This window comes from Microcaecilia unicolor, chromosome 14, assembly GCF_901765095.1.
Source record: "Microcaecilia unicolor chromosome 14, aMicUni1.1, whole genome shotgun sequence".
Classification (NCBI taxonomy): domain Eukaryota; kingdom Metazoa; phylum Chordata; class Amphibia; order Gymnophiona; family Siphonopidae; genus Microcaecilia; species Microcaecilia unicolor.
In genome coordinates this window covers 4,616,208-4,674,905 of record NC_044044.1, presented here as the reverse complement: position 1 = coordinate 4,674,905, position 58,698 = coordinate 4,616,208, and the positions used below count along the sequence as shown (strand labels likewise).

At 44.3% G+C, this 58,698-nt stretch overlaps 1 protein-coding gene across 1 annotated transcript; it reads right to left on the bottom strand.

Moving 5' to 3' along the window:
• Nucleotides 1–33,792: 33,792 nt before the first annotated feature.
• LOC115458178 (vomeronasal type-2 receptor 26-like) lies at nucleotides 33,793–57,541 on the bottom strand. Its single transcript, XM_030188037.1, has 5 exons — nucleotides 57,410–57,541; nucleotides 54,480–55,301; nucleotides 41,678–41,905; nucleotides 41,235–41,358; nucleotides 33,793–34,709 (listed from the first exon to the last, which is right to left on the bottom strand). Exons 1-5 carry the CDS (start codon nucleotides 57,539–57,541, stop codon nucleotides 33,793–33,795), a joined length of 2,223 nt encoding a protein of 740 aa, XP_030043897.1.
• Nucleotides 57,542–58,698: the final 1,157 nt, after the last annotated feature.

The window sequence follows — 58,698 nt, the reverse complement described above, 5'->3', positions numbered from 1 at the left end:
ACTGGGACATATAAAAACAAGAACCTGTTCTTCCTACAAAACATTGACTGATATATGTCAGACACTATGTACAGCTGGCTGCAATTTTTTGGAACAGTGCCATTGAATATGGGGTTGAATGTAGGATGGGATCCCTCTAAAAGATCCAAAAAAATGAATTAATGACAGCATTGGATATAAATAAATTATTTGGGGATATCAGTAGAGATAAGTTATTTTGAATGATATATTTGATCAGGAAAATGGTATATAAGTGCAAGTAAATATATGGTATATATGTGCAAGTAAATAAACTGATATAATAGTTATTGAATGAAAATATAAAGCTTAATATAAACTAGTGGTGAAGGTATTTTGAAGAAATGGAACATGTATAGAGATCCAATTGCTTCTTCGTTTTGATGGTTCACATTTCCTATAGTGTTTAAATTGTATTTTCATTGGCTAGAAAGATATATCTACAATGGAAACACAGTCACCTGTGTGCCTTTAAAAAATTTGATGTAGGAACCATGTTTAATGTATGTATATTGTGATAAATAAGAGGCTGTCCTAGCCGGGGCAGGCCACTAGATGGCGATGTGCTGAAAAATGTCCAGGATGTCCAGGTAGGCCACTAGAGGGTGCTAGGAGAATAGATGGAGGTTGCTAGGACTGGGGAGAGCCCTGGGAGGTCCACAGGTGCAGGAGGTTATGGGCTGGGTCCTGTGTAGCTCATTAACCACTTTATACCCCACTGGAGTGGTGAAAAAAGAGGAGAGAGCTGGTAGCTGAAGAAAGAGAATCCCCCTGGAAAGAACTGGCTAAATCCTATGGACTTGTGGTGGACTGCGTGCTCAAGGAAGAAAAACAGCCTGGGGTAAGAAGTCCCTAAAGCATTATTATTGGACTGTGTAGCCTCAGTATGTAGAGGAACTGTGTGTTCAAAGAACGGTCTGGGTGTCCAAAGAAGAAATAGGACTGTGTGTTCAAAGGAGGGGGGCTGTGTGTCCCAGTATTAAGAAGCAGGCTGCAAAGCCTGGGATTAGAAGTCCCCAAAGTATTGAAGTTAGCACTGAGCCCAGGTATCTGTGTGGGGAGGCTCAGTGTGAAGATATGTGAATTTATAAAGTATTTAAGCTAGAAGAAGTGTGCCCAGGGGGCTGGAATAAAGAATTGCCTGAATATGCTGTTGGTAAGACCTGTTTAATTTTGCCTCTGGAGAACCAGGTCACCCTGAGTGTGAAAGGGTAGCCAGCTAATCTGCATATAATTTGCATACTGAGAACCAGCTCACCCTGAGTGAAAAAGGGGCCCAGGAGCTTGAGGTTGGATTGCTCAGGATGCTTGAAAGAGATGGTTTGGAGTCCTGCTCAGTGACTGTCTGTTGGCGAGTGGGAACAGAAGCCTCATCTTAAAACTATTCTATAGCACAAAGTTATATCTGCTCAGATGCAGTAATGGATGTTTGAGCATAAGTTTTGCGGGTACATGCACATGCAGAAGTATGTAAAAATAATGCTACTATATACCCACTTTGTCCAAACTTTGTAACTCTCAGAAAGCCTATCCACGTCTCATAAAGTACATATGATCTTGTTTGTGCCTGTAATATTATATGTGTATTCACTCGTGTAATTTTATTACAGTTATTTTCCAATTGTGAATATGCTTTACATGTGTAAATTGCTGACCTTTTTACTACTAACTATTTCTATAGCGCTACCGGACGTACGCAGCGCTTCACACTTGAACATGGAAAGACAGTCCCTGCTCGATAGAGCTTACAATCTAATCATGACAGACAGACAGGACAAGTAAGGGATAAGAGTTAGGACAGACAGGACATATCAGGACATTAGATACTGTAGAATCTGCAGTGATACCAAGGTATTCAAAAGTTTTTCATGTTCTGTGCTTGTTTTGGCACTCCAGTATTACTGATCTGTGAATAATTTGTACATAAACCAGTTACCTTAACTATGTGCTCAGTATGACAGATACTGAAGAGTTATCTTAGAAAAACCTGCGCTATGTTCAGTTGCTATTTGAATCATTTGTTTTGTAAAGTACCCTTTTCTTTAAAAAGGAGGAGTGGCCTAGTGGTTAGTGCAGTGGACTTTGATCTTGGGGAACTGAGTTCAATTCCCACTTTGGCTCCTTGTGACTCTGAGCAAGTCACTTAACCCTCTATTGCCCCTGGTACAAATAAGTACCTGAATATACTATCAGGTTTATTTTCGAAAGAGAAAGACACCTATATTTCAACCCAAATTGGGAGATGGGTGCCTTTCTCCCGTGGGTGCCCAAATCAGTATAATTGAAAGCCGATTTTGGGCGCCCCAACTGCAATCTGTCGCAGGAATGGACAGAGTTGTCAGGGGCGTGTTGGAGGTGTGTCGAAGGCAGGACTGGGGCGTGTTTATTGGCCGAGGAGAGATGGGCACCCTCGGCTGATAATCAAAATAAGAAGGGTGCCAGAAGCAAGAATTTGGGTCACTTTTTCTGGACCCTTTTTTCTCACGAAAAAGTCCCCAGAAAGTGCCCCAACTGCCCAGATGACCACCAGATGGAATTGGGGATGACCTCCCCTCACTCCCCCAGTGGTCACTAACCCCATCACACCCAAAAAAAAGAACTTTAAAAACTTTTTTTTGCCAGCCTGTATGCCAGCCTCAAATGTCATACCTAGCTCCATGACAGCAGTATGCAGGTCCCTGGAGCAGTTGTTAGTGGGTGCAGTGGACTTCAGCCAGGTGGACCCAGGCCCATCCCCCCTACCTGTTACACTTGTGGTGGTAAATGGGAGCGCTCCAAACCGCCCCCCCAAAACCCACTGTACCCACAGCTAGGTGCCCCCCTTCAGCCATAAGTGCTATGGTAGTGGTGTAGAGTTGTGGGCAGTGGTTTTTGGGGGGGATTTGGGGGGCTCAGCACCCAAGGGAAGGGAGCTATGGACTTGGGAGTATTTTAATTATTTTTGTAATTGTTACAAGTGCCCCCTAGGGTGCCCGATTGGTGTCCTGGCATGTGAGGGGGACCAGTGCACTACGAATCCTGGCCCCTCCCACGACCAAATGCCTTGGATTTGTTTGTTTTTGAGCTGAGCACCATCAGTTTCCATTATTGCTGAAAAACGATAATGCCCAGCTCAAATCCGCCCAAATCTGATGCATTTGCCCGGCACAAACAGTATTATCGATAAAAAAGATGGACGCCCTTGGGACACACCCAGTCAGTCAGCTTTCCAGGATACCCACAATGAACATCCATGAGATAAATTGTCATGTACTGCCTCCAGTGTTATACAAAGTATCTCATGCATATTTATTGTGAAAATCCTGAAAATTTGACTGACTGGGTGTGTCTTGAGGACTGGGTTTCTATGTTTATTTTTTTAAAAAGAGTACTTTACAAAAAATGATTCAAATAGCAACTGAACATAGAGCAGGTTTATGCCACTTTTTGGACATTTTTCTCTTTTGAAAATGAGCTTCATGGAGGGGCATTTTCGAAAGAAACGTCTAAGTTTGGATTTGGACGTCTTGTAAACGTCCAAATCCAGAGGTGGGGAAAAAAGTATTTCGAAAAAAGATGGACATACATCCATCTTCGTTTCGAAAAATACTGTCAAAGACGTCCAAATCCAAGGACGTCCTTACGATTTGAACATCTTTGACTTTCGGCGATTTTCAAACCAAAGACGTCCAAGTCAAAATGTCCAAATGCAAGCCATTGGATGTGGAGGAGCCAGCATTTGTAGTGCAGTGGTCCCCTGACATGCCAGTACACCAACCGGCAACCCTAGGGGCACTTGTCCATGATTGTGTCCATGTTTCATGCTCTCATGCATCTCCGCCACCCGGATGGTTAGACCTGGTGGCTGCGAGGGACTGTCTGTTTGCTGTTTCCCATATTCCAGAGCCATGTCGGTCCGGTCCGGATCTCCAGCCTTCCAGACTGGCTTAGGATTTTTGGAACTTAGCACACCCTTACTTGGGTGAACTCCCTTGTATGTTGCCTTTATTAAGCACCTGGAACTTTCAGGCTTTGCCTTGGCAACACAGGTCTTCAGTTGTGTTCTTGTCCTTGTTGATCTGTTGTGGTTCCTGCCCTGGAAGCTTGCTTTGCCTGTCTCAGACTCTGCTTGTTTCCTGGGTTTATTCTATTGTCTGCTGCCTGCCCAAGACTCTGCTTGTTTCCTGTTTATTCTACGTCGCGGCCTGCCCAAGACCCTGCTTGATTCCTGGTTGCTGCCAGCATATAGACTTGTTGGGTTCCTGGTTTCCCTTCTGCTTTGCTGCCTGCGTGATTCTTGGACTTTTCTCCTTGCTGCTGCTTAGTGCTGTCTGTTCCAGTCCAGCTGCTCCAGTCCAGCCTGTGCCCACTGTCTGTGGGTCTGCCTTGCCTCCTGTTTGGTGATTTGCCTGCTGCTCCTCGGCAGTGGCCCAAGTGCTACACTTTTCCTCACCACATGACAGCACTATAGTGGACATCATAAAGTGCATCCCAGGACCATAGCTCCCTTACCTTGTGTGCTGAGCCACCCTACCATAGCCCTTACGGGTGAAGGGGGCACCTATATGTGGGTACAGAGGGTTTGCTGTGGGTTTTGGAAGGGTCGCTGTTTCCTCCACAAATGTAACAGTTAGGGGGGTATGGGCCTGGGTTCACCTGTCTGAAGTGCACTGCAACCCACTAAAACTGACCTCTGTGCACTGTCGTGGACCTGAGTATGACATTCTGGTCGCCGCATCTCAAGAAGATATAGTGGATTGGAAAAGGTTGCAGCGAAGGGCGACTAAAATGATAGCGGGGATGGGACGACTTCCCTATGAAGAAAGACTAGGAGGCTAGGACTTTCAGCTTGGAGAAGAGACGGCTGAGGGGGAGACATGATAGAGGTATATAAAATAATGAGTGGAGTGGAACAGGTGGATGTGAAGCGTCTGTTCATGCTTTCCAAAAATACTAGGACGAGGGGGCATGCGATGAAACTACAGGGTAGTAAATTTAAAACAAAATCAGAGAGATTTTCTTCACCCAACGCGTAATTTAAACTCTGGAATTCGTTGCCGAGAACGTGGTGAAGGTGGTTAGCTTGGCAGAGTTTAAAAAAAAGGGTTAGACGGTTTCCTAGAAGGACAAGTCCATAACCGCTACTAAATGGACTTGGAAAAAATCCACAATTCCAGGAATAACATGTATAGAATGTTGTACATTTGGGAAGCTTGCCAGGTGCCACTTGACCCTGGATTGGCTGCTGGCGTGGACAGGAATGCTGGGCTCGAGGGAACCTTGGTCTTTCCCAGTGGACATTACTTAGTTACTTATCTGAGACTGGCATAGAAGTCTGGAACATAATATTGTTGAATGATGATTTTTTGAGGGTGGAAGGGGTTAGTGACCACTGGGGGAGTAACAGGAGATCATCCCCCGAGTTGGGTACCGGTGGTCATATCTGGTCATTTTGGGCAACGTTTGTGCCTTATCCGTAAAAAAAAAACCACATTCCGGCGAAAGCGTCCAAGTGTTAGTCATGGATGTCCATGCTTTTTTCGATTATGGGTCAAGACTTCCAAGTCTTATGCCCGCCCAAGTCTCGCCTTCACCATGCCTCTCATTCGCCCCCTTGAGATTTGGACATCCTTGCGACAGACTTTCACTAGAGATATCCAAAATTGGGTTTCGATTATTCCGATTTGGACGTCTTTGGGAGATGACGTCCATGTTCCGATTTAAAGTTGAAAGATGGAGTGTCCATCTTTTTGAAAATGAGCCTGATAGTCCTCCCAAATTCTATAAATGGCACTCAAAAATTGGGCCAGAAATTTGGACATATGCACAACTTAACTGAGTAATGTGCACGCTAATAATCAATTATTGGCATTAATTGACGACCAATTTGAATTTTATGTGCACATCTTGCTAGGGCCTATTCTATAAAGATGCACATGAACATTTTTTACATGCAACTGAAAAGGGAGATGGTCTTGTGAAGGGCTTGGGCAGGTCAGGGATTTTCACTTAAGATGTGTGTAGTATATAGAATACGGTAGATCTGTGACTAACTTAGGGCAAACCTCTGGATTCTATACAGTGCGATCTAAGTTGCACCCACAAATCTGGTTGCATTCTGTATTTGCACGTGCAACTTAATTAACTAACAAGCCAATCAGTGCTGATAATTGTTAACAGGTAAATATTGACACTAATTGGCATTAATTATAATTTATGCACTCAACTGTCCTTAGTGTATTCTGTAAATTGATAGCTGAAAAAGGGGTCATGGCCATGGGCATGGGAATTGCCAGCTCATGGACATTTCTAAAAATCTATGCATCTTTGTTATACAATATAGCTGGTCCACGTCAAATTTATGGCGTTGTCATTTATACCAAGTTTTACTTGGTATAACTGCATGCAACTAAATTTAGGCGCACAGACAGGTGTTAGGTATATTCTATTAACCGCAATGAAATTTAGGCATAGTTTAAATAGAATATGCCTAGGTGTATTTTTTTTGTTCCAAATTTTTAGGTGTGATATATAGAATTTTGCCCAAAATGTATTCAGGTTTCAGTTGGTGTAAATCCTCATGCCCAAATTATGTGCTGATCCAACATTAAGCACTATTTTATAAATGGCCCCAACTCAGAGCAACATATTTAGAATAGCACCTAGCATTTGGTGCACAGATTTGGGCGCATTTACTGAATCCACTCAGTGTGGTTTTGCATGTCAGGGTCATTTTATTTTTCTTTCTTTCTTTTTTGTTTTGTTTTTTACTTTCTTTTCTTGCAAAGCACAGTTTTGCAAACTGATTTCATACTTTTGTTCATCAGTCTATGAAGTTCTAGAGATCCAGCTGATCGCATGTTTGTCTGCAAGATTTAGACAAAATTTCAGTTGAAAAACCTCAACAGCTGTTTCAGCTGAAGTTTCATTTAAAGATTATCAGTTAAAAATCCCTCCGTTATCGGACCGCTCGTGTACTATTTGACCTCTCATCTTCTTCCTTGAAAGGCATATCAAATACTAATACAGTCTCATTAATTAATAAAGTCACAATGGTATCAATTAAAAAGTAGACAGAAAATACAGCACATTTTCTGGAAGATTTACCTTGAATTTGATAATATTTATTGAGCTCTACAAGAGTCAGAGGAATATTATAATTTTTTTAATCTTTATTTTTACTAGTATTTATGTATTTTAAAGCGAATAATAAACATTATAATTTTTAAGATTCTGAAACAAAATGTCATGGTCTACCTGCCCAGGGACCAGATCCCAATAGACCTGTTTAGGAATGTAATGATTCCAAGCTCCTCAAGATATCTTGCACAAATGCAGAAACCCTTATTTCAGGAAAGTGATTGATTGGACTCTGTGCTAATATTCCTCAGTGTGATGACTTCCTCAGACATATAGATTGCAGATGGGAATGTACTGTCTCTGTTATTCTTTGGTTTGATGTAAGCCTGAAGGGATTCATAACCTACTGGATGCAGAACCATTCTTCACTAATTTACTATTAAGTGCAGAGAGCAAACACTTTTTGAGAATCCTGAAAGAGGTAAAGCATGTAATGAGAGCTGTTGGGGGGGTTCGGGATGGTTTGCAAGGTTGTTGTGCCTAATTGGGAGTGAGATCAGAGGAGATGACAATGAAAGTCACATATTTATAATATTAAGTGAGTAAGAAAATGGATAGAAATATCACAGGGGAGGGGGAAGAAAGGCTCTTTCCAAACAATGTAGAAGACATATGAATTTTGATACAGTGTCTAATATTATGTGTTTTTAAGTGTATTTTAATTTTCATAATCTTGTTTTCGCATTTTTGATATGTTATGCATGATGATTTCCATTATTTTTCCATTCCTTTTATTTTTTCTATTACTTTTACAAAATGTTTCTTTATATTTATTATTGATTGCCTTTTGTTTGCTTTATATATTTATTATTGATTGCCTTTGTTTGCAGTATTCATGTTTTATATTTGTTTTTATAGACTCCTGAAGAAGGCGCCACGGCGCCGAAACACGGCTGTGTTGAGTCAACTTGTTGTAATAAACATTACTTTTATTCAAAATCATGTCCTCTATCATTGTTTGGAAAGAGCCTATCTGTTTTTCTTACTTTGTCTTGTGGGGATTAAGTACACCTCCACACTCTGTGAGTATCTTTTTGGTAGAATATCACAGGCAAGGGGGCAATATTCAGCTGGTGGCCAGCAATGGTTAATTGTATCTTTGAATATCATTGGTACCTGGGGTAATTTCTGGTGGCCATCGATTGGCCCCGATATGCTATCTTCATACTGACTGAATATCTGAGCATTCAGAGGCTGCCAGTAACTACTCAGGTACCACTGATATTCAAAGACAGTACTTGGATAGCTACCTTGTTAATTAGAGCAGTCCTGTTTGCTGACTCACCTCCCTGTTTACTAAGACCGCACTAGTGGCTGCCACACGACAACACTGAGAAAAGCCATTCAAAGTGAATGGGCTTGTTGGTATTATGCAACCACCAACCGCTATAGCAGCTTAGTATACAGGGGGGTCTGTCTCTAGACCAACGTGACACTAACCCGGATAATGCTGTCATTATTTTCCCTGGAGTTTTCAGCAGTGCTAGATTGTTAGTGTTGACCTGAAAATCTGAGATCATTATTTTACTGTGAGATAACCTGATAGGAGCCGATCCTCTTATATTTTGCTGAATATGATCCCCTTTTGTTTTAAAAGATCAGTTGAGTGGAAAGGGCAGAAGGGGGACAGAAAAAATGGATCCTAGAGGAATGCTGATGCTATAAGATGGACCAGGGTTGATTATGGGCAATTTTTAACACTAAGCAAGAAAGAGGGATATTGGGTCCGGGTCCAGGTCCAGGTCCAGGATTCTTTGGCTATCAAATTGTGCTTGTATCTGGGTGTGTGTGTGTGTGCATATTTTGGGGAGGAGCTGGTGCATATTACTGGGGCTCAAATTTTACTTAACTCGGAGGTCAAATTTTAGACTACAAGATTTAAATTTGTTTTTCTTTTATGTGGATTTTGGCACCTAAGTTAGACTCTACAACCTGAAATTACATATTCATTCAAAGTAAATATTATAATGTATATGTATGTATAGTATAGTATTAAACAATGAATAGTTTATAAATTCAATTTACAAAATATAATCCTTATAATATATTTTATAAACAATAGTGACTCTATTCAAAAGACACCAATTTTGCAATACTTGCCTTTGTATTCCTCTCATATGGCTCATTACAGTGAACTTCCCTGCCCCCATTCCGCACCTTAAGCGCATGCATGTTCACCTACAGTTCTGTTTTTTAAGTCCATGTATTTTTTTTATTGATAAAATAACATAACATTGAACAATAACAGGAATATTTATCAACTCGCATTGCTGAAAATGCTTTGTATATGAGATTTTCTCTCTGTACTTGTTTTTGTACAATTATATTTCAAAACCTAAAGTACAGCTACCTTGTAAAACTAAAGCCAGATTCAGTAAGTGGCACTAAGTTAGGTGCCATTAAGGTCTATGCTAAGCGCCAATTCTATAGACCACTGCATAGATTCCCACTCCCAACTTTGGGCATGAGGATCTGTTGAAACCTGGTGTAAATATTTGTGCCCAACTCATGGCACTATAACATGGTGCCTCAGTTCTGGGAATAACCCTGACCTGCTCATGCCCCTCTTATGGCCATGTTCCCTCGAGTTGTGTGCTATGAAATTAGATGCACATGTTATAGAATTGGTGCATAGAGCAGATTTATGTGTAACTCAAGAGTGGAGTGGAGGATTGGCCTAGTGGTTAGGGTGGTGGACTCTGGTCCTGAGGAACTGAGTTCAATTCCCACTTCCAGCACAGGCAGCTTCCTTGTGACTCTGGGCAAAGTCACTTAACCCTCCATTGCTCCAGGTACAAATGAGTACCTGTGTATAATATGTAGCTGCATTGAGCCTGCCATGAGTGGGAAATTGCAGGGTACAAATGTGACAAAAATAAAAATAAAAACTCATAATCATTGCCAAGTACCTCAATAATTGATTTCTGCACATATTCAATTTGGGCACCAAACTTTATAGAATCCACCACTGGTGACTTAATTTAGATCACAGACCCTGGAAAAAGTGCAAAGCTTTGAAAATATGCCTCTAAGGGACTCATTTTCAAAAGAGAAAAACGTCCAAAAGTGATATAAGTCTGCATTTAGATGTTTAGCTCACAAAAACGACCAAATCAGTATTTCAAAACCTCTTTCTAGACGTTTTTCTCTGAAGTTCATCAGAAAGACGTCTAAATCTCAAGGGGGCGTGTTCAAGGCGGGACTTGGGCGTTCCTAAGATTTGGACGCTTTCAGCCATAATGGAACAAAACAAAAATATCCAGGACTAAAACTTAGACGTTTTGAGCTAGATCTATTTTTATTATGAATAAGGCACAAAAAGGTGCCCCAAATGACCAGATGACCACTGGAGGGAATCAGGGATGACCTCCCCTTAATCCCCTCCCGCCCCCAAAGATTATGATGAAGAACATTACTTGACAGCCTCTATGCCAGGCCCAAATTCTGATTTAGACGTTCTATTGAAAATGCCCCCTTATGTCTGCTTAGCCTCTACAGTATTTGGAAATCAGATCCTAGGGGTTAGTTCGCAAACCTCATGCCCACAGCCTTTAAGTGTTCTCTTTGAAATACCTGACTATCCATGTTATTGCTGAGCTATACCAGTCAATAGGATACCAAGAAGAAAATCTTGAAAGCTTTCTATTATGTTTTATAACAGCAATGTATGTTTGTAAGTAATTCAGATAGTCCCACTTTGAGACCCGCGGTCAGAGTTTTCCACTTGGCAGGATGCATTATCCTACATCGTTAAAAATATGGTTCACTAATGGATCCTAATCTTCTTCTTCTTCCTCCTAAAATTGTTTCAGCTCTCTATGCATTATTCAAGCTTCATATGCATCAGGGTGATATCTACATGATGCTATGATGAAGATCTTGTCCATGCTGTAAACATAGTTTGGGTGTATCAGTGTTATATCTCCATGGGATGCTGATCAAGATCTAATCTTATGCTATTTGTTCTGAAATCACGCTTTTTGGGTGTCAGTGGAATTTTCCATGGGGCTTTGATAAAGATTTGCTTGTCTGTGCTATAATCATGCTTTGTGTGTTATCTGTAAAATACACTGTGGACAACCCAACCCCCCAAAAACTCATAAATAGGCAATCGTATCTATAACACTTAAAGGTCAAATCTATAACTGGGTGGCTGCTTTTTTGCACCCCTTGTGCCCATAATATTAGTACTTATGAGCATAAGGGTAGATATATAGGTGGACCATGGATAAACATATGTATATTTCCCACTAACATATAAAGAAGGCAATTCTATAACTTGGTGCCAGTACGTCACACTAATGTGCTCTAATGTGTGTAAAATAGAGGGGCATTTTCGAACGGGGATGCCCATCCCTGAGGACATCCTTGGGACGAGGCGGGGCAACCTGCATATTTATTTATTTATTTTACAGCATTTATACCCCACAATTTCCCACCGCTGGCAGGCTCAATGTGGCTTACAACAGTTAAATAACAAATAGGCGAGTACATTAAATTGAGAGGGATTAGCGGGGTGGGGAGGTAAAGATAAGAAATGGGTTAGTTTGTAAGAGCACTAAAGGGGTTCAGTGTCCTGGAGTCAGTGAGATAGGACAGTATCTTTAGGGTAAGTTTGCCCAAATAAGCAGGTCTTGAGTGACTTCCTGAAAGCCAGATGATCCTGAACTGTTTTCACTGATTTGGGTAGTGCATTCCACAAGTGAGTACTGACATAGGAAAAGGTGGAAGCATATGTAGTTTTATATTTGAGTCTAGAATACGCAGGGTAATGAAGGTTTAAGTAAGAGCAGACAGTTCTGAGTGAATTTCTTGGTGGTAGGTTGACAAGGGCATCCAAATATGCTGGGGCTGCTCCATAGAGAATCTTATGGACTAGGGTACAGATTTTAAAAGTTATGCGCTCCTGTACGGGAAGCCAGTGGAGCTTCTCACGAAGTGGGCTGGAACTGGTGAACTTTGACGCTCCATAGATAAGTCGAGCTGCTGTGTTTTGCACTGTTTGTAGCTTTTTAGGAGCATGCCTGTGTACCCTGCGTATATGCCATTGCAGTAATCAAGTCTGCTCAAGACTAACGATCTGACCAAGTTACAAAATACTCCTCTTGGGAAATAAGGCTTCAATCGTTTTAGCTTCCAGAGAGAGGAGAATGCTTTTTTGGTGGTTGAGATGGTATGATCCAACAGCGTAAGGTTCCGGTCCACAATAACACCTAGAATACGTAGGCTCTCAGAGATGGGTATGTAAAGACTGGTACGTTTAAGGTAGCGGGTCTGAATTTATTAAAGGGAGAGCTAAGAATGAGGCAATGAGTTTTTTCGGTGTTAAGCTTTCATTTAAAGGAGTTGGCCCAGGTGAGCATGGTGTGTATTCCAAGGCTGACTTCAGTAGTGATTTTGGCAAAGCTTTTGTAAAAAGGGATGCAAATAGTAACATTGTCTGCATAGATAAATGGGTGAAGACCAAGCCTTGAAAGGGCTGCAGCCAGGGGAATCAGCATCACATTGAAGAGAGTGGGGGAGAGCGGCGAGCCTTGGGGCCCTCCACAGACCTGGTGCCACGGAGAGGATAACCGTGAGTTGGACTTCACTTGGTAGATCCTGGTGGTTAAGAAACTAGCTAGCCAGGCTAGGACATGCCAACCGACACCAAAGTAGTCGAGAAGTCTTAGCAGGATGGCATGGTCCACCATGTCAAAAGCACTTGACAAGTCAAATTGCAGTAAAAGAATGCTTCTCCCTAATGCTATTTCTTGCTTGAAGCTTGATAGAAGTGTGACAAGCACAGTTTCAGTGCTGTGAAGGGTACGGAATCCAGACTGCGATTCATTGAATATAGAGAACATGTCCAGGTACTCAGTGAACTGTTTGTTCACCGTGCTCTCCATCAGTTTTACGAATAACGGTATTGGTGCAATGGGGCGGTAGTTAGATCATTATTGTCTTTCGTTTCGATTATACGGTCAGGGACGCCCAAATCTCAACATTTAGGTCGACCTTAGAGATGGTCAACCTAAATGTTGAGATCACAGACCCACCACAAACCCACATCTAGGTGCCCCCCTTCACCCATAAGGGCTATGGCAGTGGTGTACAGTTGTGGGGAGTGCGGTTTTGGGGGGCTCAGCACACTAGGGAAGGGAGCTATGCACCTGGGAGCAATTTCTGAAGTCCACTGCAGTGCCCCCTAGGGTGCCCGGTTGGTTTCCTGGCATGTGAGGGGGGACCAGTGCACTACGAATGCTGGCTTCTCCCACGACCAAATGGCTTGGATTTGGTCGTTTTTTGAGATGGGCGTTCTCGGTTTCCATTATCGGCGAAAACTGAGGTCGCACCTAAATGTGGGTACAGTGGGTTTGTGGTGGGTTTTGGAGAGCTCACATTTACCACCACAAGTGTAACAGGTGGGGGGGGATGGGCCTGTGTCCACCTGCCTGAAGTGCACTGCACCCACTAAAACTGCTCCAGGGACCTACCTGCATATTTATTTATTTGTAGCATTTGTATCCCACATTTTCCCACCAATTTACGTGGAGGGGCATAATCGAACACGAACGCCCATCTCCATGGGCGTCTATCTCCGACAACGGGTACGTGAAGGGGCGGGACAAACCGTATTTTCGAAAAAAAATGGCCGCCCATCTTTTTTCTGATAATACGGTTTGTGCCAGACAAATGCATCGGATTTGTGCGGGTTTGAGCTGGGCGGTTTCGTTTTTCAGCGATAATGGAAAACGAAGGCACCCAGCTCAAAAACGAACAACTCCAAGGCATTGGGTCGTGGGAGGGGCCAGGATTCGTAGTGCACTGGTCCCCCTCACATGCCAGGACACCAACCGGGCACCCTAGGGGGCACTTTTACAAAGTAACAAAAAACAGTAAAAGAACTCCCAGGTGCATAGCACCCTTCCCTTGTGTGCTGAGCCCCCCATATCCCCCCAAAACCCACTGCCCACAAGTCTACACCATTACCATAGCCCTAAGGAGTGAAGGGGAGCACCTACATGTGGGTACAGTGGGTTTTGGGGGGGGGTTTGGAGGCTCAGCATTAACCAGCACAAGTGTAACAGGTAGGGGGGGATGGGCCTGGGTCCGCCTGTCTGAAGTCCACTGCACCCAGTCCACTGCTCCCGGGACCTGCATACTGCTGTGATGGAGCTGGGTATGACATATGAGGCTGGCATACAGGCTGGGAAAAAAGTTTTTAAAGTTGTTTTTTTGGTGGGAGGGGGTTAGTGACCACTGGGGGAGTCAGGGGAGGTCATCCCCAATTCCCTCTGATGGTCATCTGGTCATTTAGGGCACTTCTTTGGGACTTGTTCGTGAAAAAAAAGGTCCAAAAAAGTGACCTAAATTCTCGCTAAAAATGGCTATTTTTTTCCATTATTGGCAAAAGCCGCCCATTTCTGTTCGGCCAATAACCACACCCCAGTCCCGCCTTCACCATGCCTCCGACACGCCCCCATCAACTTTGTCCGTTCCTGCGACAGATTGCAGTTGGAGATGCCCAAAATCGGCTTTCGATTATACCGATTTGGGCGCCCACGGGAGAAAGACGCCCATCTCCCGATTTGGGTCGAAATATGGGCGTCTTTCTCTTTCGAAAATAAGCTGGATAGTAACATAGTAGATGACGGCAGAAAAAGACCTGCACGGTCCATCCAGTCTGCCCAACAAGACAACTCATGTGTGCTACCTTTTGTGTATACCCTACTTTGATTTGTATCTATGCTCTTCAGGGCACAGACCGTATAACTCTGCCCAGCACTATCCCCGCCTCCCACCACTGGCTCTGGCACAGACTGTATAAGTCTGCCCAGCACTATCCCTGCCTCCCAACCTCCAGTCCCGCCTCCAACCACTGGCTCTGGCACAGACCGTATAAGTCTGCAGGCTCAATGTGGCTTACATTATGCCGTAATGGCGATCGCCATTTCCGGGTAGAGAATTGCTGTGATGGAGCTGGGTATGACATTTGAGGCTGGCATAGAGGCTGGAAAAAATGTTTTTAAACTTTGTTTTTTGTGTGTGTGGGAGGGGGTTAGTGACCACTGGGGGAGTAAGGGGAGGTGATCCCCGATTCCCTCCAGTGGTCATCTGGTCAGTTCGGCCACCTTTTCAAGGGTTGGTCTGGAAAAAAAAGGGAGCAAGTAAAGTCGGCGAAATACTTGTGAGGGATGCCCTTCTTTTTTCCATTATCAGCCAAGGACGCCATCCCCTGTCCCGCCTTCGGTACACTACCAACACGCCCCCGTGAACTTTGTCCATCCCCGCGACGAAAAACAGTTGAGGATGCCCAAAATCGGCTTTCGATTATGCCTATTTGTGCGACCTTGGGAGAAGGACGCCCATCTCCCGATTTGTGTCAGAAAATGGGCGTCCTTCTCTTTTGAAAATAAGCCTGATAGTAACATAGTAGATGATGACAGAGAAAAACCTGTGCAGTCCATCCAGTCTGCCCAACAAGATAAACTCGTAGTATATGGTATGATGTGAAACTAAATATGCATACAAACTGTGGAATCTTATTGGCACTAGCCTTGTTCCCCAATTACTAGAGCTGCTGTCAAAGCCCCACTCAAGCCCATCCAGATCTATCCAGCTATGGTCAAGGCACAGACTGTATAGCTCTTCCCAGCACTGGCCTTATTCCCTAACTACTAGAGTTACTGTTGAAGTCCCACTCAAGCTCACCCAGATCTATTCAGCTAGGATCAGGGCACAGACCATAGAATTCAGCCAGGCTCTGGCATTATTTCCCAATTACTGGAGTTGTCATCTAAGCACACTAAGTTTTTTGGGTTAAATTTGTTTGGTTCTACTCTCTTTCCTACAGGATTCATTTGTATTTATCCCATGCATTTTTGAATTCCATTATCATTACCAATATCCCAGGATATTGAGGGAGCTCAGAGAGGTTCTGGCAAGTCCTTTTAAAGGTTTGTTTAATAAATCCTTGGCGATGTGGGAGGTTCTGTGGCACTGGAGAAGAGCGAATATGATCCCTCTTCACAAAAGTGGTGACAGAGAAGAAACTGGAAACTACAGGCCATTAAGCCTCACTTTGGTTATTAGAAAAGTAATGGAAGCAATGCTGAAGGAAATGATAGTGAATTTCTTGAAATCCAATAGACTACAAGATCTGAGACAACATGGTTTTACCAAAGGTAAATCGTGTCATACGAATCTGATTAAATTCTTTGGCTGAGTGACCAGAGAATAGGATCAAGTTTGTGCGCTAGATCTAATCTACTTAGATTTCAGCAAAGCCTTTGACATGGTTCCTCATAGGAGACTTTTGAATAAACTTGACAGGCTGAAGTTAGGACCCAAAGTGGTGAACTTGATCAGGAACTGGTTGACAGACAGGTGTCAGAAGGTAGTGGTTAATGGAATTCACTTGGAAAAAGGAAAGGTGACTAGTGGAGTGCTTCAATGATTGGTGCTGGGGCCAATTATGTTCAATATACTTGTGAGTGACATTGTTGAAGGGTTAGAAAGTAAGATGTGTCTTTTTGATGATGATACCAAGATTTGTAACAGAGTGGACACCCTGGAGGGAGTGGAAAACATGAAAAAAGATCTGCAAAAGTTAGAAGAATGGTCTAATGTTTGACAATTATAATTCAATGCAAAGAAGTACAAAGTGATGCAGTTAGGGAGTAGAAATCCAAGGGCAACATATGTGGTAGGTGGTGAGAGACTGATATGCACAGACAGGGAGAGGGACCTTGGGGTAATAGTATCTGAGGATCTGAAAGCGACAAATCAATGTCACAAGGCAGTGGCTGTAGCCAGAAGGATGCTAGGCTGTATAGAGAGAGGTGTAACCAGCAGAAGAAAGGAGATATAGATGCCCCTGTACAAGTTGATGGAGAGACCCCACCTGGAATATCAAGTTCAGTTTTGGAGGCCGTATCTTGTAAAAGAAATAAGAAGACAAGAAGTGGTCCAGAGGAAGGTAACAAAAATTTATGGGGATTGTGCCAAAAGAGATGAGAAGATACTGGAAGATCTGAATATGTATACCCTAGAGGAGAGGAAGGACAAGGGAAATATGATACAGACATTTAAATACTTGAAAGGTATTAATATAGAAACTAACATTTTCCAGAGAGAGGAAAATGGTAAAACTAGAGGACATGAATTGAGGTTGTGGGGTGGTAGACTTAGGAGTAATGTCAGAAAATTATTTTTCACGGAGAAGGTGGTTGATGCTTTGAATGCCCTCCCAAGGGAGGTGGTGGAATTCAAAGTGGTGTGGGATGAACATAGGGGACTCTAATTAGAAAATGAATCGTATAAAAGAACAAAACTTAAAGGGTTGCATATATGTTTGCATGTCAGGTGGTGCTCAGAGTGGAGGAGTGGCCTAGTGGTTAGGGTGGTGGACTCTGGAACTGGGGAACTGAGTTCAATTCCCACTTCAGGCACAGGCAACTCCTTGTGACTCTGGGCAAGTCACTTAACCCTCCATTGCCCCATGTAAGCCGCATTGAGCCTGCCATGAGTGGGAAAGCGCGGGGTACAAATGTAACAAAAAAAAAACTCTGGTGGTATCAAAGCCAGTGCTGGGCTGGCTTGTACAGTCTGAGTTCCATATATAGCAATCCAGCTTAGGATGGGCTATAGAGAGCTTTGACATAAACTCAAGTCATTTGGAACATGAGGACATTGCCGGGCAGACTTTTACAGTCTGTGTTCTGCAAATGACAAGACGAATTTGAATAGGCTGGAGTGGGCTTTGACGGCAACTCCAGTAGCTGGAACATAAGGACAGAGCCAGGCAGACTTCTATGGTCTATGTCCCTGAAACAACAAAGGAAGACCATGATCAAGTATGCAATATCATTATAATTGTTGATTTAATCTTGAATTAAGAATGAATGAGACTATTGGGCAGACTGGATGGACCATTCAGGTCTTTATTTGCTGTCACTTACGATGTTACTATGCTATTTTCACCTTCCCGCCTTTCAAATATTTCATTGTCTGTATCATATCAACCTTATGTTTCTTTTTCTCTAGGGTATATATCTTCAGGTCATCAAGTCTCTTCTCACACATCTTGAGGTGAAAACCCCATACCATTTTCATTGCTTTTTACAGCATCCAAAACTGAACACAATACTCCTAGTGTAAGTGCATAAGCACTATTCTCTAAATTCACATATACAGTGGTGGAAATAAGTATTTGATCCCTTGCTGATTTTGTAAGTTTGCCCACTGACAAAGACATGAGCAGCCCATAATTGAAGGGTAGGTTATTGGTAACAGTGAGAGATAGCACATCACAAATTAAATCCGGAAAATCACATTGTGGAAAGTATATGAATTTATTTGCATTCTGCAGAGGGAAATAAGTATTTGATCCCCCACCAACCAGTAAGAGATCTGGCCCCTACAGACCAGGTAGATGCTCCAAATCAACTCGTTACCTGCATGACAGACAGCTGTCGGCAATGGTCACCTGTATGAAAGACACCTGTCCACAGACTCAGTGAATCAGTCAGACTCTAACCTCTACAAAATGGCCAAGAGCAAGGAGCTGTCTAAGGATGTCAGGGACAAGATCATACACCTGCACAAGGCTGGAATGGGCTACAAAACCATCAGTAAGATGCTGGGCGAGAAGGAGACAACTGTTGGTGCCATAGTAAGAAAATGGAAGAAGTACAAAATGACTGTCAATCGACAAAGATCTGGGGCTCCACGCAAAATCTCACCTCGTGGGGTATCCTTGATCATGAGGAAGGTTAGAAATCAGCCTACAACTACAAGGGGGGAACTTGTCAATGATCTCAAGGCAGCTGGGACCACTGTCACCACGAAAACCATTGGTAACACATTACGACATAACGGATTGCAATCCTGCAGTGCCCGCAAGGTCCCCCTGCTCCGGAAGGCACATGTGACGGCCCGTCTGAAGTTTGCCAGTGAACACCTGGATGATGCCGAGAGTGATTGGGAGAAGGTGCTGTGGTCAGATGAGACAAAAATTGAGCTCTTTGGCATGAACTCAACTCGCCGTGTTTGGAGGAAGAGAAATGCTGCCTATGACCCAAAGAACACCGTCCCCACTGTCAAGCATGGAGGTGGAAATGTTATGTTTTGGGGGTGTTTCTCTGCTAAGGGCACAGGACTACTTCACCGCATCAATGGGAGAATGGATGGGGCCATGTACCGTACAATTCTGAGTGACAACCTCCTTCCCTCCGCCAGGGCCTTAAAAATGGGTCGTTGCTGGGTCTTCCAGCACGACAATGACCCAAAACATACAGCCAAGGCAACAAAGGAGTGGCTCAGGAAGAAGCACATTAGGGTCATGGAGTGGCCTAGCCAGTCAGCAGACCTTAATCCCATTGAAAACTTATGGAGGGAGCTGAAGCTGCGAGTTGCCAAGCGACAGCCCAGAACTCTTAATGATTTAGAGATGATCTGCAAAGAGGAGTGGACCAAAATTCCTCCTGACATGTGTGCAAACCTCATCATCAACTACAGAAGACGTCTGACCGCTGTGCTTGCCAACAAGGGTTTTGCCACCAAGTATTAGGTCTTGTTTGCCAGAGGGATTAAATACTTATTTCCCTCTGCAGAATGCAAATAAATTCATATACTTTCCACAATGTGATTTTCCGGATTTAATTTGTGATGTGCTATCTCTCACTGTTACCAATAACCTACCCTTCAATTATGGGCTGCTCATGTCTTTGTCAGTGGGCAAACTTACAAAATCAGCAAGGGATCAAATACTTATTTCCACCACTGTACATATGGTAACACACATAAGTGCAAGGTGTGCATAGACAGGGGCAGAGAATGAGCAGTCTATTAGTAGGGTGCCAAGCTATACACAAAATACTGTAAGTTATAGGCACCATTGCTGCATATACACATCATCAATGGCAGGTGTAACTGTTGGCACATATATGTTTGGCACATCACTGGTGGGTTATACTAGTATTCAGTAACAGCATTTTGGTACCAAGGTTTTTTTTTATAGAATTGGAGTTCATTGTGTGCCCTCAGAATGCCTAACCCTTGGGACTTATAGAATAATGTCACGGTTATGCCAGGTTCATAGGTGGTATAGCTGTAGGTGTGTAAATGTAAAGCACACCCATACCAGGCTATGTTAGTATTCTAGGATAGAATCTGGTGGCTCGGATGCCAAGGTAGAATAGGCTCTCACTGAATGGCATCAGGTCACCTAAATAGAGGTGCTCACTCTGTAACTAGATGCTAATTGCTTAAATACTGCTAGAGATGAGATGAGGTCAGGTTGGAAAGGTACAGTTTGCTGCCCTTCAATATTTTAAAGCATTACCCTGCATTCTTAGCTGGCTATCCCTAAGGATAATAATGGGTGCTTTAAACCTAGTTGGTATGACAAGGATAGCATTCACAGCCCAGCCAGGTGAGTGATACTATCAAAGTTGGCCCTGATAAAAATGATAAGACATCTCTTACTTGCATTTGGCCCTAGTTGACCTGGTTTATTGGATCAGAATTATTGGAGTATTTTACACAAAATCTGTGTTTTTGACCTCATTGATTCCTAATTTCTATTCTGTTTTCCTTCATTCTGTCTCTTATTCCTCTTTGAAGCTTAAAACCAGTGAAATGGTAAATCATACCAGTGTGACGGAATTCCTGATTCTTGGGTTCCCAGAGTTTCCAGAGCTGCAGATCCCTCTCTTCATCCTCTTCTCGTTCCTCTACCTGATGGCCCTGTTGGGGAACCTCCTCATTATCTGCATAGTATGTGCTGATCGACAACTACATATTCCCATGTATTTCTTCTTGACCAACTTGTCTGCCTTAGATATCTGCTCTTTAACTTCCATTGTGCCCAAAATGCTTACAGTCCTCCTAGCAAAGGACTATAACATATCTTTTGTGGGATGTATTCTACAGACGTACTGCTATATGATGTGTATATCTACAGAATTTATTCTTCTCACTGCCATGGCATTTGACCGTTACGTTGCAATATGTAACCCCTTGCGTTACCTCAGCATCATGAATAAGAGAATCTGTGTTCTTTTGGCAGCTGCCTCGTGGATAACAGGTTTATTAGAGCCATTGCCTCATACTATTGTTTTATCCCGGTTTCCTTTTTGTGATTCCAATATCATAAATCACTTCTTCTGTGAAACTGCAGCACTGGTGCAACTTTCTTGCTCAGACACTTCAACAATTCAAACTATGAATTATATACTAGGGATATTTGTGCTGATCATTCCATTTCTCCTAACCCAAACATCCTACATGTTTATTATTTCCACCATCCTGAAAATCCACTCTTCAAAGGGCAAAAGCAAGGCCTTCTCCACCTGCTCCTCCCACCTTACAGTCATTATTCTGGCATATGGGACTATGATTGGAGTGTATATACACCCTGGGTCAATGGATGCTGCAGATCCAAACAAGTTACCTATAGCAATGTACATAGTCACTACCCCACTGCTAAACCCCCTGATTTATAGCTTGAGAAGCAGAGAATTAAAAATGGCCCTGAAAAAAGTCATCAGCAAAACCCACTAAAGACTTCACAGCACTGTGGCATTTATTCCTAATCTCTTCACTATCCTGTTCACTATGGCTCAACGACCCATGCTTACTCTGTAAATTATAAAAACAAAACCCTTGTTGTACCTAAAACAGATTGATTGATGTATATCAAATACAATTTACAGTTGGCTTCTGTTTTTTTGATAATGTAATAGAATTGGATGTAGAATGGAGGTTGGCATTCATGTCAGGATTTGAATATAGCTATACATTTGGGATTGGAAGAGAGAGAAGATGAATTGGCATAATTGTTATTGAACGAGAAAAGAAATGTTAATATGGACTGATGGTGGACCTATTTTGATGAAGTGGCACACGTATGATGATTTCCAAGTGCAATGGCTATGCGCTTCTTATAAAACATACTGTAAGAACTATTTCTAATTGTGTATATTATGTATCTCAAAGTTACATCTGCTCTGAGGCAGATTCAAATATTTTTGTTTACTGTGTGTGTGTGCATAATTATGTGCATAGAAAGCCACTGTGCCCCTGCTCTGTACAAAATAAGGGGCCCTTTTACTGAAGGTTGTTAAGCCTCAGTGTGCACTTACCTTCAAATTCTATAAATGGTGTCTAAAGTTGAATGCGCAAATCAGTGCACGTAGCCAGTTTTTGCACACAACTTAATTGCTTAGCAAGCCAATCAGTGCCTATAATTGGCTGGTAACAACTAATTATTGTTAATTGGCCTTAATTAGGATTTATGCGCAGACTGTATTCTATAATGATCCTTGCATAAATCCTAACACGTAAATTTGGGAGGGCATGGCAAAGTGGCATTTCAAGAGCATTTCAGAGGTGCTCCAAAATTGTACGTGCATAAATACAGAACTCAACCAAACCTTGCCTAATTTAGGCATCAGCATTTAAAGGGGTTAGACGGTTTCCTAAAGGACAAATCCATAAACCACTACTAAATGGACTTGGGAAAAATCCACAATTCCAGGAATAACATGTATAGACTGTTTGTACGTTTGGGAAGCTTGCCAGGTGCCCTTGACCTGGATTGGCCGCTGTCGTGGACAGGATGCTGGGCTCGATGGACCCTTGGTCTTTTCCCAGTGTGGCATTACTTATGTACTTATGTACACCTGTATTTAGTAGGTGTAAATGCTGGAACCGCATGTTAGGCACAGTTTATGCCCTAAACACTATTCTATAAAGAATGCGTACCCTTTTTAGAATAGCGCTCAACATGTACAATTTTCAGCACTGATTTTTAGGCACCACATATAGAATTTGCCCTTTAGGGGGAGATTCTATATATGGCAAATAAAAAATCGGTCCTAAGTGTATTCTATAATTAGCACCTAAAACTATGCACATCCATTGACATCAACGAAAACATGGCATAAATCTCGGCACATAGATTTAGGCACCCTTGGCCATATTCTATAACTATGCATGGAAATTTCAGAACACCCATGAAATGGCCATTTCTCCGCCCATAATCATGCCTCTCTTTACCTACGCACGGTAGAAGTTCGGTGCACGCTGTTACAGAATACGCTTGGGGTCCTTTTACTAAACCACGTAAGCGTCTATGCGCACCCAACACGCGCCAAAATGGAGTTACCGCCCGACTACCGCATGGCTCTTGTTACTTTCATTTTTGGCGTATGTCCGATACGCGCGTCTGAAAAGTACTTTTTCATTTTGTGGCGCGCGTAATGGACACGCATCAAGTGGCATTTGGCGCACAAGGGTCATTACTGCCCGGTTATTGTGTGAGTCTTTACTGCTAGGTCAATGGCTAGCGGTAAGGTCTCAGACATTTTGCCAAACGTCCATTTCCAGCAAAAATTTTAAAAAGGCTTTTTTCACAGGCGCGCTGAAAAATGAATTGGTGTGCACCCAAAACCCACGCTTACACTACTGCAAGCCATTTTTCAGCGCGCCTTTGTATAAGAACCCCTTAGTGAGTTGTGCGCCTATATCAGTGCCAGTTAGTGCTTATTATTGCTCATTAGCTTGTTAAACTTGTTAACTTGCATGCTTTGTTGTAGAATCTGCACCGATTCCGGCATGGATCTCTAGAATCTGGGGGTTAGTCTGTGAAAATCCAGCTACCACAAAATGCCATCAAGCATTTTACAGTATTTTGACTGCTAGTGCATGCTAACTTACACATTAGCTATATTTTTGAAATATATTTGGAAGGGGTGAGTGATAGATGGAAAATGGACATTGAAGCATTAACCAGCTAATGCATCTGCATTAGTGTACATGGACTGTCTAATGTTGAGTTAATGTGGGAGCACTTAACACCTCCTTAATAGGAGGTAGTAAGTGTTCTATCATTAACTTTTTACAGGTATTGTGCGCTAATGCGAATCTTAACACATGACCTGAAATAAAATTATTCCAAAAATGCCTTAAATTTTGCCATATTGAATCTAGGTTTAGCAAGCGGGAAAGTCCTACATTGTGCAGTGTTGGCTAACCTGCTTATTTTCGAAAGAGAAGGGCAGCCATCTTCCGACACAAATCGGGAGATGGCTGGCCTTCTCCTAAACTCGGCCAAATCGGTATAATCCAAAGCCGATTTTGGCCGGCTTCAACTGCTTTCCATCGCAGGGCCAGCCAAAGTTCAAGGGGGGTGTCAGCAGGGTACCGAAGGCGGAACGGGGGCATGGTTAAGAGATGGCCGGCTTCGGCCGATAATGGAAAAAAGAAGGCCGGCTCTGACGAGCATTTGGTCGACTTTACTTGGTCTTTTTTTGTTCACGACCAAGGTTTGAAAAGTTGCCCGAACTGACCAGATGACCACCAGAGGGAATTGGGGATCATCTCCCCTTACTCCCACAGTGGTCACCAACCCCCTCCCTCCAAAAAAAAAAAAATTAAAAACATTTTTTGCCAGCCTCAAATGTCATACCCAGCTCCATCACAGCACTATGCAGGTCCCTGGAGTAGTTTTAGTAGGTACTGCAGTGCACTTCAGGCAGGCGGACCCAGGCCCATCCCCCCCCCCCCTACCTGTTACACTTGTGGTAGTAAATGTGAGCCCTCTGAAACCCACTGTACCCACATCTAGGTGCCTTCATCCCTAAGGGCTATGGTAGTGGTGTACAGTTGTGGGGAGTGGGTGTTGGGGGGATTTGGGGGGCTCAGCACCCAAGGTAAGGGAGCTATGCACCTGGGAGCAATTTGTGAAGTCCACTGCAGTGCCCCCTAGGGTGCCCGGTTGGTGTCCTGGCACGTGAGGGGGACCAGTGCACTACAAATGCTGGCTCCTCCCACGACCAAATGGCTTGGATTTGGCTGAGTTTGAGATGGCCGCGATTAGTTTCCATTATTGGTGAAAACAAATGGCGGCGATCTCTAAAGCTGGCCCAAATGTTGAGATTTGGCCGGCCCCGACCGTATTATCGAAACAAAAGATGGCCGGCCATCTTGTTTCGATAATACGGTCGGGTATGCCGGGTTACGGGGCCGCCGTTAGAGATGGCCACCCTTGTAGATGGCCGGCCCCGTTCGATTATGCCCCTCCACGTTACTTTGTAAAAGTAATATGTTGCAGTTACTAGCTACTTGTTTAATAAAAGTTATATGTTAAGTTACTATGACTGTGTAAAGTAATACGATATTGCATTACTTGTTAGTGAAAAAATTGTTAGAGTTATTTCATTATATTTTCATGAAAGTAATCATTACAGTTACTCGTTACTTTTAAAAGTAATGTATTCCCAGTGATATATTACTACTCAACACTGGAGTTATGACACACTAAGCCTGGATTCTAACATTCTTCAGTAAAAAAGCATCAACACCATCACATTACATATAAGAACACATGATAATGTTGATACATGTAATATGGAGGAGTGGCCTAGTGGTTAGGGTGGTGGACTTTGGTCCTGAGGAACTGAGTTCAATTCCCACTTCAGGCACAGGCAGCTCCTTGTGACTCTGGGCAAGTCACCTAATCCTCCATTGCCCCATGTAAGCCGCATTGAGCCTGCCATGAGTGGGAAAGCGCAGGATACAAATGTAACAAAAAAAAATATTATGTGTATTCACCTGTGCAATTTTATAATAGACATTTTCTACTTGTAAAACCTTTTTTACATATGTAAAATGCTTTATAAAATGAATCCCTTTATTTGGTAAGAGCTGAGATTTGTTTGGCCCTCTGAAATTAAATCTGTAATCTGCTAGCAAAGCTACAGTCCCTGTGCTCAGAGTGTATAGATACTGAAGAGTTATCACAGAAAAGTCTGCTCTGTGTCCACATGCTATTTGATCCAGTTGTATAATAAATATGTTTCAATTAGGTTTAAAATTATGTGAGAGGATTTTAATATATAAGTGTTGGGGAACTGCACTAACCTGCACTGTATAATGTTTAAGGAAATATACTGAGAGCATAAGGACTAGGGCCCCGATGATCAATTCCCCATGCTGTTCCAAAACAGCATCCTAAAAATAGCATCGGAACAGCAAAGGGAATTAACCAACCAGTGATCAATGCTAATAGCATGCAAATTGAAATGTGTTATTAGTGATGATCAGGGAAAGTGCGGGAGGATTGTTCCTGAGTGCATAAGCTGCCAAAGCCCAGACCTGTTAAACACAGGATATGGAGGTCCATGGGACCCCCAGCAACCCCATTACTGAGGCCCTGGTGGCCTAGTGTCCCCCAACACCACCAGACAGTGACACAGGAGGCTGAAGATCTGGTGGACCTCCATCCCCCTGACCTCCCTGACACAAGACCATGGTGGGCTGGGGATCCAGTGGCTCTCCAGCCCCCCTGACCCCCCAAAACTCCCTGGAGCAGTAGGATACAAACATAACCTCCCCTATCCTGGTGATCTAGCGGTCCCCTCCCCCTGTACTTCTATGTGATGGAGGATGGAGTAGCATTCCCTCCTCTTCCAGCACTGCTTCCATTTTGGAGGTGGCACTGGAAGAAGAGGGAGTGCTACTGAGGCAGCTTGGACAGAGAAATCATATTTGTTAATTCTGTTTAAGTTTGGTTCAGTCCTGTAAAGTGGTAGAATGCCATCTGGTTTTAATTACTCAAATGTCTAGCTTTTGCTAGACTAGAGGTTAGAAAGGTCAGAGAGAAATGAAACTTTCTTTGTCCCTTTTTGAGTGATGGATTGTTAAGGCTGGTTCATAGGTATTATTTACCACATCTGGATGCCATTCTGAGTAAGGCATACTGGACAATCTCGAGGGGATCAGCAAGCAAGCAGTTTTTAAAAGATTAGGCTGAATGTTGTTTAGAAGAAGATAGTTTAGATTTAGATATTCTTGATAATTTAGATTTTGTCTTATAAGGAATTCTGATTTCTGCTTATTTTAAAATATGTTTTATTCTGTTTAATTAAGTTCTTTCTCTATGTAAAATACCTTTTCAATTCAGTGTCTGACTTTTCAGGTGAGATTTGTCTGCAGTTTAAGAGGTCATCATCTGGTTTGAATCATCCACAATCCTAGCTAGTTCTGTGTATGAAGCTAATAGGTGAAAGAGGTCAGGAAAAGTCAATTCTTCTCCTTGATTGATTATAACTAAGTGTAGGACTGGCCTCCTGAAAGTAATAACAAACCATGTCTGTGTGCCATTAAGCAAGACTAACCCCTTAATGAACCCAGTTAGTATGAAGTTGATTGGGAATCTGAGAATTTAATAATAATAAAATGCAGGAGATAGGTGCCACATTGTCTAGTTTGAGAGGCCCCAGGTCATAGGTCAGTTTAGGAAATATCAAACCTATGTAACTGATATTTTAAGTAAATGTGTAGAGATAATTAGTTCAAGACAGGGTAATCAATCTATTCTTTACCATCTGGTGAGAAAGGGGGGCTAGAAGGGTTTAGGACCCTATATAAATGGGAACAGAAGCAGTTTACGTTAGAAGAGAAGGAGCTGAGATGAGAGAGACAAGACACAGAAGGACAGGACACAGAGAGAGCTAGAGCTGATGTCCTACTTTGTTTGCTGGCAAATAAAGAAGACTTTTCTCTCATTCTGGTGTGTGGTGTTTGACTCCTGAAGTACCACAGATTCTGCTAACAATAGTGGTAATTCCTGCAACACTACTTCCTTCTCCATCACACAGAGGTTTGGAGGAGGGGGTTACTAGACCACCAGGATGGGTAGGGTTCTGTTTGCTGCCCACTGAGCCATTGGAGATTTTTTGGGAGTTAGGGGGCTGTAGATCCACCAGATCTCAAGTCTCCCCATGCCCTTGTACCAGGGGGGGCCACTAGGCCACCATGGCCTCAGCAATGGGGGGTCTGGGGGTCCAATGGACCTCAAGGACATGGTGGCAGCCCAGACTGAGGGGTGGGGGTCAGGAAAATATGGAGCCTTAACCCTAACACCAGCTCTGAGCTGGCCTAGGGTTACAATGCTATTCTTCCCCTACAATCAGAGCGCTGTTCTCTGATCATAGGGGTGGAATACCACAGAGATTATTTAAATCTAATTTAAACAAGCTCTGTGCTATTTCTTGGTCCGGGCACTGTCATGCCAGACCCCTCTGATCATTTTTGCCCATATTTACTGTTGATCATCATGTCATATAGACTCTTATTCTCAGGTACAGAGCAAGTTTATTTACAATACTGTATAGTAACATAGTAGCATAGTAAATGACGGCAGATAAAGACCTGTATGGTCCACCCAGTCTGCCCAACAAGATAAAAAACTCATTTTACATGGTATGTGATACTTTATATATATACTCGAGTTTGATTTGTCCTTGCCTTTCTCAGGGCACAGAATGTAGAAGTCTGCCCAGCACTCTTCTTGTACTAAAAGTTCTGAAGCTAATGTCGAATTCCCTTAAAATTTACTCTGAAGCCCATCCATATGTATTCAGTCACGATCAGGGCATAGACAGTAGAAGTCTGCCCAGCACTAGTTTTGCTTCCCATACCATACTTTTAGCTTCACAAACCCACTGTACCCACATATAGGTGCCCCCCTTCACCCTTAAGGGCTATGGTAGTGGTGTACAGTTGTGTATAGTGGGTTTTGGGGGGGGGGGGGTTGAGGGGCTCAGCACACAAGGTAAGGGAGCTATGTTCCTGGGAGCAATTTATGAAGTCCACTGCAGAGCCCCCTAGGGTGCCCAATTGCTGTACTGGCATGTCAGGGGGACCAGTGCACTACAAATGCTGGCTCCTCCCACGGCTTGCATTTGGACGTTTTTGACATGGACGTCTTTGGTTTCAAAAATCACCAAAAGTCAGAAATGTCGATGTCTAGGGACATCCAAATCTAGGGACATCCAAATTTAAGGATTTGGACATCTCTGATGGTATTTTCGAAACAAAAGATGGACGTCCATCTTTTTGTTTGAAAATATGGGTTTCCCTGCCCCTGGATTTGGATGTTTTGCAAGAACATCCAAACTGCAACTTGGATGTTCCTTTCAAAAATGCCCCTCCACATGTGCCCACCCAGTTTTCACAGTGGCCCACCCAAAATTTGAGATCTGGCTATGCCTCTGATTGTTGAAAATTGTACACCAATTTGATGCATAATTAGAAGTGATGGATGAAGTTATACACCATATTGCATCTAAATTGGCAGTTATGTGCGTAACTGCACTTAGGTGCTATATTGTAAGGTAGTGCCTAAGTGCAATAGGTATAACTGCAATGGGAAATGCTTGTGTGCAGGGCATGGCCTGGCCATGGAAAGATTGTTACACATGGTCTCAGGTCAAACATGGCTCAAAGATCGCTTCCTTGCAGCATGTGAAGTTAGAAAACAGGAAGATAAGCCATGCACTTCTTAATGGCAATGTGATGATGTCACTTGGAGGGTCTGTTTGATATACTGGATGGTCGGATTAACAGAGGTCGGATAATTGAGACCGTACTATAATTGTAGAACCCATTCCTTTTCCATCTATAAATTCTTCTTTCTCTTCATCTATATATAGTATTTATCTAAATAGAAATGTGTGCCAAACATATTTTTTCTTTTTAAAGTAGATATACCTTACCCATGCCCTGCCCAAACTCTATCCATGCACACACCCACCGACAAAGTGCACACCATCAAATCATGATGTGCACTTTTCTACTAGCCAGTATTCTATAAGAAGTCAGTTACACATGCAAGTGACAACCTTTAGGTCAGACCAGACCAGGTATATGTGGCTGCATCTAATGTTGGCACAAATAGATGGGCTTATGCTAATCTAATATAATAATTTGTATCGTCAACGTTCCATGGCTGGCTGGGTTCATAACATCCTGACGTATGCAAGCCTCCAGCGTTCCATTCCCTCTCACTGCCCCGCTCTCGCGTAAAGACAAAATGACGTCAGAGGGCGGAACAGTGAGAGGGAAGGGACGTTTGAGGCAAGCTGATGTCAGGATGTTACGAACGCAAGCAAGACAAGTGAAGGCAATGGAATGCTGGACATAGAGGGGAGGACAGAATCGAGGGACATCGAGGGGAGGAGAGGGCAGGGCAGAGGAGAATCAAAATGGATGGGATAGGAGGAGAGGAGAGAATCGCGGGACACGGATGGTAGGGCAGGGCAGAGGAGACTCACTGGTCATGGAGGGGATGGGAGGCAAGGGGAGAATCGTGGCACATGGAAGGAAGGGCAGAGGAGAATCGCTGGACATGGAGGGGAAGCCAGGGCAGAGGAGAATCGCTGGACATGGACTGGAATGGAGGCCAGAATCCTGGGATACGGAGAGGAGGGCAGGGCAGAGGAGAATTGCTGGACATGGAGGGGACGCCAGAATCGCAGGACACCAAGGGGAGGGCAGGGCAGAGGAAAATCGCTGGACACGGAGGGGAGGCCAGAATTGCGGGATACTGAGGGAAGGGCATTGCAGAGGAGATGGGGGGGCCAGAATCACAGGGCACAGAGGGTACGGCAGGGCAGAGGAGGGTTGCTGGAAATGGAGGGGAGGTCAGAATCGCGGGATACGGAGGGGATGTGAGGGGAGGGAAGAATTGCTGGACATGGAGGGGAGGGCAGGGGAGAGAAGAGAAATTGCTTCGACGAGAGTCTTAAAAACATAATCACCATTACAAGGTAGCCTTGCTAGCGCCCATTTTTTGAAAAACGGGCCGTTTTTACTAGTATTCTATAACAGAATCTGGGGGCACAGACACTGTGCACTTTCTAGAATTGCCCCCTATAGGTATTGCAGTTCGTTATGAGACCACAAGGAGCCAATAGAGAGAGATTTATTTGCAAATATAAAGTGCAAAAACAAAGTGTAAACAGATGTAATATTTTCGGGCAAATTTATAAGCCTTTAATACAAGCACTGAGATAATAAAATGAATGATAATGTGGAATATAAATATCACAAATAAATAAAACAGAAGTTAGATGGAATGCAAATTGGTAAAAGCCACCTGTAACCCAGCTGTTAGTGATCACAGACCTTAAATTATAAATCATATGACCAGTCTGTTGGTATAGGGTCATCTTTTCAGTTGGTTATCTTCTGTTCATGTTGTTGTATCAGTGCATGCCATGGTCGTTGTGACATTATATATCCTCTGCCTTTTGCAGGTGCATCTTTTATATGATTTCCTATCAGTGACGTGCTTCAGTTTTTTTATATTATCAGGATAGGTGATTAATCCATGCCCCTTTTCTTGTGGTTATGCAAACAAGAAGAATGTCTTTGATGTCATCTATGGACATCCCCTAATTTTTGGAGTACCAAGTAGTCTGGGGCTGCATAAACAATAGACCTTGTCCTTGGTTATCTGCATACCTCCAAACTGAACCAGATTTGCCACCGGATAGACATTTCATCCGTGTCACAGCCAGGAGTCCTTTTCAGATGCAAGGATAGAGCACAGGGCAGTCAGATGACATCATAAGTCAGCACCATAGGTTTACCCAGTGCGTGTTTTCTAGCAAAAAAGGTGCCGGTACTCAAATGCCAGACCACCCTTCAGGGGTGGGGTGATCACTGAGGTACCCACCCCACAATAGCCAGGCCCCCTGCAACCAGTCACAGAATCTATGAGTTCTTTCATTAAAACTTGGGGACCATGGGTCAATTTTAGCAGACAATGAAAAAGGTGCCGTACTCAGTACCCCCAAGTACCCCCTCAAAAAAAGCCCTGGTTTACCAGATTAAAGTCTGTGATACTCTAGTCATATTATGGCATTGAGGCTTACAGTCCCACCTAAGCTTTGAGACTATTTTATAGGAATCATCCCTAAATCCTTCATTCTATAACTTGAGTGTCTAAATGTAATCACCAGTTGTATGTTCAGATTATAGAATATTAACACTTACATCTGTGAATATAAAAAAGTTATGGTAAGTGCTAGTTTGGTGCTAAGTGGTATTCTATAATCTGAGAATACAACTTGCGTAGCATGAAAATGCAAGGGGATACTCACATGGGTGGGATATATGTGCAGGGCATGGGGCTCTCTCAAAATGATATGCATATATTATAGACTAGTGTCATTTATACTCTAAAAGTGCCACATTTAGACATATACTTTTACACCTGGCATACTTATAGTCTATGTAGGCATGGTTAAACTTTGATACATAAGTGCCCCCAGACTCCATTATACAATTTGTGCTTAAAGTTCAGCATTTTGGTGTCCATCTTTTTATGTTCTTTATAGAATTGACACTCCTGGGGGCAATTCTCTATAGGTTGCTTAAAGTTAGATGCTGGGATGATAAACACTAAGTGTGAATTCTATTATGGCAATTGCACCTACAGGTTCTCAAATTTGGGCACTTTCAAAATGAGTGCTAAAAGCTATTCTATACATAGTGCTCAAAGTTGGGTGCCATTTATAAAATAATGTCTGCTGCAGGAGTCCACACCCAATTTTAGGCATGAGATTTTATACCAAGTGAAACCTGGTATAAATCCTTATGCCTAAATTAGGCACATAAGCACCGCCATCCTGGAAAAGACCAAGGGTCCATCAAGCCCAGCGGCCAATCCAGGCTTCAAGAACCCGGCAAAACCCCCCAAAATTTTAATAATGTTCAATGGACTTTTCCTTCAAGAATCTGTCCAAACCCCCTTTAAACTCGGCAAGGCCAACTGCTGTCACCACATTCTCCGGCAACGAGTTCCAGAGTCCAATTACGCACTGAGTAAAGAAAAACCTTCTCCTATTTGTTTTAAATCTACCACATTCTAGCTTCATCTTGTGTCCCCTGGCTCTATTATTGTTAGAAAGAGTAAACAAATGCTTCACATCTGTCCGCTCCACTCCACTCATTATCTTGTAGACTTCTATCATATCACCCCTCAGCCACCTTTTCTCCAAGCTGAAGAGCCCTAACTGTCTTAGCCTTTCCTCATAGGGAAGTCGTCCCATCCCTTTTACCATTTTCGTCGCCCTTCACAGTTTGGTCATATTCTATAACACTGCACACAATTTTCTAGGAATGCCCCTGACCTGGCATTGCCCCTCCCATGGCCACATCCCCTTTTCAGATGCATGTGAAAAATGTATAGAATCTCAAGTAAGAAGATGTGTGTGTACGTTTTCATTTCTTCCAATTAGAACCAATAATTGATTATTGAAACCCAATTATTGCCAGTAAACTGCTCATTTGGCAATTAAGTTGCATGCACAATTATAGAATAAGCCTGATGTGAGCCAAATTTTGTTACATAATTTTGGCTGCCATATATAGAATTCAGGAGTTAATAGACAGTATAGAATAATAGCATAAGTCCGCATTTATATACCTACATTTAATAGCGAGCACTTACACTAGTTGAAAGGCTGATGTAAATGCTTGTGCCTAACTGTAACTGTATTCTAACCAACACATGCCCCTTTCGGGTTTAGTTGTGCGCAATGGATTTTGTGTGCACATTTGAAGAATACCAACTAATGGTAGTTATATGCATAACTGCTAATTAATGCTAATTAGCACCAATTAACAGCTATTATGTCGATACTTGGTTTTAACACCAATTAGCAACTAATTAATTAACTTACATACAGGGGATATATGTGTTATCTTGTACTGAAGGAATAAAAATACAATTGTGGAATATCAGACTTTCAAAAGAATTTCTTGCTCATTCACTAAAATCTCTACCTTAATGTGATTTGACTAATGCATATTCTTTTATTTTGGTTTATTAAAATTTTGCTTTTCAATTAAATGTCCCCTTGTATTCAGATCGGGTCTGAACAGAATAATGTAGCACTTGGGGATGAATATACAACCCAGCAGTCCTGCACTGGAAGCTAGGATGGCAAATATCTCCACAGCCACCATGTATTTGCCTTTTGCGCTCAAGTAGGCTGGGATGAAGGATATCCAGACACTGCAGAACACCAGCATGCTGAAAGTGATATGCTGGGCCTCATTGAAACTGTCAGGCAAATTCCTTGCTAGGAAAGCCACAATGAAACTTAAAAAAGCCAGAAAACCAATGTACCCAATCATACTATAAAATGCAATGGTGGATCCTTCGTTACACTTTAGAATCATCTTCCCAGGTTCAGACTGTGTATCATATTCTGGGAATGGAGGAGAGATGAGCAGCCATATAATGCAGATTACAACTTCACCTGAAGAGCAAAGAAAGAGTAGATAGCTAGAGACTCTTGTCCCAACCCACTTACTCAACTTGCTTCTAGGCTTAGTGGCATTAAAGGCAATGAGAACTATGATGGTTTTTGCCAGGACAGAAGAGACAACAATGGTGAAAATGATGCCAAAAGCTACTTGTTGGATCAGACAGGTTACATTTCCAGGATAGCCAATAAACATCAAAGAGCACAGGAAGGACAGCATGAGAAAGACAAGTAGGATGTAACTGAGCTCCTGGTTATTAGCTTTCACCAGAGGTGTGTCTCGGTATTTAATAAAGATGCTCAGCACTAGAGCATTGACAATGGAGAAGACAATTGCAGTGGAAGTGAAAATTGCACCCAATGGATCAGTATAGGACAAGAATTCTATTAGTCTTGTGATACATTCAACCTTCTTCTCATTAGGCCATTGATCCTCAGGGCACTTCAGGCAATTCTCTGCATCTATGAAACATAAAATATCTTATGTCTTACTAATGAATACCTTCTTACATATAAATTATTTTGCTATTTTTTGGAAAATATTTGGATCTATAACCCTATGGTCAAATAGAAATTCAAGAAAAACATGGTACCTGGTCAAAATAGACCCCAACAAAATAGCCCTGACAAAAAAGCTCCCAACACAATAGCCCCTGACGTAACAGTCACTGTCAAAATGGCCTGCCCACAATATAGCCCTTGACAAATTAGCCCCCTGACAAAAGGGCCCGATCAGTCTGCCCAGAATGCGGCACTGCATTTTTATTTCCTAATAACCTTACCTTGCCAAACAGGATAAAGATGGTAAGACCATGAAAATGATGACAATATTGTTTTGGTTTTTTTAATTATCATGTTGATGGAAGAATAGTTTCCTTAAACAGCAGAACAGATCATGAATACCAGTTGGTAGCTATAGAATTGTTTATTGATATATGGTTTATACAATGCAATGCTGGTAGAAGCCTTTATCAGTGAAGATTTCACTTGTAGTTTATCATCTTTTTTTGTGATGTTATTTTTTTTCTAGGGAGTTATTTTGTTAAGGGATATTTTGTGGGAGGGGCCATTTTGTCAAGGGCTATTTTATTACAAGGCTGTTTTGTTGGGGCTTTTTTGTCAGGGCTATTATGATGGGGTGCTGTTGTTGATCCCTCTTTCAGCAAAATTCCAGCACCGATGATCTTACTAATTTTGGGTTAATGCAGCAATATCTTGGTTTCAATCATCAGGGACAATTATGGACCCCAAGAGTCCTCCAGAAATTGCTTATCTCACTGTGGTTGAATGTTGGTTGTGGACTCCTATATACCATACAAGAAATGTTCCCTACTTTATGGAAACACTTTTCATTGTCTTATCTTTGATGCAAAGTTTATTGCCACTTTCTAATCTTAAACTTTCCATCAAATTAAAATGGGAAAGTGACTTTTCTGTTTTTTTGAAAATAAAATGTATCTACCAATATTCAGCTGTGGTGGACAGAACTGATTTAAACACTGGCTGCCACAGGGTTTTTTTATACCTAGATATTGAATATTGGTATCCGGATACTGGCCAATGCTGAGTACCACAACAATCTGGTTAGTAGTGATATTCAGTTTATAAATGAGATAGTTAACTGGTTAAAGTTAAGACAGCTCTTTACATAAGTACATAAGTAATGCCATACTGGGAAAAGACCAAGGGTCCATCGAGCCCAGCAACCTGTCCACGACAGCGGCCAATCCAGGCCAAGGGCACCTGGCAAGCTTCCCAAACGTACAAACATTCTATACATGTTATTCCTGGAATTGTGGATGTTTCCCAAGTCCATTTAGTAGCGGTTTATGGACTTGTCCTTTAGGAAACCGTCCAACCCCCTTTTAAACTCTGCTAAGCTAACCGCCTTCACCACTTTCTCCGGCAACGAATTCCAGAGTTTAATTATACGTTGGGTGAAGAAAGATTTTCTCCGATTTGTTTTAAATTTACTACATTGTAGGTTCATCGCATGCCCCCTAGTCCTAGTATTTTTGGAAAGCGTGAACAGACGCTTCACATCCACCTGTTCCACTCCACTCATTATTTTATATACCTCTATAATGTCTCCCCTTAACTTTATCTGGCTAGCTATCTGGTTAGCAAGCTAAATACCTTGCTAAGGACAGTGCTCCAGGCTGAAAGAAGCTACAACTATGGCCACAAACCTTTATGTAAGGAGAGTAAATAAAAGCAAGAGAAAAAGGAAACCAATATGGCTCTCCAAGCAAGTGGCTGAGAAAATAAAGGCTAAAGAGTTGGCGTTTATGAAATACAGAAAAAACTCAAGAAGAGGAACACAGAGAGGAATACCGGATGAAACTGAAAGAAGCCAAGAGAGAGATATGTCTGGTGAAAGCACAAGCAGAAGAACAAATGGCTAGAAATGTAAAGAGGGGCGACAAAAATGTATTCAGGTATATTAGTGAAAGAAGGAAGACTAAAAATGGAATTGTGAGACTGAAAGATGCTGCGAATTGCTATGTGGATAATGATGAAGAAAAAACAAATTTGCTAAACAAATACTTTTCTTCTCTTTTCACTGAAGAAAATCCTGGAGAAGAACCACAATTGACTGGCAAAAGTACATATGAGAATGGAGCGGATATAGCACCGTTCACAGAAGAGAGTGTGTATGAACAACTTGAAAATTAAAGTTGGACAAAGCCATGGAACTGGACGGGATCCACCCCAGGATATTGAGGGAGCTCAGAGAGGTTCTGGAGGGTCCTGTTAAAGATTTGTTTAACAAATCCTTGGAGACGGGATAGGTTCCATGAGATTGGAGAAGAGCGAATGTGGACCCTCTTCACAAAAGTGATGTTAGCCATGCTGGTGACCACGGCAGAAAATAAAGCCCCTCCCCCAATTCCCTCTCCTCTCCAATTTCCTCATCTGCCGTTAAAGTCACTCTGACAGACCCTCACAAATTACAGAACAAGGGATCACAAATTAGAAATAAAAATATATAGACAAAATTGAACTGGGAACCTCAGCAGGTACTGCAACACTGGAGCAAAACAACCTAAAACAAAAGCGCATTTCCTTTTCTACTTAACACAATAAAAAGACATCCGCTATGCACATTTCCCAAAGTTAGCATATTCCATAAAACATTCATAGTAAAATGATTTTCATACCTTTATTGTCTGGGCATTTTATTTTTCCATCATGTTGGTTCCAATTTCTCTTTCCCGCTTTCCTGTCTGTCTTCTGCTAATTCTTCCAGCGGTTGCCCATTTGCCTTTTTTCTCCTGTCGTTTCATTTCCTCACTACACCTACCTCTGAAATATTGATCCTTCCATTTTAGCTCTTTCCTTTCTTTCTTTTTTTTTTTTTTCTGCCTCTGTACACTCAAATTTCATCCTCTTTCTAAATCTTTTCCTTCTTTTTACTTTTCAGATATCTATCACATTTCCATCTCCTTTCACCCACTAGCTCAACCATTCCCTATCTCTCTCCTTCTCAGCCTTCCATTCCTTTCCATCTTCGATCTACGCGCCATTACCATATTTTTACCCCCGTGATCACTATTCTCTCATTTTTTCCTTGCCATCTCCACTCCCTGGGCCTCTCCTCCATGCTTTCCACCATTCCCAGTGTCTTCCTCCCTCCACCCTTCCAACCCAGCATCTGTTCCCTCTTTCTACCGTCCTCACCCTCGTAGCCTGATATTTCCCTATCCCTTTTACCTCCCACCACCAGCATCTTCCATCTCTCTCCCCTCCCCCATTGTCCAGCATTTTTCCCTTTCTCTTCCCTACCATCCATTGTCTATCTTCTCTCCCTGGATCCATCTTCCCTCTTTCTCCCCTCCCCTGCTTGTGCATCTCTCCTTCCCTCCCCTCTTCTCCACCTTCATGTCCAACTTTTCTCCCTCTCCATGCCTTGAGCCCCTGGTTTAACATCTCTCTCTACCCCCCCCCCCCCCGTGCTGCAATATATAAGCATCATGAGTGGAACCTAGGTTTCGAGCACACACGTCTAGAATCTCCCCCTGGGCGTCACACACAACTTGCATATTGAGTGAGTGGAATGCTTTCCTGTTCCTATAAATGGCCTCTCGTGCCCGGGGGGGGGGGGGGGGGGGGTCTGAGTGTGACATGTGTGCAGTCAATGGCGCCTATGACTGAGGGGAAGCGCGCTATGGTGTAGAAGTCAGCCATGTTGTTCTGCAGGGCCTGGGGGGTAGCGGGGAAGGTGATGTACTCAGAGGTGTGGGTATGGAAGGTATCAAGGAACTGGGTGCGGCAGTTAGAAATGGAAGCCTGGATGAGACCCGTGTTCATGGATAGGACAGATTGGAAACTCCCAGTGGCCAGAAAAGATAGAGAAGCAGTGATCTTTAGGTGCACAGGGATGGGGTTGTTCCTATGGGTCATGGGCTGCAGGAGGGGTTTGAGCTGGTCACAAAAGTGCTGAATGTCAGCTCTATCAAAGTGGTACCTAGTGAGACACTGCAGGTCAGTGAGGTCTAGGATACTTCTACGGGGCCTGAAAACTCTGGGATGTGCGTACCTCCTGCGGTGCCTCCCCTCTTCCTCCAACATGTAAGCCACCTGTGCATTTAGTGCCTCCATTTCCCCACACTACAGGTGCAATGCAGTGCCACCAGTGCTCACCTCTCCCTACCAACTTGGTGAAATACAGTAGCAACAAACAGAAGCTGCCACTCACTCTCCCACCACTGACAAACACCCACTACAAACTCTCCTGCCACACCCTCTAGCCACTCACTCTCCAAGCAGTCTCCACAAACACGCTGCAGCAGTACACAGGAAAAAGAGACAAACAGAGACTACAAACAGGTAAGGGAATGAAATATGAACTTGGGGACAGTGAATGGAGAGGAATAGGAGGAGGGGATGGGGGTGATAGGGGAAGGAGTAGTGGTGTCTGGGTTTGGGGGCTAGAAGGGGTAGGGAAAGCAGAAAAGGTAAAACACAAATGAGGCAGGTGAAGGTGAAAACGTTCCAACTACGGCACATAGCCAAAGATAACAGGTACTGAACAAACTCTCAGCTTTCTCTGCAAACAATTCAGCTTTCTCTCCCAACAACGCTCTTGCCACTCTCCAACTCCACAAATTCGCTGATGGATCTAAAGACGACTTTCCCCTTACCCTGGTCACTTTTATTTCAGGTCTAACTAAGGACGCCCATGTTCCCACCCATGCGAAATCATTTCGCTAGCCGTTATACATTGGAGGCGCCCATCTCGTAACGCCGCCCATAACATGCCCCCTGTGGGGATGACCATAGAGGACGTCCTTACAGCCCTGTTTCGATTATTGGATTTGGGCGACCTTCTTTCACAGGGACGCCCATGTGCCTTTTGTGTTGCTTTTTGGACGCCCTTCTTTTGAAAATGAGCCTGAAAGTTATTACCTCACAAGGGACTGTGAAAAATTGCAAGATGACCATATGAAACTGGCATCCAAATGGCAGATGATGTTTAATGTGAGCAAGTGTAAAGTGATGCATGCTGGAAAGAGGAACCCAAATACATAATGCAAGGTTCCACAGTAGGAGTCACTGACCAGGAAAAGGATCTAGCAGTCATCGTTGACGATACTTTGAAACCTTCTGCTGTGCTTTGGTAGCAAAGAAAGCAAATATAATATTAGGTATTATTATTAAAGGAATGGAAAATAAAAATGAGGATGTTATAATGCCTTTGTGTTGTTCCATGATGCAACTGCACCTTGAATACTGTGTGCAATTCTGGTCACCGCAAATCAAAAAAGATATAGTGGAATTAGAAAAGGTACTGAGAAGGGTGACAAAATGATAAAGGGGATGGGATGACTTCCCTATCAGAAAAAACTGAAATGGCTAAGGCTCTTCAGCTTGGAGAAAAGATTGCTGAGTGGAGATATGATAGACCTATATAAAATAATGAGTGGAGTGGAACGGGTAAACGTGAATCGCTTGTTTACTCTTTCCAAAAATACTAGGACTAGGGGATATGCAATGAAGCTGAAAAGTAGTAAATTTAAAACAAATTGGACAAAATATTTTTTCACTCAATGTGTAATTAAACTCTGGAATTCTTTGCCAGAGAATGTGGTAAAAGTAGTTAGCTTAGCAGGGTTAAAAAAAAAAAAGGTTTGGATATCTTCCTAAAAGAAATGTCCATAAGCCATTATTAAAATGGACTTGGTAAAATCCATTGCTTATTTCTAGGATAATCAGCATAAAATGTATTGTTTTGATATCTTGTCAGGTACTTGTGACCTGGATTGGACACTGTTAGAAACAGGATAATGGGCTCGATGGACCTTTGGTCTGTCCCAGTATGGCAACACTTATGTACTAAGCATTTACATTTGCGCCTACAATTAGGGGGTACAAAAGTATACTCTATGCAATTGTTCTATAATGGCAATTGCATGTACAATTGCCAATAATGAATTAGCACTTAGCATGTTTTATTCGGGTGCCTAACTTCAGGCATTCTTTTGAGAATTACCCTCTGTGTGCTTAAGTGCGAGCAGTTACATAAGCCATAGAGCTGGTGTAATGTTTCATGACTCAATTCGTGAGATATGCACATAGCTTAAGTATTCTAGAAATTTCACGTTTAAGCATTTGATCTGCAAGTACTCCACCCAGCCTGTGCTCATGAGAACGCCCCTTCAAAATATGCGTTGTCAAAAATGTGGGCACATTTACAGAATTTTGTCTAACTTGATATTTGGCATCCATATTTGTATGTTTAGATTTAGATTTATTATTTATAATCCACCAATATACAGAGCAAAGAACAAACAAAACATACATAATCGTAAATGCAAACAATACAGACAATAAAAAAGAATTTGGTGATATTTACACATGTATTTGTTATATAATGTTAGGGTTTTCTTTATGGAATTATGCACTGTATACTTGTTTACATCTATACGTGTCACTTGATATGTGCAGGCATTGCATTCATCCTACACGTTATGGTGTTTCACCTACCTGTTCTGTTAGAATATTCTCCTTCTGCACAAGGGAAACAGTCAAAGCAGCATATTGGTTTCTGTTTATCGAAGACTTTCCTGTACCCAGAAGCACAGCTTTCTGAACACACAGAACGAGGAGTCTGAGGAAAGGATGAAAAGAGAGAAGCTAAGTAATTTTTCTACTTTATCTAATGAAATCTCCTCTGCCCCTTCTTACCCCATCCTACATAAGTACGTAAGTAATGCCACACTGGGAAAAGACCAAGGGTCCATCGAGCCCAGCATCCTGTCCACAACAGCGGCCAATCCAGGACAAGGGCACCCGGCAAGCTTCCCAAACGTACAAACATTCTATACATGTTATTTCTGGAATTGTGGATTTTTCCACTGTTGAGCTACTTTTACAGATGCAAGAAATTTTCTATGTAAATAAATAATTGTAAATAAATAATTCCAAGCCTGCTTGAAGTGTGGATTCCAGAAGATGGCACTTTGGTTCATAGTGAGCTGTTGATCCTTAGGAGCTGAGGGGTTGAAGCTTCCAACATTGATGCTGGTGTAAGCCCAACCGGAAAACATGACCCAGTTTATAATGTCGTATGTAGTGGGAACTTCTCCATTTTCATTAAAGAGGATCTCATGTCCGTTCGGGGTTTTAAAGCGAACCCTCTTAATGTATTGGTTGAGCTAAAAATGAAAACAAATGAATTAGAAATTTCTTGTGGAATAATGTGGAGTAGCATAATCGAATGTCGCCAGCAAAATAGATCGCCGGCGATCTATTGTGGCGGCGGCGCAACAGCTGGCCGGAACCGTATTATCGAAAAAGATGGCTGGCAATCTTTTTTTTCGATAATACGGTTTAGCACGGCCAAATGCCAGAGTTCGCGGTGCTTGAGATCGCCGGTTTTGTTTTTCAGCGATAATGGAAAAAAATGCCGGCCATCTCAAACCCGACAAAATCCAAGGCATTTGGTCATGGGAGGAGCCCGCATTTGTAATGCACTGGTCCCCCTCACATGCCAGGGCACCCCAGGGAGGCACCATTTTTGCAAAAACTTCATTGGCTAAATTTTAAAACTCTATGGTGGTTCAAAGGTAGCCCCTATAATTTCTGGGCATTGGATGTGGACATTGATTATATTTATGGATGTGCATATATATATCCCTGATTACTCTTGAATGAGGGAATTCAGTAAGAGCATGGATTGGTGAAGGAGCTCTTACATGTGCAACTGTAACAAGAAGTACAACAGGAGGGGGACTTCATTGCCTAACCCTTCTCATGTCCAGTGCTGGTACATTCATGGGGCTGTCATTCGGAGGAGGGGGCAGGCATTGCTGGAAACTTACCTTGCCAGGATGTCTCATATTAGGGTCCAGGCCATTATGGAGACATTCCTGGAGGGCAGATGGTTATGCCATTTAAAGAGGTACCTTCTGTGCCTTAATCAGAGCTCAGTCAGGAGCTGTGTCTCTGGAATACTGTAATTGGGCTCAAGCCTTAAAGACATTTTGCTCTGAGAATGAACATTCTTCCACATGCAGAGCTATATATGTATGGACATTCGTTCATGGAGGGGACATCCTGCTATTACCGTGCATGTTTTTTAATACATGCAGTAACATCTACAAATGATGGACATTCTATGTTGTCTATTTTCATCCTCTGAGAATGTTTTGTGTGGCTGTTTGCAGATGTTTTATTTCTATATGTCTATTTTCTGTATTTTTGAACATATGGAAACATCTATATTTTCAATTTTATAGCCTGGATTCGGGATGCTTAATGCAAAAAGCCCAAAATAGAACTTAGATGTCATAAGAAGCCTTCACTCGACCCTACTTGTCCCTCTAATTACCGACCCATCTCCCTCCTTCCTTTTCTCTCCAAATTACTTGAGCGTGCTGTTCACCGCCGCTGCCTTGATTTTCTCTCCTCACATGCTATTCTTGACCCACTACAATCTGGTTTTTGCCCTCTCCACTCAACCAAAACTGCGCTTACTAAAGTCTCCAATGACCTATTACTGGCTAAATCCAGAGGTCAATATTCCATCCTCATTCTTCTTGATCTTTCCGCTGCTTTTGACACTGTCGATCACTGCATACTTCTCGATACCCTGTCCTCACTTGGATTCCAGGGCTCTGTCCTTTCCTGGTTCTCTTCCTACCTCTCCCTCCACACCTTTAGTGTTCACTCTGGTGGATCCTCTTCTACTTCTATCCCTCTGCCTGTCGGCGTACCTCAGGGTTCTGTTCTTGGTCCCCTCCTCTTTTCTATCTACACTTCTTCCCTTAGTTCATTAATCTCATCCCATGGCTTTTTCTACCATCTCTATGCTGATGACTCCCAAATCTACCTTTCTACCCCTGATATCTCACCTTGCATCCAAACCAAAGTTTCAGCGTGCTTGTCTGACATTGCTGTCTGGATGTCTCAACGCCACCTGAAATTAAATATGACCAAAACCGAGCTTCTCATTTTACCCCCCAAACCCACCTCCCCGCTCCCCCCGTTTTCTATTTCTGTTGATAGCTCTCTCATTCTCCCTGTCTCCTCAGCTCGAAACCTTGGGGTCATCTTTGACTCTTCTCTCTCCTTCTCTGCTCATATCCAGCAGATTGCCAAGACCTGTCGTTTCTTTCTTTACAACATCCGTAAAATCTGCCCCTTTCTTTCCGAGCACTCTACCAAAACCCTCATCCACACCCTTGTCACCTCTCGTTTGGACTACTGCAATCTGCTTTTTGCTGGCCTCCCACTCAGTCACCTCTCCCCTCTCCAGTCAGTTCAAAACTCTGCTGCCCATCTCATCTTCCGCCAGGGTCGCTTTACTCATACTACCCCTCTCCTCAAGACCCTTCACTGGCTCCCTATCCGTTTTCGCATCCTGTTCAAACTTCTTCTACTAACCTATAAATGTACTCACTCTGCTGCTCCCCAGTATCTCTCCACACTCGTCCTTCCCTACACCCCTTCCCCTGCACTCCGCTCCATGGATAAATCCTTCTTATCTGTTCCCTTCTCCACTACTGCCAACTCCAGACTTCGCGCCTTCTGTCTCGCTGCACCCTACGCCTGGAATAAACTTCCTGAGCCCCTACGTCTTGCCCCATCCTTGGCCACCTTTAAATCTAGACTGAAATCCCACCTCTTTAACATTGCTTTTGACTCGTAACCACTTGTAACCACTCGCCTCCACCTACCCTCCTCTCTTCCTTCCCGTTCACATTGATTTGATTTGCTTACTTTATTTATTTTTTGTCTATTAGATTGTAAGCTCTTTGAGCAGGGACTGTCTTTCTTCTATGTTTGTTCAGCGCTGCGTATGCCTTGTAGCGCTATAGAAATGCTAAATAGTAGTAGTAGTAGTAGTAGTAATATTTCTCCATGTGAATCACATAAATCTTGTGAAAGTTCTACAAGCCACGTGGATTCATGGTCTATTCATATGAGACCCAATGGACAATATAAACAAAACAATTTGCAAATTGATTTTTTTCTTATCATTATTTTTAAACAGTTCATTTTTCATTGGTGATATGTTTCAGAAGTGAATCAGATTTTAAGTCATCCGCTCTTATAAGTGTTTTCTAAAAAAATAGATTCTCATCAGTAAATGGATACATTTTGTCTGGATGAGTTGATATAATGTAAAATGTATGTATTTTAGTATAGGAGGGCTCCTAGAGCTGGATTAAAAGCTATACAAACAACAGCAATATTTAACTCTAACTAGATAATGTTACTAGAACTACATAGTCACTAGTTTGACTTAAATAGATATTCCCTTATCTCTTATTTGTCCTGTTTGTCTGTCCTAATTAGATTGTAAGCTCTGTCGAGCGGGGACTGTCTTTTCATGTTCAAGTGTACAGCGCTGCGTACGTCTAGTAGCGCTATAGAAATGATAAGTAGTAGTAGTAAATAGATAGGCTGGGTGACTGTCCGCTTAAAGGTATATGGATCAATAATCAGGATATTTTTAGGCAGCCTCCCTCCCCACCTACAGAATATTAATTCTGAGTAGTTATCAATATATGGCGGATTCATGTTTTGAAAAAAGAAATTAGCAATGAGTACAATTTAATTTATAGTGTAGATATGCGTGCTGTCATAATATCGTCCATTACTGAGATGATTTGCTTGCTCCAAACTTTTCCATCAGTTTCCTGTGATAAAACTTTGATCTTTTTGCTTGATAATTTATGGCTCATCTGTTGCATGATCAAATTTCATAGTGATCTTTATATGCAATCTTTTATTTATAATTCACACAAATTCTGCTCTGAAAGGTGGTACAAGGTTGCTGGTATACCTATGTAATATATCTACAATGGGTAGTAGACATAACGGAGTAGGCAAAGCCTGCTTCTACTGAGTGGTACCATAGCTATAAGTACACATTAAGGAATAGCATGGTCGACCTTTATGTTCTCAGATGCAATTAGGAAGGCAACCTTTTGATTAGCACATACATCTGAATTACTTGTTACATATATTAAAGTTCTCAAATTATCCATAATATATACCTCTCATCGATTAGCAGGCAGTTCAAACAAAACTATATCAGTCATGCACATTTGCATATAGTCACAAAGAGGAAAACGTTTCAGTCGACACCTGCTATCTCACATAATCATAGCACCTTGGGGTTCCATTGTCTATCACTGGCATTAAAAACACCTCTTTTGTGCTATTTTTAATTTGAAAAAAATCAAAATATGATGTACTGCAAATTATTTCCAAAATAGCTGTACTTAACTTACAAGTTTTCCAACCACCACAATAGTCCGACGGTGGCCAGTGTTTCGTTCTCTGCTTCATGGATTTGTGGCAATCAGTAAGCAGGAGCAAAAAGTTTTTAATAACTCAGGGAGCTCCTCTTGGACTAGCTCTCACTGAGCTACTGTAACTCAACACTAGTGGCTCCAGCTCTTAACTGAGGAGGGGAGGGGAGGGGAGGAGTGGCCTAGTGGTTAGGGTGGTGGACTTTGGTCCTGGGGACCTGAGGAACTGAGTTCAATTCCCACTTCAGGCACAGGCAGCTCCTTGTGACTCTGGGCAAGTCACTTAACCCTCCATTGCCCCATGTAAGCCGCATTGAGCCTGCCATGAGTGGGAAAGCGCAGGGTACAAATGTAACAAAAATAAAATAGATACTATTGGAGATTCTACATGGAATGTTGCTATTCCACTAGCAACATTCCATGTAGAAGGCTGCGCAGGCTTCTGTTTCTGTGAGTCTGACGTCCTGCATGTATGTGCAGGACGTCAGACTCACAGGAGCAGAAGCCTGCGCGGCCACATTGGTGATCTGTAAGGGCCGACTTCTATTCTACTTGGAATGTTGGTAGTGGAATAGCAACATTCCATGTAGAATCTCAAATAGTAGCAACAGTGGCAGAGTGGCCTAGTGGTTAGGGTGGTGGACTTTGGTCCTGAGGAACTGAGCTTGATTCCCACTTCAGGCACAGGCAGCTCCTTGTGACTCTGGGCAATGGGTAAGTCACTTAACCCTCCATTGCCTGCCCCCATGTAAGCCGCATTGAGCCTGCCATGAGTGGGAAAGCGCGGGGTACAAATGTAATAAAAATAAACTTGGCTATTAAGGTAGGACATTGTCAAGTCCCCTTTCTGTTTTTACAATTAAATATGGTACCACATTAAATGTTTCAGTAGTTTCCACTAATAACAATAGTTTGGAAGGTGATGAAGTACTAATTGATGAGAGGTATATTTATTATTTGTTACATTTGTACCCCACGCTTTCCCACTCATGGCAGGCTCAATGTGGCAATGGAGAGGTAAGAGACTTGCCCAGAGTCACAAGGAGCTGTCTGTGCCTGAAGTGGGAATCAAACTTAGTTCCTCAGGGCCAAAGTCCACCACCCTAACCACTAGGCCACTCCTATATATTGTGGATCCTTTGAGATTTATATTGCGGTACCATATAAATCTCAAAAGATCTACAATATATACCTCTCATCGATTAGCAGGCAGTTTAAGTAAAGCTATTTCTCCGAGGACAAGCAGGCTGCTTGTTCTCACGACTGGGTTGACGTCCGCGGCAGCCCCCACCAACCGGAAGAAGCTTCGCGGGACGGTCGGCACGCAGGGCACGCCCACCGCGCATGCGCGGCCGTCTTCCCGCCCGTGCGCGACCGCTCCCGCCAGTTACTTTTTTTCCGTGACTGGAGAGAGTTGTGCAATTGCCTCTCTCTCCGTTCAGCCGCCGGATTTTTCGACCGCGTTTACGCGGATCGTTGCTTTGGATCCCCGTTCGGTTCCTCTTTCTTTTCTTTCATTTGTATTGTTAAAAAAAAAAAAAAAAAAAAGATTTTCGCGCGTGTGGAGCACGCGCTCCCCTTTTCCCTCGCTTCCAGCGGGGACGCCTCGTTGCGGCCTAGTGGCCGCTCGGTCGGCTAATTTTTTCGTGGTGTGATTTTAGCCACCATTGCCGACTTTGACTTCGCCGACGCGATTTTTCCGTCGATGTCCTCGAAGGTCCCGAGTGGATTTAAAAAGTGTGGTCGCTGCGGCCGGCCGATCTCGCAGACCGACACCCACGCTTGGTGCCTCCAGTGCCTCGGGCCGGAGCACAATCTCAAGTCGTGCGCGCTGTGTCTCGGTCTCCGGAAACGGACTCAGGTTGCGAGGCAAGTTCTGCGGGACCGTCTTTTTGGAACTTGCGCCGGCCCCTCGACGTCGACCTCGACGGCATCGGTATCGAAGGCCGGGTCTTCGGTACCGGTATCGATGCCCGAGACATCGGCACCGATGGCAGCGACCCCAGGAGAACAGGTCCCGTCGGCCCGCCGGTCCGCCGGTGAGAGTGGGGTTGAGAGGCCGCGTGGGCAGTCGGCCCCGGCCACTCCCTCAGCTCGTGAGCCACGGGACCGAACCCTGTCGGACCCGGTACCTCGAGACCGAGGGGGATCGACCTCCTCCTCCTCCATGCCCTCCGGCGCCGGTGACGTGCACCGGAAAAAAGATAAGAAGCGCCGTCACCGGGAGCCCTCGGTGCACCCTGAAGAGGAGTCGACGCCGAAGCGTCATCGCAGAGAGGAGAGATCTCCGTCGGTGGTGGAGGTACCGACGCGTCGGGGTTCCGGCACCTCGGTGCCGTCTCCTGGCCCCCAGCAGCTTCTGGCACCGACACCCTTACCGGCCCCACCGCCTTTCCCGGCAGCGGGCCTGGACGAGTGCCTCAGAGCCATCCTTCCGGGGATCCTGGAAGGGCTGATGCGCCAGGCTGTGCCGGCGTCGGGGGTGCTTGCGCCCCCGGCGCCGATGACTGTGGTGCCGGCGAGCTCTAGCCCGGCGCCGGGGCTGTCGACACCGCCGCCGCTTGCGGTGCCGGTCTCGACCGCCACGCAGGTGGAGTCCCCGTCGACGTCGATGGAGGGAGCTCCGTCCCCGCCGGCGCGGGAGTCCACCGCTCGACGACACCGAGACCTCGGTGCCTCGACGTCGAGCCGGGCCCGGTACCGGACTCAGCTACATGAGCTAATGTCCGATACCGAGGATGAGGACTCGTGGGGGGAAGAGGAGGACCCGAGATATTTCTCCTCAGAGGAGTCTACGGGCCTTCCCTCGGACCCCACGCCGTCACCGGAGAGGAAGCTCTCACCTCCTGAGAGTCTCTCCTTTGCCTCCTTTGTGCGGGATATGTCTATAAGCATTCCCTTTCCCGTGGTCTCTGTGGAAGAGCCGAGGGCCGAGATGCTCGAGGTCCTCGACTATCCATCACCACCTAGAGAGTCCTCCACGGTACCGCTGCACAATGTCCTGAAGGAGACGCTGCTTCGGAACTGGGTGCGACCACTAACTAACCCCACCATTCCCAAGAAAGCAGAGTCCCAGTACAGGATCCACTCTGACCCAGAGCTCATGGGGCCCCAGTTGCCCCATGACTCAGCGGTCGTGGATTCTGCTCTCAAGAGGGCACGGAGTTCGAGGGATACCGCCTCGGCGCCCCCGGGGCGGGAGTCTCGCACTCTGGACTCATTTGGGAGGAAGGCCTACCAATCCTCCATGCTCGTGACCCGCATCCAATCTTACCTGCTCTATATGAGCATCCACATGCGGACCAATGTGCAACAGCTGGCGGACCTGGTCGATAAGCTCCCGCCGGAGCAGTCCAGGCCATATCAGGAGGTGGTCAGGCAGCTGAAGGCGTGCAGAAAGTTCCTGTCCAGGGGGATTTTTGACACCTGTGACGTGGCATCTCGTGCTGCGGCCCAAGGTATAGTGATGCGCAGGCTCTCATGGCTGCGTGCCTCTGACCTGGACAACCGCACCCAGCAGAGACTGGCTGACGTCCCTTGCCGGGGGGATAATATTTTTGGCGAGAAGGTCGAGCAGATGGTTGACCAACTGCATCAGCGGGAAACCGCTCTCGACAAGCTCTCCCACCGGGCGCCTTCAGCACCCGCCCCCGCGGGGCGGGCGTTTTTCCCGGGCTCGGCAGGCTGCACCCTATTCTTTTGCGAAGCGTAGGTACAACCAGCCGGCCCGAAGGCCTCGTCAGGCATAGGGACAGCCCCAGCGCGCTCGTTCCCGTCAACAGCGTGCGCCTAAGCAGCCCCCTGCGCCTCCACAGCAAAAGCCGGGGACGGGCTTTTGACTGGATCCACGGGAACATAGCCGCCCTACAAGTGTCCGTACCGGACGACCTGCCGGTCGGAGGGAGGTTAAAATTCTTTCACCAAAGGTGGCCTCTCATAACCTCCGACCAGTGGGTTCTCCAAATAGTGCGGTGCGGATACGCCCTGAATTTGACCTCCCTGCCTCCAAATTGTCCTCCGGGAGCTCAGTCTTTCAGCTCCCATCACAAGCAGGTACTTGCAGAGGAACTCTCCGCCCTTCTCAGCGCCAATGCGGTCGAGCCCGTACCACCCGGGCAGGAAGGGCAGGGATTCTATTCCAGGTACTTCCTTGTGGAAAAGAAAACAGGGGGGATGCGTCCCATCCTAGACCTGAGAGGCCTGAACAAATTCCTGGTCAAAGAAAAGTTCAGGATGCTTTCCTTGGGCACCCTTCTGCCAATGATTCAGAAAAACGATTGGCTATGTTCCCTGGATTTAAAGGACGCATACACTCACATCCCGATACTGCCAGCTCACAGACAGTATCTCAGATTCCGCCTGGGCGCACGGCACTTTCAGTATTGTGTGCTGCCCTTTGGGCTCGCCTCTGCCCCACGAGTGTTTACAAAGTGCCTCGTGGTGGTAGCGGCCTACCTACGCAAGCTGGGAGTGCACGTGTTCCCATATCTCGACGATTGGCTGGTCAAGAACACCTCGGAGGCAGGAGCCCTCCGGTCCATGCGGTGCACTATTCAACTTCTGGAGCTGCTGGGGTTTGTGATAAATTACCCAAAGTCCCATCTCCAGCCAACTCAGTCTCTGGAATTCATAGGAGCGCTGCTGAATTCCCAGACGGTTCAGGCCTACCTTCCCGAAGCGAGGGCCACCAATCTCTTGGCCCTGGCTTCGCAGACCAGAGCGTCTCAGCAGATCACAGCTCGGCAGATGTTGAGACTTCTGGGTCATATGGCCTCCACAGTTCATGTGACTCCCATGGCTCGTCTTCACATGAGATCTGCTCAATGGACCCTAGCTTCCCAGTGGTTCCAAGCCACCGGGAATCTAGAGGATGTCATCCGCCTCTCCACCAGTTGCCGCACTTCACTGCTCTGGTGGACCATACGGACCAATTTGACCCTGGGACGTCCATTCCAAATTCCGCAGCCCACGAAAGTGCTGACGACGGATGCATCCCGCCTGGGGTGGGGAGCCCATGTCGATGGGCTTCACACCCAGGGTCTGTGGTCCCTCCAGGAAAAGGATCTGCAGATCAACCTCCTGGAGCTCCGAGCGATCTGGAACGCACTGAAGGCTTTCAGAGATCGGCTGTCCTGCCAAATTATCCAAATTCGGACAGACAATCAGGTTGCAATGTATTACGTCAACAAGCAGGGGGGCACCGGATCTCGCCCCCTGTGTCAGGAAGCCGTCGGTATGTGGCGTTGGGCGTGTCGGTTCGGCATGCTTCTCCAAGCCACGTACCTGGCAGGCGTAAACAACAGTCTGGCCGACAGACTGAGCAGAGTCATGCAACCGCACGAGTGGTCGCTCCATTCCAGAGTGGTACGCAAGATCTTCCGAGAGTGGGGCACCCCCTCGGTGGATCTTTTCGCCTCTCAGACCAACCACAAGCTGCCTCTGTTCTGTTCCAGGCTTCAGACACACGGCAGGCTAGCGTCAGATGCCTTTCTCCTTCATTGGGGGACCGGCCTCCTGTATGCTTATCCTCCCATACCTTTGGTGGGGAAGACCTTACTGAAGCTCAAGCAAGACCGCGGCACCATGATTCTGATAGCGCCCTTTTGGCCCCGTCAGATCTGGTTCCCTCTTCTTCTGGAGTTGTCCTCCGAAGAACCGTGGAGATTGGAGTGTTTTCCGACTCTCATTTCGCAGAATGACGGAGCGTTGCTGCACCCCAACCTTCAATCCCTGGCTCTCACGGCCTGGATGTTGAGGGCGTAGACTTCGCTGCGTTGGGTCTGTCTGAGGGTGTCTCCCGGGTCTTGCTTGCCTCTAGGAAGGATTCCACTAAAAAGAGTTACTTTTTCAAGTGGAGGAGGTTTGTCGTTTGGTGTGAGAGCAAGGCCCTAGAACCTCGTTCTTGCCCTGCACAGAACCTGCTTGAATACCTTCTGCACTTATCAGAGTCTGGCCTCAAGACCAACTCAGTAAGGAATCACCTTAGTGCGATTAGTGCTTACCATTATCGTGTGGAAGGTAAAGCCATCTCTGGAGAGCCTTTAGTCGTTCGATTCATGAGAGGTTTGCTTTTGTCAAAGCCCCCTATCAAGCCTCCTACTGTGTCATGGGATCTCAACGTCGTCCTCACCCAGCTGATGAAACCTCCTTTTGAGCCACTGAATACCTGCCATCTGAAGTACTTGACCTGGAAGGTCATTTTCTTGGTGGCAGTTACTTCAGCTCGTAGGGTCAGTGAGCTTCAAGCCCTGGTAGCTCATGCTCCATATACCAAATTTCATCACAACAGAGTAGTGCTCCGCACCCACCCAAAGTTCCTGCCGAAGGTGGTGTCGGAGTTCCATCTTAACCAGTCAATTGTCTTGCCAACATTCTTCCCCAGGCCGCATACCCGCCCTGCTGAACGTCAGTTGCACACATTGGACTGCAAGAGAGCATTGGCCTTCTACTTGGAGCGGACACAGCCCAACAGACAGTCCGCCCAATTGTTTATTTCTTTCGACCCTAACAGGCTAGGGGTCGCTGTCGGGAAACGCACCATCTCCAATTGGCTAGCAGACTGCATTTCCTTCACTTACGCCCAGGCTGGGCTGACTCTTGAGGGTCATGTCACGGCTCATAGTGTCAGAGCCATGGCAGCGTCGGTGGCCCACTTGAAGTCAGCCACTATTGAAGAGATCTGCAAGGCTGTGACGTGGTCATCTGTCCACACATTCACATCTCATTACTGCCTCCAGCAGGATACCCGACGCGACAGTCGGTTCGGGCAGTCGGTGCTGCAGAATCTGTTTGGGGTGTAAATCCAACTCCACCCTCCAGGACCCGAATTTATTCTGGTCAGGCTGCACTCTCAGTTAGTTGTTCTTCGTAGGTCAATTTCTATTGTTCCCTCGCCGTTGCGAGGTTCAATTGACCTGGGTTCTTGTTTTGAGTGAGCCTGAGAGCTAGGGATACCCCAGTCGTGAGAACAAGCAGCCTGCTTGTCCTCGGAGAAAGGGTATGATACATACCTGTAGCAGTTGTTCTCCGAGGACAGCAGGCTGATTGTTCTCACCTACCCTCCCTCCTCCCCTTTGGAGTTGCGTTTTCATCTTTTTGCTAGTCATTCAACTGGCGGGAGCGGTCGCGCACGGGCGGGAAGACGGCCGCGCATGCGCGGTGGGCGTGCCCTGCGTGCCGACCGTCCCGCGAAGCTTCTTCCGGTTGGTGGGGGCTGCCGCGGACGTCAACCCAGTCGTGAGAACAATCAGCCTGCTGTCCTCGGAGAACAACTGCTACAGATATGTATCATACCCTATCAGTCAGTTAATGCAAGATATTAAGAGCTGGAGATATGCTAGTTCATGAGAGCTAGTCTGAGAAGAGCTCCCTGAGTTATTGAAAACCTTTTGCTCCTATTTACTGATTGTCTGGTCTGAAGTCCCTGAAGCAGAGAATGAAACGCTGGCCACCGTCGGACTATTGCGGTGGTTGGAAAGCTTGTAAGTTAAGCACAGCTATTTTGGAAATAATTTTCAGTAGAGCATATTATGATTTATTGAATTAAAAACAACACAAAAGAGGTATTTTTTAATGCTGATGACAGACAATGGAACTCAAAAGTGCTATGACTGTGTGAGATAGCAGGGATCGATTGAAACTTTTTCCTCTTTGTGTCTATATGCAAATGTGCATGACTGATATAGCTTTGTTTGAACTGCCTGCTAATCGATGAGAGGTATATATTGTGGGTATTTTGAGATTTATAAGTGCTTCATCACCTTCCAAATTGTTGTTATTAGTAGAAACTACTGAAACATATATTACAGTACCACATTTAATTGTAAAAAGGGAAAGGGGATGGGATTTGATATACTGCCTTTCTGTGGTTACAATCAAAGCAGTTTACATATTATATACAGGTACTTATTTTGTACCTGGGGCAATGGAGGGCTAAACGACTTACCCAGTGTCACAAGGAACTGTAGTGGGAACTGAACCCAGTTCATCAGGATCAAAGCCTGCTGTAATAACCAAGAGGCAACCGATAGCATGGGGACCTAAAGCATTGCTTTTGACTCGTAACCACTTGTAACCACTCGCCTCCACCTACCCTCCTCTCCTCCTTCCTGTACACATTAATTAATTTGATTTGCTTACTTTGTTTTTTGTCTATTAGATTGTAAGCTCTTTGAGCAGGGACTGTCGTCTATGTTTGTGCAGCGCTGCGTACACCTTGTAGCGCTATAGAAATGCTAAATAGTAGTAGTAGTAGCAGACATTGCTAATCTTATAGAACTGGAGGCCAACAAAATTTAGGTCAGTGGGTGGCGAAAACAGTGACAAGAGTGGCGTGAAAAGGGACAGAAGGGTACAATTTAAGTTGGTTTTGTCTGCATACACTTTTATTATGTTAGCAACAAAGAATATTTAAGAAGAAGATAAAGCATTATACATATTAGCAAAGAATCAATTAGAATTAATTTACCTTCCACGGCAAAAATTCAATTCTATGCTCCAAATGTTGATGCTTGACTGTGAACATGTTTTTCAAGGCATGAGCCATTGCATAGACTGAGAGATAAATACTGTAAGTGAGCCGGAAATTATCCACATCAAATTCTGAAACAGAAAAGTCAGACAATCTCTCCTTTCCTGTGCATTCAGGAAAACCTGTGGGTAGAGGCCTGTATGGCAGTTCACAAAAGAAAGCCTCTCTCCACAATGACTGTACAATAAAGGGATCTGGGAATGTGGATGGATAAATATTGTAAAGGAAATCCTTAAAACCCAGAATCTCTCCTTTAGGGATGGCAAACCCTAGAGAACCATTGAATATGACACATCTTGGGATGTGGATGCTGTGTAATTCATTAAGGGAAGACACGGCAGTAGAGAGGACCCACTGTTTTCCAGCAAGTTTAAATTTCTGATGCCCCTTGTTGCAGATTAAAGATGTCAGGTAACTAGAAGTGCTATACATAATAACTACATTGGCCAGTGACTTCTGGATCATATCAAAAATCCAGTCCAGTCTTGCAATCTGTTGATCTGTAAGGAACAAAGCCAAGGGTATCGCTTCCAGAAAAGCCACACAGCTACCACTCCTGATAATCTCCTTCTTCAGTTGTTCACTGCCTCGCTGATCACCCTCATCATCTGAGGTGAGAATCCCCACCCAGTTCCATCTGAAGAAATTCAGGAGCTGAATCATACCACTGAACTGTGAATAATCATTTGGGACAGTGCGATAAAAGAATGGAAATTCAGTCCGATCATTGAACTGTAGATCCATAGATCCATAGCTTATCTGTAATTAAAAAAAGACAGAGGACCCGGTTTATTCTCTTTATTAAGGATTTCTTATTTTTCTTTTTTTAAGTCCAACATTTTGCATAAGTAACTTAAGGAAATATTTTGACATCGAAAGGAGGGAGAATTTGTGGAATAACCCCCCTCCCCCATCCCCGGTGCAGGAGATGGAGATGAAGACTGTATGTGACTTCAAGAAAGTTCATGGAAAGTACATAGGGCCTCTAAGGGGGAAGAAGAGTTAATGGATGCTCTGGGTAGGCAGACTGGATGGGTCATGTGGTCTTATATGCCGTCATTTTCTATGTTTATATTTGCAGGAAGCTCAGAAAAACACTATCTGACCTTTTCAATACTTTTTACGTATTCAGAATGGATTCAGAGGACTGAAGATGAGTGGATGGTATTTATATTCACACATGTAAAAGTAAGGAGGAGTCTGAAATTTCAAGCTTGTCAGTCTGCCCTCAGTTGTGAGTAAATGAATGAAATTAGTTAATAAGCAAGCTACAAAGAAAAATAAATAATCACTGCTAAAGCAGAGAGCTTAGGAAAGCATGGCCGGTCCTAAGGTTTCTGGCGCCCTCCTGCAGCCTATTAGTCGGCGCCCCTACCCATCCAGGGATGGGATTACTATGGCTCCGCCTCTACAGTAGTCACAGCCCTTTTACCAGCCATGACATCATTGAAAATATTACACCAATATAGAAGAAAAATAAAGTGGTTTTTTTTTGTTTTCATTATAAATCATTTATGTAAGCTGTTACAGCTCCATTATACTCAAAATGACACAAACCAAACTAGCATACAGACCATGAATTATGAGAACAGACAGTCTTGCCAACTCTGAAAACAATGTGTTAGCAAAATCTCAGAATCTAACAAACAGATCCCTATACACTTGGCCTTGCAGTCACACATGCAGAACAGAAATAGCCCCTCTTCAAATTCTTCAAAAATTAACCTGAAATCCTAAGAACTTAGACTCTGCATGCAGCACAATACCAGAAAAACAGAAAGAAACACATTGCTATACATTGCAAAATAAGATAGCAGATGTAAGTTCTCAAAGTGGACATATTACAAACACTAAAATGAAAATAAATTGATTTTTTTTCTACCTTTGTTGTCTGGTGACTTTGATTTTCTGATCATGCTGGCCCAGTATCTGATTCTGCTGCTATCTGTCCTCTTAACTCTGTTTCCAGGGCTTCCTTTCCATTTATTGCTTTACTTTCTGCCTTTCTTCTTCATTTCTTGCCCTACATCTGTAAGTAAAAGCTGGGTCCTCTGCAGACTTGACTGTCTAGTGGATCCAGCTTCTGCCTATTTCTTCATCCATGTGCAGTTTTTCTCCTCTCTTCCTTTTCCCTCATCTCATCTCCTTCCTCACTCTTCCCTCCCCTCCATCCATGTCCAGCATTTCTTCTCTCTCCCTTCCCTCCCCTCCATCCACCCATGTCCAGCAACCCTCCTCTCCCCTGCCCTCCCCTCCATTCATCCATGTCCAGCATTTCTTCTCTCTCCCTTCCCTCTCCTCCATCCACCCATGTCCAGCAGCCCTCCTACCCCCTGCCCTCTCCTTCATCCACCCATGTCCAGCAGCCCTTCTCTCCCCTGCCCTCCCCTCCATCCACCCATGTCCAGCAACCATCCTCTCCCCTTTCCCTCCCCTCCCCTCCATCCATGTCCAGCATTTCTTCTCTCTCCCTTCCCTCTAGTCTAGCAGTCCTTCTCCCCCCTGCCCTCTCCTCCGTCCACCCATGTCCAGCAGCCCTCCTCCCCCCTGCCCTCCCCTCCATCCATCCATGTCCAGCATTTCTTCTTTCCCTTCCCCTCTATCCATGTGCATCTCCTTCCTCTGTCTTCCCTTCCCTCCATCCATGTCCTGAATTTCTTCTCTCCCCCTCCATCCATGTGTATATCCTTCCTGTCTTCCCTTCCCTCCCCTCCATCCATGTCCAACAATTCTCTCCCTGCCCTCCCCTCCATCAATGTCCAGCAACTCTCCTCTCCCCTCCCCTCCATCCACCTGCTCCCCCCAGTCCCAGCAGCACCCAATTCCTGAACTCCAAATATCAGAAGATTCCTCTCCCCCCTTCTCACCTTGTGAGTGTTGTTATCCAGACTTGCCTTGTAAGTCTGCCATGGGGTGCAGCCCTCCACCAGTAACGACTCCGAATCCCTCAGGTGCCTGAGCGCGAGCACCCCGACCCCTGCCAAGAACAGAAGAACCATGCTCAAGCTCGCAGTGCCCATAGCGTGACCACCGTAGCCCTCAAACACCCGATCCGAAACCTCTTCGGCTGCTGCATTCTATAGGGCCGCGGACACATCAATCTCTGAACTCCATGCCCCATAGGAGCGCACGCATATCAATCCCCGCCTCCAACGATCGGTTCCACCCTCCGCCCGCTTGCTAATGTTTACCCATTAATCACCTGCGAGACCTTCGTTTAAATACTGGAGCAGGAAACCGAAAGCAGGGCTGCTGTCGGGGTCCGGGAGCTGAGGTAACCGGTGAGGGTAAGCATGGCGCGGCGGCGGCCTCCAGAGGTCGGCGCCCTCCTGCCATGCTTACCTCGCTTACTGGGTTGGACCGGCCCTGTAGGAAAGGGATCCAGACTGGCTATTTTGTCATCTCCAAAATTGTGTTACACTGCACCTATATGGACTCTTGTATATAATAAAGTCTGAGACATCACAATTGGAGTGAAGGAGTAGTCTAGTGGTTAGACCACCTGTCTTGATATTCAGAGGTGGCCATTTCAAATCCCACTCCTGCTCCTTGTAATCTTGGAGAAATCACAACTCTCCATTTCCCCTTTCGGACTGACTGTTCACTTGTCTTTTAGATTGTAAGCTCCTTGAGCAGGGACTGTCCCTCTATGTTAAATTGTACAGCGCTGCGTAACCCTAGTAGTGCTTTAGAAATGTTAAGTAGTAGTAGTAGTAATAGGCCTATAAGTAGCATAAGTTTTTTGTTTCTCCGTGTGTACAGAGTGCATGATCAGTAAATAGCAAATATTGGTATGCACTTCTGGTAAATCACATGACAAGGAGAAACCATGAAAATTTGAGGCTAAGTGGCCCATATATGGCAGACAAAAATTGATATAACCTTGATGGTGAAGCAAGACTGAGGACCCCTCCAAAGAAGGAGATGTTCCTCCACAAATATGTGCTTGGTAAACAGGAAAGCCAGGTGTTTCATGCTACTTGTTTTTGTTTGCTGGTATAGTATGTTGGGATCATGCTTTACAGATAAGGGATTAACCAATGATCACTGTGTGCATGTGAACACAAGCAGGAGAGGATGGTAGAATAAAGGCAATGAAACAGTCACAACAAGGGTGACTAAAGAAAGAGCAGCAGATGTCCAAACCAACATCTTT

What these genes read in the sequence shown, in the direction of transcription:
- LOC115458178 (XM_030188037.1), bottom strand. Translation starts at nt 57,541, where the DNA reads ATGGTTCTTCTGTTCTTGGCAGGGGTCGGGGTGCTCGCGCTCAGGCAC. An exon ending in TGGATAACAACACTCACAAG is followed by an intron (nt 55,302 to 57,409) that starts GTGAGAAGGGGG and finishes TTTTAATTACAG; the next exon opens with ATAAGCTATGGATCTATGGA. An exon ending in AGAATATTCTAACAGAACAG is followed by an intron (nt 34,710 to 41,234) that starts GTAGGTGAAACA and finishes TATGTTTCATAG; the next exon opens with ATGCAGAGAATTGCCTGAAG.